The sequence below is a fragment of the Stenella coeruleoalba genome, assembly GCF_951394435.1.
Source record: "Stenella coeruleoalba genome assembly, chromosome: 18".
Classification (NCBI taxonomy): domain Eukaryota; kingdom Metazoa; phylum Chordata; class Mammalia; order Artiodactyla; family Delphinidae; genus Stenella; species Stenella coeruleoalba.
The window spans coordinates 50,640,370-50,712,458 of record NC_137164.1 but is presented as its reverse complement, the minus strand read 5'-3'; the positions used below and the strand labels follow the sequence as shown (position 1 = coordinate 50,712,458).

Sequence of the window (72,089 nt, the reverse complement as noted above, 5' to 3'; positions counted from 1 at the left end):
AAGTGCTTGTTAGAATTAGTCGTATTTTGTCACTAAAATCTAGTTCAGATCAGTTCCATTCCATTCAACAGACACATTGATTACGCACTTCCTATGTGTTAATTTAAACACTGCTGTGGACAAAGGGCAGCACAAAGAAGCTCACACTGCAGCGAGGAGAAACCTACTCACTTCATGTAGGACAGTATAGTTTGTGCAACAATAGAAGGACAGGATGCTTTTAGGAGGCCAGGGAAGGAGCGCTCCTTCAGCACCAACACAGCAGGTCAAGGAGAAATTCCTGGGGCAAGTTCACCATCCCTGCGTCCTGGAGGGTGAATTCTTACTAAGACCTAGGTAGTCATGAATCAAGCAATCCCATTACTCTCTTTAGCAAAGCCTTTCTTGATTACATTTTAAGAACGCATTTTTAATACTTAGATCTTTACATTTCCCCTTCACATGTTTTCTGTGTAGCATTCCAGGCACAATATTTCCAACATCTGCAAACCAATAATCGAACTATTCCCTTCTCTCTCCTACCTTTCACAAAAGGGTCTGAAAGGGCTTCCCTGGTGGCGCAGCGGTTGGGAGTCTGCCTGCTGATGCAGGGGACACGGGTTCGTGCGCCAGTCCGGGAGGATCCCACATGCCGCGGAGTGGCTGGGCCCGTGAGCCATGGCCGCTGAGCCTGCGCGTCCGGAGCCTGTGCTCCGCAGTGGGAGAGGCCCGCATACCACAAAAAAAAAAAAAAAAAAAAGGGTCTGAAAGACAGAATATATTTAGGAAGAAACTTTTTTTTTAGGAAGGAAATTTTTGATTTGCCTTTGCTCTTCTGATTGTTACTTAGGTTGCTGGAATCTCTAGGACAAATTCAAAGGATCCTGGAGTTCTGGGCAATAACAGAATTACATTTACTAAGCCTCCATCTGGGTCTCTAGTCATTCCTGTGTCTGTCTTCTTCCCGTATTTAACTGTTTCTTCCTTCTCTTCTAAGCTTTGATTACTCTGCTGACACCAAAACTGTAATGTTCTTGGGCATTTCTTAATTTCCTCTAAAAATAATGAATTTAAATGAAACATGGAGTCTTTTTAATCTAATGTTCATACTTATCCCTAATGCTTACCTTTCACAAAAACTAAGATCAAAATACTTTTGACTCTGGGCTTCCCTGGTGGCGCAGTGGTTGAGAGTCCACCTGCCGATACAGGGGAAGCGGGCTTGTGCCCCGGTCCGGGAGGATCCCACATGCCACGGAGCAGCTGGGCCCGTGAGCCATGGCCGGTGAGCCTGTGCGTCCAGGGCCTGTGCTCTGTAACGGGAGAGGCCACAGCAGTGAGAGGCCCACGTACAGCAAAAAAAAAAAAAAAAACAAACTTTTGACTCTCCATGTTTTACACAGCTATAGTTAATGGTGGGATGAGACTGCGAAGGAGCAGCCAGTGATTTGGGCTGTGACATACTGGGTAGTCATCTAGTGATGACCCCAGGAAGACTGTAGAAAAAAATAGTATGCAAACCTTTTTGAGCCTGTGGACATATGCATTTTTTCACAGGACAGAACTATAGCTCTCATCCAATTCTCAGAGAGGTCTAAGACAGAGGAAAACAGGTTAAGAATCATTTGACTGGAAGTAATGATACTCACATACTTAAGCATACTTCATCATTTGTATAGTGACAATGCTGGTCCATCTCTCACCAGGTTGTCCTTTCTCTTTCAATTCTTCTTTATTTTCTCTCTCTGATTTTAGTCTTTTGTCTTCTGATATTCATAAGAGCCAATCCAGAATCCAAAAAGTTAGGAAATCACCAGGCACAGAGGTACTACCAAATTTGTATGATTTTAAGTCTAATGGAGGATGACAGAAAAGACACTTGAGTATGGGAGGAGCTAGGTCATCCACGCTCTTCATCTCCCTCTGTCCCTCAGTAATTTAGGATACCAGTGGAGGATCATGATTCTCTCCTTCTAACCTCCACACTCCCCTCCTCTTCCCCAAGAACACACTTTGCCATCCGGGTATTGTGTTTCAGCTGCAAGCAACGGGCAACCATTTTGTAAATCCACATCCTACATTACCTCCCACTCAAAGTGCTCGGATCAGATAGGGCAATGAACTAAGAAGATGGTGGTATTTTGGAAAACACACTTGAACATAAACCTTCACATTTATTTGAAGCTCTTCCTTCACAGCTCTCACCTGAGGATGGCTCATTGCTCAAAACCATTGTAGAGCTTCTTCAGATCTGGCTTAGTCTCACTGGTATAAAGCAAATGTTCTCAGTGTTAGTTGCAGCTTGGAATAAAAGGGAGATTTATAAACCACCGATGCCCGAATTCCCTGGTGGTCCAGTGGTTAGGACTATGAGCTCTCACTGCCAAAGGCCTGGGTTCGATCCCTGGTTGGAAACTAAGATCCCACAAGCTGCATGCCCAGGCCAATAAAAAGAAAAAGTAATTTAAAAAAATAATAAAAGATAAAAATTACTGATGCCAGAATCCCAACATGAAGATTCTGATTTAGCTGGGCTAAAGCAATGGTTCTTACACTGGGCCATGCATAAAAGTCACCTGAGGATATTTTTAAAGATACATACAACTGTTCCCTAACTCCAGACAACTGAATATGAATCTCTGGAAATAAGATCTACGCAACTGTAGTTTTCAGAACTTCCCAGGCAATTCTGATATACAATAAGAGGTCGAGATTCATTGCTCTGCATTCACACTTCATCATTTGTTCAAAATATTAACAGCCTAAACCCTCCAGAAAGTAGGCATAGAAGGGACTTACCTCAACATAATAAAGGCCATATATGACAAACCCACAGCCAACATAGTTCTCAATGGTGATAAACTGAAACCATTTCCACTAAAATCAGGAACAAGACAAGGTTGTCCACTCTCACCACTATTATTCAACATAGTTTTGGAAGTTTTAGCCAAAGCAATCAGAGAAGAAAAAGAAATAAAAGGAATCCAAATCGGAAAAGACGTAGTAAAGCTGTCACTGTTTGCAGATGACTTGATACTATACATAGAGAACCCTAAAGATGCTACCTGAAAACTACTAGAGCTAATCAATGAATTTGGTAAAGTAGCAGGATACAAAATTAATGCACAGGAATCTCTTGCATTCCTATACACTAATGATGAAAAATCTGAAAGAGAAATCAAGGAAACACTCCCATTTACCATTGCAACAAAAAGAGTAAAATACCTAGGAATAAACCTATCTAAGGAGACAAAAGACCTGTTTGCAGAAAACTATAAGACACTGATGAAAGAAATTAAATATGATACAAACAGATGGTGAGATATACCATGTTCTTGGATTGGAAGAATCAACATTGTGAAAATGACTATACTACCCAAAGCAATCTAAAGATTCAATGCAATCCCTATCAAACTACTAATGGCATTTTTCACAGAACTAGAACAAAAAATTTCACAATTTGTATGGAAACACAAAAGACCCCAAATAGGCAAAGTAACCTTGGGAAAGAAAAGCGGAGCTGGAGGAATCAGGCACCCTGACCTCAGTCTATACTACAAAGCTACAGTACTCAAGACATATGGTACTGGCACAAAAACAGAAATATAGATCAATGGAAGAGGATAGAAAGCCCAGAGATAAACCCATGCACATATGGTCACCTTATCTTTGATAAAGGAGGCAAGAATATACAATGGAGAAAAGACAGCCTCTTCAATAAGTGGTGCTGGGAAAACTGAACAGCTACATGTAAAAGAATGAAATTAGAATACTTCCCAACACCATACACAAAAATAAACCCAAAATGGATTAAAGACCTAAATGTAAGGCCAGACACTATCAAACTCTTAGAGGAAAACATAGGCAGAACATTCTATGACATAAATCACAGCAAGATCCTTTGTGACCCACCTCCTAGAGAAATGGAAATAAAAACAAAAATAAACAGCTGGGACCTAATGAAACTTAAAAGCTTTTGCACAGCTTTTAAAGGAAACCATAAACAAGACAAAAAGACAACCCTCAGAATGGGAGAAAATATTTGCAAACGAAGCAACTGACAAAGGATTAATCTCCAAAATATACAAGCAGCTCACGCAGCTCAATATCAGAAAAGCAAACAGCCCAATCCAAAAATGAGCAGAAGAGCTAAACAGACATTTCTCCATAGAAGATATACAGATTGCCAACAAACACATGAAAGAATGCTCAACATCACTAATCATTAGAGAAATGCAAATCAAAACTACAATGAGGTATCACCTCACGCCAGTCAGAATGGCCATCATGAAAAAATCTGTAAATAATAAATGCTGGAGAGGGTGTGGAGAAAAGCGAACCCTTTTGCACTGTTGGTGGGAAAGGAAATTGATACAGCCACTATGGAGAACAGTATGGAGGTTCCTTAAAAAACTAAAAATAGAATTACCATACAACCCAGCAATCCCATTACTGGGCATATATCCTGAGAAAACCATAATTCAAAAAGAGTCCCTAGGGCTTCCCTGGTGGCGCAGTGGTTGAGAGTCCGCCTGCCGATGCAGGGGACACGGGTTCGTGCTCCGGTCCAGGAAGATTCCACATGCCGCGGAGCGGCTAGGCCTGTGAGCCATGGCCGCTGAGCCTGCGCGTCTGGAGCCTGTGCTCCGCAACCGGAGAGGCCACAACAGTGAGAGGCCCGCGTACCGCAAAAAAAAAATAAAATAAAAAAAGTCCCTAGAGGAGTGGGATAGGGAGGGTGGGAGGGAGGGAGACGCAAGAGGGAAGAGATATGGGAACATATGTATATGTATAACTGATTCACTTTGTTATAAAGCAGAAAGCAACACACCATTGTAAAGCAATTATACTTCAATAAAGATGTTAAAAGAAAAAAAAAAGTCATGTACCACCATGTTCATTGCAGCTCTATTTACAATAGCCAGGGCATGGAAGGAACCTAAGTGTCCATAGACAGATGAATGGATAAAGAAGATGTGGCACATATAGACAATAAAAAGAAATGAAATTGAACTGTTTGTAGTGAGGTGGATGGACCTAGAGTCTGTCATACAGAACGAAGTCAGAAAGAGAAAAACAAATACCATATGCTAACACATATATATGGAAACTAAAAAAAGAAAAAAAAATGGTTATGAAGAACCTAGGGGCAGGACAGGAATAAAGACACAGACATAGAGAATGGACTTGATGACATGGAGAGTGGGACAGGTAAACTGTGACAAAGTGAGAGAGTGGCATGGACATATATACACTACCAAATGTAAAATAGATAGCTGGTGGGAAGCAGCCACATAGCACAGGGAGATCAGCTCAGTGCTTTGTGACCACCTAGAGGGGTGGGATAGGGAGGGTGGGAGGGAGACACAAGAGGGAGAAGATATGGGGATATATGTATATGTATAGCTGATTCACTTTGTTATAAAGCAGAAACTAAACACACCATTGTAAAACAATTATACTCCGATAAAGATGTTAAAAATAAAAGATCCACATATAAGTTGACCCATGCAGTTCAAAAAAAACCAAGACAAAAACAAAAAGACACATGCACCCCAATGTTCATTGCAGCACTATTTACAATAGCCAGGTCATGGAAGCAACCTAAATGCCCATTGACAGACGAATTGATAAAGAAGATGTGGTGCATATATACAATGGAATATTACTCAGCCATAAAAAGGAACGAAATTGGGTCATTTGTAGAGGCGTGGATGGATCTAGAGACTGTCATACAGAGTGAAGTAAGTCAGAAAGTGAAAAACAAATATTGTATATTAGCGCACATATGTGGAACCTAGAAAAATGGTACAGATGAACTGGTTTGCAGGGCAGAAATAGAGACAGAGATGTAGAGAACAAACTAATGGACACCGAGGGGGGAAAGTGGCGGGGGTGGTGGTGGTGGTGGGATAAATTGGGAGATTGGGATTGACATGTATACACTAATATGTATAAAATAGATAACTAATAAGAACCTGCTGTATAAAAAAATAAATAAAATAAAATTCAAAACAAACAAACAGTAATGTCAGTAGTTACATTGCCTTTTGCTTAAACTCAGCCACTACTTGAATTCCACTACTTTTTCGTTGTCATTTCAACAGTCAATTGAATAGATGTTTACTGAGAGCCTGCACTTACAAGGCAATTTCACTAGTTATAGATGGAAGTTTCTTACCTGTACTTAAGTATTCTTAAGTGTTTTGGATCCCAAAAAGGAGAAACTTAAGCCATTTTCTTGAATTATTCAAAGTTGTTCTGACTTAGCTAGATCTGACTTAGCAGGTTTATTAGTTTCTTCATTTCCAATCTTTATTTAAAATGTACCTATGCACCATGAATAAAATTAACTTATTTTATAGCATTAGTTCCAAAAAATAATAAAAATGCAACTGGATTTTGAAGTAAGCTGAATAAAATTTATCATGACCATTGTTGAATATTAGTATGACAAATGATATATAAATAAGGGGAAATAACTGGGGCTACAGATAGGGGCAGGGTTGGTTTCCTGTTGATTATTGGGTGATGGGTGCATTTGGGGCTTATTGTAATATTTTATCTATTTTTGTATAGGTGTGAAATTCTCCACAATATGAAGTTTAAAAAATACTACACATTGGAAAGGGTTACCATATATTTTTTACTTAATGCCAATTTAAAAGAAAGTCAGAAACAATTTTTTTTTTTTGAATTGATTCTTAAATTTGTCCTCTCCTCTTCATTTTCCTTGTCCCAGCTGCCCTAGTTCAGACATTCATTACATGGTCCCTGGATTCCTGCAATCAACTCCTACCTAATACCTCTTACCTCGACATCTCCCCAAATTCATCCCTCTTACCATCGTCATGCTATTCTTTATGCCATTCCAACATCCATAAACTATTCAATGCCATTCTGTATGTAAATTCCTCTGTCCTATTTTTAAATGTTTCCTACCCTTTGGCTCAAAATCTTTATTTCACTTCTGTCTAATCTGCTAGATTCTAGAAAATTCAGTCTCTTCATTCATCTAAAGATGCCATGTTCATTCTTGTTGTATACGGACAGTACTTCTCTTCTCCATGTAGTCCGATTCTACAAATCTTTTTAAGATTGATTCATTTCCCTAAATAATTGTTTTATTTTGGGACCTTGAAATAAATAGATTTTGAAAGATACATAACTTTCATAATCTGAAAAAATACACATGTATCTTAAAATACATCTGATCTTTAAAAATACACATATAATATACATGTTTTTCATCTTAATAAGCCTATGGTGTTTACTTAATTGGACCAACTTGATAGTGTCAATTACAAAGGCAGTGATCGTTTGAATATTCACAATGAAAGTATCTAATAGAATTCTTTGCTTCCTCCAATCTAGTTTTTGGCTTTAAATCTAAACCAAATTTGATAAATTCTATCATTTTAAGGTATTACTTAGAGGTAATGTTTTACCTTTCGGTTGGTTCAAAGTATTGCTAAAGATAAACAGCCAAATGATAAAGATGATGAAAAATATACGATGGATGTTCTTTGTTTTTCTTACAGTTTGGAATCCAGTGCCCTTTTGAGATGCCTTTGCCTGCTGTGGACTAAGGCTGCCTGGAAACTGGTGAGCCAGCTGACTCCCTAAGCATTTCCTCTGGGGCCATTGTCCCCCATACAATGATTTCCATAAAGCCCTGTTTGGGTTAACCTCAAAGGAATGCTGTTTGCCTGGGGCCAAGACCTCTACAGAACATCCTTGAAAATCAGCAGTGCAGCAGGGGGTACAATATCAATCTACAGAGCAATACAAGGGCCTCTTGATAGGATAAAAGCATCTTAGGTCCAAGGCATCATGAGATTAGGGGTAAAATTGGATTTCTACTTTTAAAAAATGCAATCATATTATCTAATAGAGGGTCTCTGTTCTCATTTAAAAATTTTACTTTGCCCAGAATATTTCTACTCTAAAACACTGAATATTATAGTACTTTAATTTCTATCAGGTTAAATTAGATTTTTGCAGATGGACCTTACCACTCTTTTTGGTTTTCTTGAGGTCTCAGCTACTCAAATAAACAAATATCTAGCAAAATTTGTGGACAGCCTTCCCATTGATGTGTGAGTAGTCCGCTTTGAAAACCTCTATGTAGTCCTGGAGTGACTTCTACATGTAATTTAATGACCCCACCTTTCTTAGCCCCCCATTTGTTTGTAAACTCTTCCTTTAGCATCCTTGACACTACTCTCCTTGTTCTCCTACCTCTTCAACTTCACAATCCTTTCTCAGTCCACCTATTCATGTTGATTTTTTAAAAAATATAGTCTCGACACATGCACAACAAACTGTCTCTCTGCTCACTTTTAATTACTTTTCTACATCTTCCAGTCACCAGCACCTCATTTTCTCCCAACAAGCTCTCTCCTGGTTTCAATCCCTGCAGTGTTCTGTCTGGTCACGTCTGAGATATGCTCTCAGCCTCAACTCCTTTCTCAAAAAAACAACTCTTTCTTGACTGCTGGTGAAAATGCAAAATGATACAGCCTCTTCAAAGACAGTTTGGCATGAAAATCAACAGGTCAGATCTTGTCAACTTCCTTTCTCACTACCTATAAACGTATTGGCATCTGTTCCCACTCCACCCCCTTATTCCTTCCATCTACATGAAAGAGGGGCCCTTCCTTCTGTCCAAGGTCAGCCTCTCTATCGTACTTTAGGTCCCATCCTCTTTGTCTCCAGTGGCCCTACCCCATCACTCATACTTATTCTTCTAGTATGCCCTTAGTCTCTCCCTCTCTCAACTGGTTTCCCCTCTTAGCATAAACATGTTCAGATTGTTTCCCATCTTAAAGGAAAAAATCTCGTCCTTGACCCCATCACTCTTCCACTGATTGGCAAGCTATAAGCATCATTTGGCTGTAGTGGTCAGGACATTCTAATTGCAAGTGAAAGAAAACTCAAACTGAACTGGCTTAGACAAAAAGGGGAATTTACTTACTCCCATAACACAAGAAAGTGGTGAAACACCAAAGTCTGAGAAGAGCAGAGATTGGCCAAGACTCAGGAATAATCAGAGACTCATTTGTTGCCTGGATTCTCTACCTTGGCCCTACATCTCTCTGCATTTGGCTTCATTTTCTCTTAATACAGTTGCACTTTCTTCACATTTTAGGACCTCGGGTCCCTGAATTTTACCATACACAGCTTCTATCTTCAGGGAGGGTCTAACCTCTATTGTCTGAATCTCACATTAAAATCCCTAGAAAAGGCACCAGTTGACTTAGTTGGGCCCCAGGACTCAACATGGACAAATCACCGTGGCAAGGGTAATGTCCAGGCAGTCAAGAGCCTGCCTCTAGGTCAATCAGCTGAGGTCAGGGAAGAGGTCATATGCTACTGTGGCAGCCCTATGGTAGCCATGTGAAAGGTGGCAATTCCAAGTAGGATAAGAGAAATGCCAGCAGACAGTATCACAGATATCCACCAGAGGAACCTGCCCTGAAATATAACCTTCCTTCCCACTCAACTGAAACACTTCTGATGAAACAACATTACCTCTATATTACTAGTTACAATGGAAAACTTCTCTTCCCTTAACATATAGCAGCTATCATTTACCATTTATCGCTGTTGACGGCCCCTCCCCCTTCCTCAAAGTCACTCATCCCTGATTTACGTGAAACCCTCTGGTCTCAGGAACCTCAGCTCTGGCAATTCCTCCACTCTGTATATTATAGACTTCCTTTCCTCTGCTTGTTCCTCTTTCCCCAATAGTCCCTGGGACATATAAGCCCTTTGGTTTATTGTAATAGCTTCATATGGTTTGCTCTGGTTGGATACTTATCTCCCTTAATTTATCTTAATCACTACTAATAGGGTGAATACTATAGAAATTGGGTCCAAATCTATGTACTCAGAGAGTGGTTCTCTATAGTTTTTCACATAGTACTCAAATTTCTGAGTTCAGCACACTTCATGGTCTGGACCCCGCTCACTGTCTCTTTCCCCCTTTTATTCCTGCCCTTTTTATCGTCACTGACTGCAGTTTTTACACCTCTCTCTTCTCTGGGAAAAGAACCTCTCTGCTTCTGCTTCTTTTTTTAAGATTTTCTTCTAACTGCCAGTTTTCCTTCAAAATTTAGTTCAACAGGAATGGGTTATTCAACATACGATTTTTGGGGGGAAGACTATATTTGAGGCTGAAAATTAAGTTACATCTTTACCTTTTAAAAATCACTACAATCAATCCCAGATGCACCTAGAAATATTTTAAAATTTTGAAAACAAAGGCAAATGAGAAAATTAAGAGTTTGCTAGTGAATAGTTACATTTATAAATGTAAAGATATATAAAGATTAATTATGTATAAAATTGATTTCTAAAATTTAAAAAGACAATATTTAAAGATTTAATCGAGTAATAGTTTAGATTTTTGTTAGTTCAAACAAAAATATTAAAAGGCAAATGACAAACTAGAGAAATATATAAAACAGATCTTCTCTCATTATTCACAATATATAAATAGATTTTGAAAATTAAAGCACTATGACCTAGGAGAAAAAAACTTTCAAAAGATATAAATGAACATAGATATTTTTATTTTGAAAATGAAAATAAATAGACCAAAAATTTTGTTCTGTACTCATTTTTCCATAATTATATTTTACTGATAAAAATATAAATGTAAGCTATGCATAAAATGGTTCTGACTGCAGTATTAAAAAATGGTGAAAAATTGGAAAAAAACAATGCCCAAGAAGAGGGACTAAGTCTTCTCAAAAAGGTTTCCATCACATGCTGGAGTAGGTTCTAACTTCTCAGCGTGGCTGAAAAAGTACTTCCACTTGCATTAACTTTATCTCACCAACTATTTAGCTGTGGTTTTCTTTGTAGTAAAATGTACAGATGTGACTGCTACAAGTCCTAAGTTTAAATGGAAAAAACAGAGTATCAATATCCTTATAGTGAAGATATCAAGTTAATGTAGACAGGGGCACAACAGCTACTCTAAACCTTCATTTCAATCTGCATCATTAGACAGTCTTGATAAGCTCCCACTTTAGTGAGAAAATAGAAGCCATCAGGTGTGAACTCCATCAGATTAGCTCATTATTTATCATCCATTTGATAAGCTCCTTAAAAACCACTATATGAAGGCATGGAGAATTGCAGAAGCAGGTTTTGAGCACCTTACCATGTACAAAGCACTGCCCTGTGCAATGATCCCCAAGATCCAAGAAGAACATGGACTTCAGGAGCTATCTGGGTGTGCAAAGCCAAGTTCAATCCTATTTTTAGAGCAGAGACTTGAAGCCAAATTTCTTTGACTCCCAAAACCCAAGTATGTTATTCCCACAACACCGTTGACTCTAGCTTTAAAAATTCTATTTGAAACCAAAAGAAATCTAGTTCAATCAAAGGCAAATGTCTCTTCTGCTTTTCTCAAAGATTTTTGTCTAGCACATCAGAGACTTTTGGGAGAATCAGACTAGTTGATCACTGAAAGCAAAATTGAATGTGTCTTGCAAGACACTATTAAGTAGTCTTGTTAAGGTTTAGATATTTTTGGACAAAAGCATTTATGTATTCTCTCACAACCAGTACCCGTTCCTTTCTAATGGCTATTAAGAAAGTTAAAATTCACCAGATGTATTTGACAGAGATATGTTTAAAAAGTTTTCTGGAGCTGAAAATGAATTTAATTGACCTTAAAATTTTTGAGGTGGTCATCCAATAGGAAATACAATAACTAAATTAAATTAAATCCATCCCTATTCTTAGATGAATGCAAAGACTGTATAAAATCTATGAAGTTATCATCAGTGTTATTATTACTACACATGTGGTTATTATAATAAAAGCCTCAAATAAATCCCCAGTTTAAATACACATTCTTTACACACATTACACATATTTGTTACACTCAGAGTTGTAAGCAATGTTGAAACTTTAATAAAATGTTTTTTTTTTAATTTAGAAAAGCTTATTTAGTTATGTTAAGGCTTTTGAAGAATGGTCTTAGATTGTATTCTCCATCCTGTAACCACATAGGACTTGTTTAAACATTTGCTCAAGTAAATGCTCGCTTTAAAGAACCATTTCTCACCCTTGCAAATGTGGAGCTAAATCATTTGTATAAACTTGAAACTGCCTAGTGTGATTTTTATGGAAATAACAATGGCAGTTCAACAATGGAGCGGAGGGTGGAGGTGCCGGCGGTTATAAATACATCACTAATAACGTCAGTGTGTTTCCCTTGTCTTCCCCACAGCTATCTCTGGGGAAATAAAAACTCTGCTCCATGCTCACTTGAATTCCTGTCATTGTACTCTACACATCGGTCTCTCTGGTCTCAGGCTTATGACCTGTGGCTGAGGTTATCACTTTGTGTGTCACACACAGCCCCTGACATAGAATTGAAATCAGTGGAGAAGGGATTTTTTTTTTTTTCTTCTTCTATAGGAGAGGCAAATGATTCATGAGCTCAGCAATAAATCAGAGTGAACCAAAACAACTGAACAGTAGGACAAATCTTAGCTGGAAAAACTGGAGGTTTCCAGAGGAAACGATATTAAATATAAACCCTTTCCTATGTGTTGATAACTATATTTGCTTCAAGTTCCTAAACCATTGAAAGTGATGACACATCTAGCTTTACACCATGCCAAGTGGATCATTTCCTTCCTTCTCCCCTCTGCACCACACCCTCTCTCTGCCTAACATTTAAGAAAAAAGCTGAGGACAGCAAAGTCTTCCAGATGATACCCTTGAACTTTAGTCTGACTTATCCTGGGAGATTTTTGCCCTTTTCTTTAGATAACACCTGTTCTACAGAGAAGCAGGTGTGCAATTTCTCTGCAGGGCTTCTGAGTTTGGTTTCTCTAATGTTTCTACATGGATATGATAGCTCAGATACTTGTGGCTTTTAAGAGAGTCTTATTTTGTAATTATTAGTGCTTCAGACCTGAGTCAGGATTTGTGGCACGGTAAATCTCAGGAGATGACTAATGGTATAAATCGTGGTAAAGCATGACTCTCTTTCTCAGATCGTTCCAACAGCTGTGTCATATCTGAGTCTGTTTCTGATGCCTGCTTTGTCTCCTCAGATAGTGTTTTTTCTTGGCTTTTTGCATGACTCGTAGTAGTTTGTTGAAAGCTGGACATAATGTACCAGATAATAAGAACTGAGTGAAAAAGGCCTTTAATGTGAGGTTTTCAATTGAGCTGCTTTAGAAGTTGGGCTGTGTTTAATACTTGCTGTAGCTGTGGGTTCCAGAGACTTCAAATTCCTGTAGCATCCTTGATTTTTGTCTCCTCTATTGACTTGGTATTTCCTAAATACTCTTCTTTAGAGAGTCTGAGCTTTGCAGCTTTCAGCTATAACCCACTGTTGGCATATGGGAGCCCAGTTTATGTGGCTTCTGTTCCAGGGAAGCAAGTATTGGCTGCTTCCTCTCTGGATTTGCCTGTCTCTCCAGATTTTGGTGTGATAGTTTGCCCTGTGATTTCAGTTCTCTGATGGGTCCAAGAAAAGGTGTTGGTTTTCAATTTGTTAGGCTTTTTCTTGTTTTAAGGAAGGCTTCTAAGCTCTTTACAATTGTTCGAGCTGAAAACAGGAGTCCACATTTCTGTCTTAGGAATCAGCAAGTAGGTGTATTTGTTTAATTTGTTTAATCAAAAAGAGCCCAAATGATTGTCCCAAGATCTTCCTGGGGTTTTTCCATTTTTCTTTTGTTTTTAGCAAGATCACAAGGATCTATATATATTTTTAAAGCTAAAAATTAAGTCAGTTATACAAAACACAAAACGCACACACACATCAATAAAGCCATCAATCCCTGAGATCCAAGATATCAACACAAGACAGTACTACCACAGCCCCCAGCTCTAATCCAGCAGGCTTCTAAAACAAAGAGCATTGAGTTCGCAGTAACCCTGAGGTATTCACTCAGTCATTCAATAGCTGCAACTTCTCCAAGATCTCACACTTGGAAATTTTCTTACCAAATCTCAACCTTCAGTTTACCAACTCCACTTATTTACCCAAGGCAGCTATAGCAAAAGTGGTTTATTCCTGGCTTTTTAAATCCAATCCCACAGCCTAGTAGTTCGGCCAAATTCATCCTAGCTTCTGGGATTGGCTCCCACCCAACTTGCAAGCACCAATCCTCTAAGATCTAGCTTAAGTGGATGACTTGCTGTTCACTAAAATATGGTTTGGCACCTTTATTCATACTGCTTCCACTGCCTGGGAATACTACTCCTTCCACTCTACCTTTTGAAATTCCGTTCATCTTTTAATTAATGAAAGCAACTTCATTAATCTATCAACTGTATGTGAGTTTCTGTCTTTGAAGAACACAGCCCTTTATTTATACCTCTATTATGCACTTACCATACTCTCTGCCTTTTATCTAAATTTAGGTTCACCTTCTTTATCTCCTCTGGTAAGTGAGCTCTAATTTCTTTTAAAATGTAATTTATATGTGGTGCCTTGTACATTGTAAAAAATTGTCCATCTAATGCATGAAGGGAGGAGATTAAGTTTGTGCCGGGAGCAGTGAGTTCTTAAAGCCCACTGAATGATATAATCTCAGAGTTGATGGGAATCTCACATGTCCGAGGCAGCGTGTTAGATGGATGTATTCAGAGAATGGATCCTACTGATAACCAGGCCCCTACTTTAGATTGACTCAACATCCAGGGCCAAGAATTCTTAACACTTTTTGAATAACACTCCCTTTGGAGCATCACAGCTTATGCTGCGGCTCATTAGACATCTTTCTGCCCACTCATACAACCTGGTAAATATTCCAAAAGTTTACTCCCATAAGATTGGTATTTTAGCCTCCAAAAGATCTGGGAGTTTGAAATTTTATAGATGTCACTTTGCAGTCTGTCTTCCTGACTGTTTAAGTGTGAAATGAGACAGATCGGTCCATGAGCTTCACTACTTAGATTCTAAGTGGTCATTTAGCCAGAGTTTGACCATCTCCAATGTTAGAGCTTCACTTTCTCAGGTTTTCTGAAATTTCCTGTCTCTCTCCCAAACTTGTTTCGATGTAAAAGAAAAGGACTGTATTACGGAAATTTAACAAAGTGCTGGTGGCTGTCTCTTTAGAAAACAATTTTCTTAAAATTTTCTAGAGACTTTCTAGAAAAATCTATTATTCAAAATTCTAGCGTCCTAACTCAGGATAGTGGATATATTTCTAATCGCTGAAGTCAATAAGTAAATAAATAATGAAACATAAAAATCCATGGAGGAGAAACTAAGATAATGAAGGGGAAGTTGAGGCTTCCATAAGGAAAGGTCAAAAATAATTAGAGTTCATAAAATCAGGAATGATATAGCCTGAGAGGAGGATGAGATAAAAATGTATAAAAGTGTAATACTCCCTGAACTAATATTATTCATATAATTAGTGTAAAATAATTTAAGAATAATCAAGTCTGTTAGGAAAATAATTTGTATAATTAGGAGAACAAATAATGTTTCCTTAAATAACATTAAGTTATTGAATAGAGAAAAAAAAACATGGCTGAGTGACTAAATTTTAGAACAATAAAACTAGGGACCATCCTTTAAAGTTTGATTAAAATCAAAAGCAGTACTATTTATAAAACACTTAAACTGGTAAAACTATGTCAGTACACCTCCATGAAAAATTAAATAGGCCAAAGAAAAGGAATAGATGAGTTCCATGGATTATGAAGAGAAAAATGAAATCCTTGAGTATGTAAGAAACTTCCATTGTCATGGAAATTACCCGAACAGTAAGACTTCTTTAATGCCATGAGTTTTAACAATAGTCAAGCCTCTACAGAAGATTTAATATGATGAGATATGTATAATCTAATATGTTCAAGTTTGTCTGTATATTAGAGATAATTTAGGTAAATCACTGTTTCTCAATTACCATATCTACACAACAAAATATTGCTCTACAGGACAGGGTTTTGTACATTTTCAGGCAGTTAAATCAAAGAAGAGCTTTTGTAAAAGAAAGAGGAATATTTAACTAGACTGTAAAACTACAATATGTAGCAGTTGCAGAATTCAGGAATTGATTTCTATTTTAGACTGACTGATGTTGCCTTAAATGGCAGGCAAACCATTTCCAGCAAAAAAAGAACTTTTACCCTAGCAAACTATTTAAGCAGATTTTTGCAAAAGCGTACTACTCCCTGAACTAATATTATTCATATAATTAGTGTAAAATAATTTAAGAATAATCAAGTCTGTTAGGAAAAAATTTGTATAATTAGGAGAACAAATAATGTTTCCTTAAATAATGTTTCTGAAAACACCTTGATTCTCAATTTCCTTTTTCCACTGATTTCTATTAATAGAAAAAAAACCTTACTGATATTTTTATTTTTACCCGCATGTTAGATGTGGGTAAACATAGTCATTACTAAGACTGGGTGCATTATTATTATTATTTTTTATTTATTTTTATTTTTATTTTTTTTGCGGTACGTGGGCCTCTCACTGCTGTGGCCTCTCCCGCTGCGGAGCACAGGCTCCAGATGCGCAGGCTCAGCGGCCATGGCTCACGGGCCCAGCCGCTCCGCGGCATGTGGGATCTTCCCGGACCGGGGCACGAGCCCGTGTTCCCTGCATCGGCAGGCGGACCCTCAACCACTGCGCCACCAGGGAAGCCCTGGGTGCATTATTAATTCTTTGTATAGTGATGTCAGTTGGCCTTTATTTGCTGTAAACATTACTGAAAAATTATTCAAATTTTCACCCTTATTAATCAGTGCAATATGATCTAATCATAGAAAAGGAGAAATATTATGAAAAGCCTGTTTGACTTATCTGAAACATATGTATAACCTAGTGGCTAACGAGTAGGCACTGGACTCAGGTTTCTTGGGGTGTTTTTTGTTTGTTTGTTTAATTTTTATTGGGGTATAGTTGCTTTGCAATACTGTTAGTTTATACAGCACAGCAGAGTGAATCAGCTGTAAGTATACATATATCCTCTCTCTTTTGGATTTCTTTCTCATTTAGGTCACCACAGAGCATTGAGTAGAGTTCCCTGTGCTATACAGTAGGTTCTCATTAGTTATCTACTTTATACATAGTATCAATAGTATATATATGTTAATTCCAATCTCCCACTTCATCCCACCCCACCCCACCCCACCCTTGGTATCCATACGTTTGTTCTCTACATCTGTGTCTCTATTTCTGCTTTGTAAATAAAATCGTCTATACCAATTTTTTCAGATTCCACATATATGCATTAATAAATGATATTTGTTTTTCTCTTTCTGACTTACTTCACTCTGCATGACAGTCTCTAGGTCCACCCATGTCTCTACAAATGACCCAATTTCGTTCGTTTTTATAGCTGAGTAATATTCCATTGTATATATGTACCACATCTTCTTTATCATTCCTCTGTTGATGGACATTTAGGTTGCTTCCATGTCCTGGCTATTGTAAATAGTGCTGCAGTGAATATTGGGATACATGTGTCTTTTTGAATTATGGTTTTCTCTGGGTATATGCCCAAGAGTGGGATTGCTGGGTCATATGGTAGTTCTATTTTTACTTTTTTGAGGAATCTCTGTACTGTTCTCCATAGGGACTGTATCAATTTACATTCCCACCAACAATGCATGAGGGTTCCCTTTTCTCCACACCGTCTCCAGTATTTATTATTTGTAGGTTTGTACATATGTATAATCTAGTGGCTAATAAGTAGGCACTGGACTCGGGTTTCTTCGGTTTTTGAAACCAGCTTTATCTCTGTCCAGCCTTGGGCAAGTTATTTAACCTCCTTTCCCCTGAACTTTCTCGTCTGGAATAAGCTATCTCTCAGAGTTGTTGTGAGGATTAAATGAGATAATACAGAACAACAGAAACAGGGCTTGGTTCATTATAAACACAGTAAACATAAGCTAGTATTATTATAGGCTTTTCCTGTTAATATTACCACACAGTAATGAAGCCCCTTTTACAGTAATCTTAAAATTGTGTCAAATTGTATCATAACATTGACAAAGTCTTTTATTTTTCAGTCTCTTTTCACAGATGTTCATGAAACCACAACTTAATACTTACCTGACCTTATAACTCTATACTCAAAATGGTATTGTACACAATGATGTTGTATTCCCAGCAAGGATTTTTGCTTTATTTGAGCATTAGTTCAACAAATATTGATTGAGCATTTACCATGTGCCAAATGGATTCCAGGGTGTAATACAATTGTCCCTGTCCCTACTGTACATACTTAGAAGGCTTCCAATAACCAACAACTCTTATCCCTTTAAAAAATTTTTAAACCATGATTCTTGTTGTGCACTGAATGTTTGTGCCCTCTCACCCCCAAAATTCATATTGAAGTCCCAACCCTAAGTGTGATGGCATTTGGAGATGGAGTCTTTGGTAGGTAATTAGGTTCAGATAAAGTCGTGAGGGTGAAGCCCCCATGATGGTATTAGTGCCCTTATAAGTAGAGGAGGAGACACCAGATCTCTCCCTCTCTCTCTCTCTCTCCTCTCTTCCCCCACCATGTGAGGATTTGGTAAGAAACTAGCCCTCTGCAAGCCAAAAAGAAAGCTCTTCTCTGAACCCAACCATGCTGGCACCCTGATCTCAGACTTCTAGGCTCTGAACTCTGAAAAACAAATGTCTGTGTTTAAGCCATCTGGCCTATGATATTTTGTTATAGCAGCCTGACCTGACTAAGACATTTCTGTTCCAGCTTTCCTAACCCAATTCTGGTAACTTTTGCACCCTCATTTAACCTGCTTAAGAGAAACATCCTCATCTATAAAATAGAAATGAGGTTGCTGGGAGAAAAATGAACTAGCAAATGTGAAAGAATCTTGTGAACATCATGCAAGTATTAGTTATTTGATATAACACTAAAAGAATTTTGACATTATATGAATTAAACATCAACCAATTAAGATAGTGCAATTCAAACAGTTGTGTCTCCTCATGAATGCTGGTCGTTTCTAAATATTTATTTTCCTCAGAGAGAATAGACAAACCCACCATGGCACCTCTCTCTCCTAAGAAGTTTTTCTTCCAGAAATAGTGAGTGTCTATAGAGGCTGAAAACAAACAAAATTTTCTCCAATGGACTTTTCAATTACCATTACACTGTGCCTCGGGGCTGCTTCTTCAATGTCTTCCTTCCCTGGTCTTCTCTGACTACTCTCCTTCCTCTTGGGCCATCCCTTCTCAGTCTTTTTGTGGGCTGGCTTCAGCACTCACTTCTCATAGCCACCCTGGATGAGAGCATCCAAATTAAATGCTGATAAGTCTCAAACATTTATCTGCACCTAAGATGTGAGCTCCAGACTCACACCTCCAATTTTCACCCAGACATCACACCTGGGTATCTCCCAGACATCTTAAATTAAACTAGTCCAAACCTGAACTTACCATCTTTCCCCCCAAAATTCCTGGGCTTCGTCTCTTAATGAATAATACTAAACACGCACCCAAGCCAGAATTACCTCCAGACTCCTCATTCCCTTCAACTCACATACAGAGACCACATCTTGTGAATTCTGAGTCATAAATGACTTCCTCAATTTCCATCAATCTCCTCTCCAAATATTTGAAGACAGTCTCTTCATCTTGCTCAGGGACTGTGATAATTTTAGCCGAAGTGCTTTCTGTGCATCCTCACTTACCCCCTCACATACACACATCCAGTCCATCCTTTACTTGGCTTGGAATGAGATTTTCTGATACTAATATGCTCATGACACTAACTGTGAGTTCACATGCTCCCCAAGTCTAAAAGGTTAACCATAGTCTTCTTAGGTTGGCGTATTGGAGCCTCCATGATCCTTCAAATCTCACCCTTACTGCCCTGAATGCCCCTCTTCCATTCTCTATTCCAGCCATACTGACATTGAAGCTCCCCAGGTACCTTTGGAAATTTTATATCTCTGAGAATTTTATCAAGAGTCTCCATTTTTCTGAAATTTCCTATCTTTCTTTTCTGCCTGGAACTCAGCTCCATTATGTTCGTCCCTATTAAGAAAATTCTTAAACTTCTTTCTGTTAGAATTAACCATTCTCCCTTTTCTGCCTTCTCTCTGACGTTTCACACCTTTATCACATGCCTACCATGAATCTTTTTTATGGCAATAATAACATCTGATCCCCCTCTGTATGTTCAACCTCTGGTGCCTAGCGTAGTACCCAGAACCTAGAGGTTAATCACTAAATGTTTGCTTATTCATTGCTGGAGTAAGTTAATGATGAGATAGCTATAGTAATGGTGAATATCAACATGAAGTGCATTACATAAGAACATGAGTCTGTACACAATTTTAAGTCCAACGTGTTACCGTAATTTAAAAGAATGCCTAACAGAGAGAATCATGTATGTTTGTTGAGTGCTCACATTGTGCAAATCCTTTACCATCATCGTCTCATTTAATTTGCACAGCAATCCTTTTTTTTTTTTGCGATACGCGGGCCTCTCACTGTTGCGGCCTCTCCCGTTGCGGAGCACAGGCTCCGGACGCGCAGGCTCAGCGGCCATGGCTCATGGGCCCAGCCGCTCCGCGGCATGTGGGATCTTCCCAGACCGGGGCACGAACCCGTGTCCCCTGCATCGGCAGGCGGACTCTCAACCACTGCACCACCAGGGAAGCCCTGCACAGCAATTCTTTAAGACAGACATTTTAGAGCACCTAAAATATACAAAGCATTTTTTCTCATTCATGACTTCATTTAATCCTCCCAACAAAGTTGTGAAGAAGGTATTATTTTGACAAATATACAAATGATAACATTAAAGCTCAGAGAAATTAGAAAATTTGCTGAAGGTCATAGAAGTTAAAAGTCCCCAATACAGTATTCCATCCTACTTTTCTACCCACCAGAATAAATGTTCCACAAATTAAATTTTGAAGTTTATCTATCCACGATATCCACGGGTGTTTTGAAATGGGCACAGGAGCTGCTAGCATCTTAAGATCACCACAGAAAAAATATTTCCATGAAAGGACATTTGCAGAACATTTAAAACAGCCTTGTCACCAACACTTCTTAAATATATATAATGCCACTCAAGGGAAATTTGCATGTTTTAATACGTGGCAAAACATCAAAGTTTGCTTCTTTAATGTGATGTGTTCTTTAGTTGGTCATGACAGATTTATTACAACTGGATGTTTTCCAGAAGTCATTATGCCTCCTGACTTATTCATTTGCTTTAATCTTGGAGAGATTTGAACTCTAAATTTGTGTTACTAAAACATTAAAGTTGAGTTCCACCTACAAAGGGATTAAAAGAAAAACTGCTTTGACCAACACCAATCATTGGAATGATTCGCTTAGTATTTTTGGTTTTGATTGTATATATTGTCTTTTTCTATAAGTATGTCTGTGGAATCTGTGAATAGACCTTAACATGCACTGTCAATATGAGCATGATCAAAAGCTTTGGAGAAGAGTGTGGGATTGGAGTCAGATGGACTTAGTGTCAGATTCTCCATCCATCACTTACTTGCTCTATGTCCGTAGGCCCAGACTTACTTTCTCCTTGCATTAGTTTCCTCATTTTGAATGCTGGGAAATACCTACTTCACAGGGTTTTTAAATAAGATTTTAATAAATCATACACATAGAGAAATTAAGTAACTGATATGTCATTGAGATTTCACTCAATAAATGAAAACTATTGCTACTAGTATTGTTTTAAATAATAAACCTTGTTAAATAAGTAATAGAGATTGATGTTTCTCCTATCTTTTTCACATGTCACTATGTAGATATGTTCTGATAAATTAGATCCGAGGAGAGACACTGAAAAGATTAGGAAATAGCTGAAACTGTCTATGATGTGCACTTTACTTCAGAGACTTTGAGCATCTTCAATCCCCGGAATCCTTGTTTCATCTGTTCATGTTTGTACTTTCTTCAGCCTTCCTTGCTGAGACAGTGTCAAAAATTCAGGACTTCTGTCTCCACCCTTGGGTCTATTCCTTCCTTGTTCTTAACTGACTCTTTCTTCACATTTTTCTGATAATCTACTTTGCCAAGATACTTATGTCTGTGTTATAACATTGGCATCTGATATTATTTTGTCTTGTTTTTATCTATACAAACAGAATTGAGTCTTTCAGGAAACAGTTGTATAAAAATTAGTCTGTGAGCTAATGCTTCTTATTAAAGAGAACTTTTATTGTATGATTTGACCTACTCTAGCCAATGTATTTAACCAGAGGTAACTATTATTAGATGAAAGGATATTTAACTCCTATGTAATAATAACACAGAGACTACTTCACTTCAAGTAGACATAACTAATCATCTTATATTTTCAGAACAGACAAGCCCCATGTGGTCGATTCATTTTTTTCCTTCAGCTCTTAGGAGAGGAATGGGCAGATAAGATACTGAGAAAGTAGTACAGATTTCCTAAAGATCAGAAACCTGGAAGTGCACACAAATATCATCCATTTAAATAACTCAGACAGTCCAAGAAGGAAAATAAGCTGCTTAGAGTAGCTAAGGGAAGTAGTCTGAAAGTTTGATGCTAACTTGCTCCAGAGACTTGGCAGCTAAATTCTAATCATGACAAAGAGTTGGCTCAAAGACATGTTTCAGGGTGAGTTAATAAACAAACATCCTGATGGACAGAAAAAACTAAGACTATGGTTAAGTCTTATTACTAAGCTAGGAATTAGCGACCAAGTTCTAAATATTGCCTACATACTTACTACTTTAAATATTTGTTTTATAAGATGGTATTCTATGCTCTTTATTATTTTCTCTGTTCAGATTTTTAAATAAGTTTATTTTTCAATTTTATAAGCAGAAGACAATTTACAGTTGTATTTTGTATCTGGGAAAAATATCACACACCTTGTATTGTGGGTCACAGAACCTGTACAGTGTGTGTACTGAGAATTCAGAATAAAATTCTAAAATGATAAGGAAAATTTCCACCTGAAAATTACTTAATATAACCCTTTGTAGGAATTTTCGCAAGAGCTCCCTGACAGTGGAATTCTCAACATTTCCCACGCAGACCAGAATTTTCCAAATGTCATTTATAATGCTAAAATTTTGTGACAGGTCAGGCCTCTGAACCCTCATCACACCCTAAGTATAGCTACCCACTCTTCAAGGTGGGCCCTGATCAAAGGCACCAAATTTGTGACTGGACAGAGTTTTCCACCACAAGTGAAAAGGAAAGATACAGATAGAACCTTCAAAATCAAAAAATCCAAAGGAAAATTTTCAAATATAGGACCTAACAAAGAAGCTGTCAAACACGAGGATATCTGGCATCACGTAAACTGATTACCTTGGAGATGAACTGACATTTTTCATCAGCATAGTTTAGTGAGTAATCAGAGAACACACAGAATTCAGGCCTGGAAGAAATTCTCATTTAACTCAACATGTACCCAAATTCCATAGCCAGCAGTAAGAGATAACTTGCAAGCTAGGTTTTCCCAGATAAGAAATGATTACTCCAAATGACATGGCATATACTCTAACCTAGAGTAGGTAGAGAGAAAAAGATGTGAAAGGAAACAGGAAGTAGCGTTCAAAGAAGTACTATTCAATGAAGAACACTTGCATAAATATTTACAGTCTGAAAAGACATTCAGAATGTTGTGGGTTTTTTTAATATATATATAAATGAATGGATGAGTGAAATGAATGCATGAATTGTATTCAATTCAACAAGAATTTTATTAGGAATTTAAGCATCAAGGAAAAGAATTATTGTATGAAGGAAAAGTTATGAATAAAAAGTGTAGCAAACCATTCCTCCCTCAGATATTAGATGTATTTTAAAAACTAGTAACCAAGCACCATCGCTACTGCACTGCCTGCTGGCCCCGGCCCCAATCAGGGCAACCCAGCATCAAAACAAAAAATAAAAACATCTTAAGAAAATCTTTTCCCAAATAACAAAGTAACCTGAGCATTCGTTTCTAAAGAGCAAAGTCAGTGTCTCATGACAGAAGTTTCCCTAAATCCTTGTAAAGCAAATTCTTTTCTGGTAATAGATATATTGCTGTTGTTTACTAAATGTCTCTTCCCCTTCACCCACGTCAGCATCACTGGCCAGTTAACGTGGTCCTGTAAGCCGGCTGAAGAGTTTACCCAAAGTACCCTGGTTTTCTATGTATCCAATAAGCGCTTAGCTGTAAATAGGTGGATTTTTCTGAATGTAACCACGTACCTCCTTAAGGAGAAAAACATTAATATATAATGTATTTTCACTGTTTACTATACTTTGGACTTCAGTTTACATTTGATTGTGAACAATCTAATTTCTATTAGCATGTCAATTATGTGTATGTCTATGTTTGTTACACACACATATAGATATGCATATGAGTATATATGTTATAAATATTTATATATGGCTATGTAAAAAATAACGCACTTTACAAAAAGGGGTTGCTTTTCTTTGACTCTAAATCAGAATCACTTCAATTTTATAAACAATAGTCTACAACAGTATTTCTAACCCTTTCAAATATGATATTAATACTTACAATGTTAATATATGTCTTAAGCACTTCCTCCATATGACAGCAATTTTGCTTCTCATATCTGTGGATTGAGACCACACATAATGACATAGAACTGCCATGGATTCAATGGTTTTTAAAAGTGCTCTCTCATCCTTTGAATACAATTATATATTTTTTGAAATCAAAGTTAATTCAGGTATTCATTCAATAAGTACTTACTAACTGTATTAATTATCTATTTCTATGTAACAAATTACCCCAAAGTTTAATAGCTTAAAATATCAAACATTTATTATAGCAAATAATCTCTGAGACCAAGAATCTAGGAGTAGTACAGCTAGACAGTTATGGCCCAGGGATTTCATCAGCCTGTAGTCAAGCTGTTGATTGGGAAGTTAGTCATCTGAAGCTTGACTAAGTTTGTGAGATCCACTCCCAAGCTCTGGCTCATGGCTGTTAATAGACCTCAGCTTCTCATTAGCTATTGGCCAGAGGCTTCAGTTTTCCTATAAGAAGAGCATCTCTATATGAATGCTTGTAACATGACAACTGGCTTTCCTCAGATCAAGTGAGGAGTGAGACAAGAATATGTGTGTGTGTGTGTGTGTGTGTGTGTGTGTGTGTGTGTGTGTGTGAACACAGAGAGAGTGAAAGAGACATAGAAGAGAGAGAAGAGAGAAGATGCAGGGTCTTTTATAACCTAAACTTGGAAGTCACGTACTATGACTTCTCTCACATTTTATTGAGAACACAGATCAACACATCAACCCTGGTACAATGTAGGAAAGGACTGCACACAGATTTAATACCAGGAAGCAGAGATCATGGTGGACCATCTTGGAGACTGGCTGCCACAGTAACTAACTGCGTACTAATTAAAATATATTCTAAACAGCACATACTTCTACAACAAAAAATAAGAGTCCTTCATAAGCTTTCTATACACTTCACACCCCCAATATAAATATTATAAATGATTTGTTGTCTATAGTTTTAAATTTTTCTTTTTGTTTTTACATATATGCATGTATGTGCATGTGTGCGTGCACATGTGTGTATATAATTCGTAAAAATATTCAGGAGCTGTACATTCTGTTCTGAAGCAGACTCTTCCATACAGCAATCTATTGTGAACATCTTTCCATATAGATCTATCGATACTTTATTCAATCATCAATGACTAAACAGTATTTCCTACTATGGATGTAATAAAATTATGTTGTAACCAATTTTTTAATGGTTGCATGTAAGTTGCTTCTAATTTTTTCTCCACTGCAGTTTACTTCAGTAAATTTTTGCATTCCATTAATCACAATAGCATTCACATACATTTAAAATAGAAAATCAGAAAATTCAAGTAACATTTTTTCCAAAAGAAAAAAAGCCTAGCATTCCATGAAGGGTTTTTTTCAGTTAAGTTTTAGAGACATTAGCCATATATTTCTATATTTCCAACCTCTGATACACACCTAAGCGTATTTATTCAGAACCTCCCCTGTTTGTATGTATGCACATGGCCCCTGATCTCAAAGGACCTACGATCTTTGGTGGTGGTAGTGATGGTGGTGGTGATGACTTAGTGGTGTTGGTGATGGTGGTGGTGATAAGGGTGTGGTGATGGTGATTATGGTGGTGGCAGTATTAGAAGTAGAGAAAATTGTTGGATACATTGAGGCAGACAAGCAATCTCAATATAGTGTAATAATTGTTGTGATAAGAAAGCCCTTAGGAGGCCTAATCTATTGCAGCTTTGGAAAGTCTTCCTCATTAAAAAATTTCGTATTAACAAAGACATGAAGGAGGTAGGTTAGCCAGGTCATTTGAGTCAGCCATCATTCACTGAAAGACTAATTTCTGTTTCCAATCCTCCTACTATCAGTTCACACACACAAATTCATTCTTCAATTCCCTAATATTTGACAGAGATAAGCACCTCCTCTCTGCCACCAGGAAAGAGATATGCTGATGGCTAACCATCTTTACATTTTGGCAATGTATTCACTTAGCAATAGTCACTGAAAACCTACCATGTGTCTGTCACTGTTTAGGCACAGTGAACGTGGTAATGAATAAGAAAGAAAAAGTTCTTGTCTTTGTAGGCTTATATTCTAGGGGAGTGAGATAGACAACTGTCAAACAGAAATGTGTACAATCTGTCAGAATAAGAGGGGGCAAATCATGGAATAGAATTTACCTTTGTATCAGTCATAACTATTTTTGACTACTATGCTTCCTGAAAGATGCTCTACTGAACATAATTTGGCAATAAGAGGAGTTTTTTCATGTTCCACTATTTTAACCCTAAGGAAAGGGAAGGTTATGGCTAGAACTCAAACAAACAAACAAACAAACAAACAAAAAACTAGATGGAGGGATTCAAAGTCAGTAGAGCTCTTCTCCACCCTTTTTGGGTAGCTGGTGAAATTCTCCTAACTGTGCACTGACCCCTGCCATTTGAGAGACACCACTAACATCTGCTGTGAAAAAATGTTTCCCTGACACACTGTAAAACAAAAACAAAAAAACTATGAGAAGGATATTGATAGGACAGTAGGACAGCTTGGGTCTGGTACCTCCCCACCAATCGGCTTTGGCCAGCAAGGCTGTCATATGGTACAAACATTTGTCTCATTGCGGGTACAACGCTGCATAATTAAGACAGAGGAAGAAACCTCTATGGGTCAGGAGGCTTCTCCAAGAGTATCATTTATAAGCAGCTTGATTAAAAGTTGTTGTTGTTTAATATAACTTCTTATATAAAATCTGAAAAATTCCTCATCAATATAAGGAAAGGAAGATGTGGGGGCATGACTTTAAACATAAACTCTAATAAAACTGAGCCACTTCACCAATGGCCTTACAATACTTGAAGTTTCATTTGATTTTAGTGTCAATTATCCATGTAAGTATTTTAGATGTTGTATTAAAAAACAGAAATCTGGCTTTACATAATGGCTTTAGGAAAACAGGCTGGAATTATCTTAGTCAACAACAACATCATGACATTGGGCAGCAACTATTTAGATGCTGCTTTTCAAAAATAGCATCTGGAGACTGAATTTCTGTTTCTCTTTGGCTTGCAAAAATCAGTATTTTGCTGCTAAATATAGGCCTATGTATAATACACATTTAGAGTTTGGGTCTTTACCTTATAAGGTAAAAATAGGTGTAGAAATGTCGTAAAATAGACAGTGCTCCAAATTCCACTGGCATCAATAACAAGACCCAGCTGTGCATGTTAAACTCCTCAAAGACTGCACTTTAAGCACTGCATGGGTTTAGCCAAGTCTCATTATTTCTGAGAACATCTCAGAACTGCTAAAATTTCTATTTTGACACATAACAGATGTATCAATAAATGCTGGATTTTTCTGAATAGCGTCCTGCATATACTTATGAAAAGTTAGTATGTTACAAACTATCAAAATTTCTGATACGATTTTGGTCTCAGATCTGCACTGATGGATAGTACACGTCCACCAACATGGAAATTTCTACCCGAAACCATTTCTCCATCACAATGCTACTGTCTTCCAGAGAACAGACAGCCAAAGAAAGTAGAAATCATTTATGCTAACCTGTGGTGCCATGTTACAGATGTTTAATAATATTAAATATAAAACGTTAAAGTATTCTGAAGTAAAAATTAGAACTGACAGCCCAATGAACCAGTTATTTTTACACTCCTCTCCAAAAGTAGCCTACTGGAGCACACTTCTTTTTTTTTTTGGAGCGCACTTCTTATATGAAAGTACATATTAAGAACTTACTGGAATAAACAAGGCAACTGAATCTATGTAGCTCTAACTCTGTAAGTGATGCAAAATCAGTATCTATATAACTAATTTTCACAGTCTTCAGTCTTCTTGGCCGGTTTTCAAGTGGTTATCATTGAATTGGTCATAAAGACAATGGCCATATCTTTGAAGACCAGTTAAACAGTTACTGAGATGGTCAGTCTTGCTCACTTCTGGTCATCATATAGTTGATCATCAAAAGAAAGCAATTCAGCACAACAACCAGGGATTGCATAAACTCAGCTGTCAATCAGTCATACATGCGTCAATTCTGATAGAAGCAAGCCTCGCCACCATCATACAGTGTCCCCACCTTAATACTTACCTTCAAGCAACCAGAAAATGTATTAATAATAAAAATGATCTCTGATATTTCTAGATGGTCAGTTTATCCCAAGCACTATTCTAAATGCTTTACAAACTGTAGAATTTAAATTTTACAATGGAGTCACTATTCTTATTCTCCCTTTTACCCAGGAGATACATCGAGGTAAAATGATTCACGTAAGGCTTTTCAGCTAGGTAAATAACCAGGATTCAGAGTTGCCAAGGTCCATGCTCTTTTATCTTTTCCAGGCTACCTCCCTTGTAAGGGGACCTGAGTCTCTGCTTTTTCTAATCCAGAGGTTTAAAAAGAAGATTGTTATCAGGAAGGTATTGGAAAATTTGCCTGCCATGTGCAAATATGTCTTCAGGTCATTAAGAAACATCTAGCCCATATAAGAATTAAGAGAGTTGATATCTCATGGTTCTAAGATAGATAGGTCAATCTCAGCCAAAAAAATAATAGCAAATAAACCAAAGAAGGGGAAGTCTTCTAATGTACTTTTTAAAAAATAAAGGCCACCTAAAGAGAACAGGAGCTGTGTTATTAGACCAAGCTGAAGCCAATATAACATCACTAAGTATCAAAGAATATTCACGCATATGTATAGATGAAAGGCACACCTACCACGACCAGATCTTAGATATTTATCTTACCCTTTTCCCCTACATCATATTAGTGACTGTTTAGGGAGATCGAGTCCTGTATATTTTGGTCGTCTCACTCATATGCTCTGAGGATTTCTAGTAATCAAAACAATTCATGGTACTAGGCCCACATTTCATTTGCTCATACAAAACAAACAATCCCTTTGCATGATTATTTCCATTGTCAGTCACTTCCAGAAATCTGTTGTAACAAGCAGCATAATGACAAGTACAGGAAATGAGTCACTCACCTTTTGACCTTCATGAGTGTCTGCACCTAAAATTTCAACCTGATACATGTTTGAATACAACTGAAAATGCTTCGATCATTATTGCTTTGAATCTTCTGCTAATGGCCTGGGCTCGAAGTAAATTTGATACTTACAGAAATTAATTTAACAGTTGGGGATTGGAAGATGAATATTGTTAAATTAAGCATTAGAAATATTTTAGTTCTTCTTAAATAATTTGGTGAAAATGTTACCAAGACAATGACATTTTGCCTTTGCTTCTTATCCCTCGAGCAAATTCAGCTTATCCTTAGAGTAAAGGTAAGGATCGCATTGTTCTCAGACTTGATCTTCTCTTGACTTCCCAGAAGCTGTATTATGTCTGGAATTCCAAGGGAAGGGGCCATTTTTGTTTTTCAGGCAAATCCATTTGCATTTATATCTTTCAGATTGAATAACTTAAATATGTGTTTTTAGAGGTAGTTTTAAGCCAAACACGTTGTTGATGGCTTCAGTGGTAAACCTTTTCAGGAAAAGACATTCCTTTTGGAAACAAAGCTCCTTAAAATATCATGTACTTTAGCTAATTTTACACCAGAAAACACTGTCATGAAAAAAATATATAAAATATTTGGTAACAATACCACCCTGTGGTAAACAAAAGGGATGAAATATTTCCCCAGAATATTTCTTGGTGGTAAAGAAGGACCACCAAAGATCAGGTCATTTGGTTCTTGACATAAGACAGTGGTTAACATCACAGCTTTGAAAATATGATGAGATATTATAGTCATATATAATATTAAATCCACACATATATAATAAAAGTGGTATTTTATTTACCCCCCAAATTTTATAAGACAAAAGATTAATTTAACTGTTGTCTTCTTGCTTGCATATAAAAGATTAAGTATACCTGAGTAACAATAACCTTTTTCTACAAATACTTGACTCCCTCACAAGGTATGGATTATTCATTGTGACTATCTAGATGGATGGATGGATGGATAGGGGGATGAATGGTTGGATAGATGGATAAAGTTAGAAGAAGAGAAATTGTGAAAGTCTAAAGATGTTATAGCTCTTACTCAGGATAAATTTTATCCAAAGCACCCCAGTGATAATCATATACCTATTTTTTCAACTACCTTGGAATTGGAAAAATATCATGAAAACATTTCTATGAAGTTCCTGATTGTCTATTTCACCTAAATTCCATGGCTAGTCTCTTACCAAATGGTCAAAAAGGGGAAATTTGTATGAAATTTGTCTTGAGAACTCCCACCCTTGTTAACCCTTGACCTAGTTTCTAGACACAGACTTCCCCAATCCTCACATCCCCCCAGATGGGTCTGTTAATACCCTTCTTGTGCAATTTCAGGCCTGCCTAGTTTCTACAGGAATCCAGAACAAGTTCTAAGTCCAACCCTCAACCTACCTCAACTTGAAAATCTCTGAACTTACTCAAGCTCCCAGATCAAGGACCTGAGGGCTCAGTGCTCCCAAAGTGATCATTGAACCTCTGACTTCTACCACCAGGAATAGAGAACTAGGCAATTAAGAACATTTCTTATGAATGAAATAATGCCATTAGCAGCAACATGGATGGACCTAGAGATGATCACACTAAGCAAAGTAAGTCAGAAAGAGAAAGACGAATACCATATGATATCGTTTATATGTGGAATCTAAAATACGACACAAATGAACATATCTACAAAGCAAAAACAGACTCACAGATTTAGAGAACAGACTTGTGGTTGCCAGGGGGGAGAGGGTGTGGGGGAGGGAAGGACTGGGAGTTTGGGATTAGAAGATGCAAACTATTACATATAGGATGGATAAACAACAAGGTCCTACTGTATAGCATAGGGAACTATATTCAATATCTTGTGATAAACCATAATGGATGATTGGTTCAAGATGGCGGAGTAGAGGGATGTGTGCTTGCTCCCTCCTGTGAGAGCATTGGAATCACAACTAACTGCTGAACAATCATTGACAGAAAGACACTGGAACTCACCAAAAAAGATACGCCACATCCAAAGACAAAGGAGAAACCCCTATGAGATGGTAGGAGGGGCACAATCGAAATAAAATCAAATCCCAAAACCGCTGGGTGGGTGACTCACAAACTGGAGAACAGTTATATCACAGAAGTCCACCCACTGGAGTAAAGGTTCTGAGCCCCATGTCTTCCTTCCTAACCTGGGGGTCTGGCAACGGGGGGAGGAATTCCCAGAGAATCAGACTTTGAAAGCCAGAGGGATTTGATTGCAGGACTTCGACAGGACTGGGGGAAACAGAGACTCCACTCTTGGAAGGCATACACAAGCTGGTGTGCTCATCAGGACCCAGGGGTAAAGAGCAGTGATCCCATAGGAGACTGAAGCAGACCTACCTGCTAGTGTTGGAGGGTCTCCTACAGAGGTGGGGGGTGGCTGTGGATCACACGGGGACAAGGACACTGGCAGCAAAAGTTCTGGGAAGTACTCCTTGGCATGAGCCCTCCTGGAGCCCACAATTAGCCCCTCCAAAGAGCCTATAGCCTCCAGTGCTGGGTCACCTCAAGCCAAACAACCAGCAGGGAGGGAACAAAGCCACACCCATCAGCAGACAAGTGGACTAAAGTTTTACTGAGTTCTGCCCACCAGAGCAACACCAAGCTCTACCCACCACCAGTCCCTCCCATCAGGAAACTTGCAAAAGCCTCTTAGATAGCCTCATCCACCAGAGGGCAGACAGCAGAAGCAAGAACTACAATCCTGCAGCCTGTGGAATGAAAACCACATTCACAGAAAGATAGAAAAAATGAAAAGGCAGAGGGCTACATACCAGATGAAGGAACAAGATAAAACCCCAGAAAAACAATTAAATCAAGTGGAGATAGGCAACCTTCTAGAGAAAGATTTCAGAATAATGATAGTGAGGATGATCCAGGACCTCAGAAAAAGAATGGAGGCAAAGATTGAGAAGATGAGAGAAATGTTTAACAAGACCTAGAAGAATTAAAGAACAAACAAACAGAGATGAACAATAAAATAACTGAAATGAAAACTACACTAGGAGGAATCAACAGCAGAATAACTGGGGCAGAAGAACAGATAAGTGAGCTGGAAGACAGAATGGTAGAATTAACTGCCATGGAACAGAATAAAGAAAAAAGAATGAAAAGAAATGAAGACAGTCTAAGGGACCTCTGGGACAACATTAAATGCACCAACATTTGCATTATAGGGGTACCAGAAGGAGAAGATAGAGAGAAAGGACCCAAGAAAATATTTGAAGAGACTATAGTCGAAAACTTACCTAACATGGGAAAAGAAATAGCCACCAAAGTCCAGGAAGCGCAGAGAGTCCCAGGAAGGATAAACCCAAGGATAAACACACCAAGACACATAGTAATCAAATTGACACAAATTAAAGATAAAGAAAAATTATTAAAAGTAAAAGGGGAAAAATGAGAAATAGCATACAAGGGAACTCCCGTAAGGTTAACAGCTGATTTCTCAGCAGAAATTTTACAAACCAGAAGGGAATGGCACAATATCTTTAAAGTGATGAAAGGGAAGAACCTACAACCAAGATTACTCTACTGGGCAAGGATCTCATTCAGATTCGACGGAGAAATCAAAAGCTTTACAGACAAACAAAAGCTAAGAAAATTCAGCATCACCAAACCAGCTCTACAACAAATGCTACAGGAACTTCTCTAAGTGGGAAACACAGGAGAAGAAAATAACCTACAAAAGCAAACCCATAGCAATTAAGAAAATGGCAATAGGAACATACATATCAATAATTACCTTAAACGTGAATGGATTAAATGCTCCAACCGAAAGACACAGGCTTGCTGAATGGATACAAAAACAAGACCCATATATATGCTGTCTACAAGAGACCCACTTCAGACCTAGGGACACATTCAGACTGAAAGTGAGAGGATGGAAAAAGAGATTCCATGCAAATGGAAATCAAAAGAAAGCTAGAGTACCAATACTCATATCAGATAAAATAGACTTTAAGATAAAGAATGTTACAAGAGACAAGTTAGGACACTACATAATGATCAAGGGATCAATACAGGAAGAAGATATAACAATTATAAATGTACATGCACCCAACATAGGAGCACCTCAATACATAAGGCAAATGCTAACAGCTATAAAAGAGGAAATTGACAGTAACACAGTAATAGTGGGGGACTTTAACACCTCACTTACACCAATGGACAGATCATCCAGACAAGAAATTAATATGGAAACACAAGCTTTAAATGACACAATAGACCAGATAGATTTAATTGATATTTATAGGGCATTCCATCCAAAAACAGCAGACTACACTTTCTTCTCAAGTGCACAGGGAACATTCTCCGGAATTGATCGCATCTTGCGTCACAAATCAAGCCTTGGTAAATTTAAGAAAATTAAAATCATATCAAGCATCTTTTCCAACCACAACGCTATGAGATTAGAAATCAATTACAGGGGAAAAAAACGTTAAAAACATAAACACATGGAGGCTAAACAATACGTTATTAAATAACCAAGAGATCACTGAAGAAATCAAAGAGGAAATCAAAAAATACCTAGAGACAAATGACAATGAACACACGATGATCCAAAACCTATGGGATGCAGCAAAAGCAGTTCTAAGAGGGAAGTTTATAGCAATACAAGCCTACCTCAAGAAACAAGAAAAATCTCAAATAAACAATCTAACCTTACACCTAAAGGAACTAGAGAAAGAATAATCAAAAGTCAGAGTTAGTAGAAGGAAAGAAATCATAAAGATCAGAGCATAAATGAAATAGAAAGAAAATAATAGCAAAGATCAATAAAACTAAAAGCTGGTTCTTTGAGAAGATAAACAAAATTGATAAACCCTTAGCCAGACTCATCAAAAAAAAGAGGGAGAGGACAAATCAATAAAATTAGAAACAAAAAAGGAGAACTTACAACAAACACCACAGAATTACAAAGCATCATAAGAGACTACTACAAGCAACTCTATGCCAATAAAATGGACAACCTGGAAGAAATGGACAAATTCTTAGAAAAGTACAACCTTCCAAGACTGAACCAAGAAGAAATAGAAAATATGAACAGACCAATCACAAGTAATGAAATTGAAACTGTGATTAAAAATCTTCCAACAAACAAAAGTACAGGACCAGATGGCTTCACGGGTGAATTCTATCAAACATTTAGAGAAGAGCTAACACCCATTCTTCTCAAACTCTTCCCAAAAATTGCAGACGAAGGAGCACTCCCAAACTCATTCTATGAGGCCACCATCACCCTGATACCAAAACCAAAGATACTACAAACAAAGAAAATGACACACCAATATCACTGATGAATGTACATGCAAAAATCCTCAACAAAATACGAGCAAACAGAATCCAATAACACATTAAAAGGATCATACACCATGATCAAGTGGGATTTATCCCAGGGATGCAAGGATTCTTCAATATATGCATATCAACAAATGTGATACACCATATTAACAAACTGAAGAATAAAAACCATATGATCATCTCAATAGATGCAGAAAAAGCTTTTGACAAAGTTCAGCACCCATTTATGATAAAAACTCTCCAGAAAGTGAACATATAGGGGACCTAGCTCAACATAATAAATGCTGTATACAACAAACCCACAGCAAACATCATTCTCGATGAAAAACTGAAAGCATTTCCTCTAAGATCAGGAACAAGACAAGAATATCCACTCTCACCACTATTATTCAACATAGTTTTGGAAGTCCTAGCCACGGCAATGAGAGAAGAAAAAGAAATAAAAGGAATACAAATTGGAAAAGAGGAAGTAAAATTGTCACTGTTTGCAGATGACATGATACTATACATAGATAATCCTAAAGATGCCACCAGAAAACTACTAGAGCTAATCAATGAATTTGGTAAAGTTGCAGGATACAAAATTAATGCACAGAAACCTCTTGCATTCCTATACACTAACAATGAAAGATCAGAAAGAGAAATTAAGGAAACACTCCCATTCACCATTTCAACAAAAAGAATAAAATATCTAGGAATAAACCTACTTAAGGAGGTAAAAGACCTATACTCAGAAAACTATAAGACACTGATGAAAGAAATTAAAGTTGACACAAACAGATGGAGAGGTATACCATGTTCTTGGATTGGAAGAATCAATATCTTGAAAATGACTGTACTACCCAAAGCAATCTATAGATTCAAGGCAATCCCTATCAAATTACCAATGGCATTTTTTACAGAACTAGAACAAAAAATCTTTAAATTTGTATGGAGAAACAAAAGACCCCAAATAGCCAAAGCAATCTTGAGAAAGAAAAACGGAGCTGGAGGAATCAGACTCCCTGACTTCAGACCATACTATAAAGCTACAGTAATCAAGACAATATGGTACTGGCACAAAAACAGAAATATAGATCAATGGAACAGGATAGAAATCCCAGAGATAAACGCACACACATATGGTCACCTTATTTTTGATAAAGGGGGCAAGAATGTACAATGGAGAAAAGACAGCCTCTTCAATAAGTGGTGCTGGGAAAACAGGACAGCTACATGTAAAAGAATGAAATTAGAACGCTCCCTACACCATACACAAAAATAAACTCAAAATGGAATAGAGACCTAAACATAAGACTGGACACTATAAAACTCTTAGAGGAAAACATAGGCAGAACATTCTTTGACATAAATCACAGCAAAATCTTTTTTGACCCACCTCCTAGAGTAATGTAAATAAAATCAAAAATAAACAAATGGGAGCTAATGAAACTTAAAAGCTTTTGCACAGCAAAGCCAACTGTAAACAAGATGAAAAGACAACCCTCAGGATGGGAGAAAATATTTGCAAACGAATCACCAGACAAAGGATTAATCTCCAAAATATATAAACAGCTCACACAGCTCAATATTAAAAAAACAACCCAATCCAAAAATGGGCAGAAGACCTAAATAGACATTTCTCCAAAGAAGACATACAGATGGCAAAGAGGCACATGAAAAGCTGCTCAACATCACTAATTATTAGATAAATGCAAATCAAAACCACAATGAGGTATCACCTCACACCGGTTAGAGTGGGCATCATCAGAAAATCTACAAACAACAAATGCTGGAGATGGTGTGGAGAAAAGGGAACCCTCTTGCACTGTTGGTGGGAATGTAAATTGATACAGCCACTATGGAGAACAGTATAGAGGTTCCTTAAAAAACTAAAAATAGAACTACCATACAACCCAGCAATCCCACTACTGGGCATATACCCTGAGAAAACCATAATTCAAAAAGACACATGCACCCCAATGTTCATTGCAACACTATTTACAATAGCCAGGTCATGGAAGCAACCTAAATGCCCATTGACAGATGAATGGATAAAGAAGATGTGGTACATATATACAATGGAATATTACTCAGCCATAAAAAGGAATGAAATTGGGTCATTTGTTGAGACGTGGATGGATCTAGAGACTGTCATACAGAGTGAAGTAATTCAGAAAGAGAAAAACAAATATCGTATATTAACGCATATACGTGGAATCTAGAAAAATGGTACAGATGAACCAGTTTGCAAGGCAGCAATCGAGACACATATGTAGAGGACAAATGTATGGACACCAAGGGGAAAAGCGGTGTGGGTGGTGGTGGTGGGATGAATTGGGATTGACATACACACATTAATATGTATAAAACAGATAACTAATAAGAACCTGCTGTATAAAAAATAAAATAAAATTTAAAAAAAAATGGAAAAAAAAAGAACAACCTTTCTTTTGAAGATGAGAAATGGATATATATCTTATAGTGTATGTGTGTGTATGTGTGTGTGTGTGTGTGTGTGTGTGTGCATTTTAACTAGCTTGAAGACATCAAAGATTTAACAAGGTAATGATTATTGGGCCAAGTTCCCAGAGAAATGGGAAACCCAGAGAAGTAAGCCTGTCATTTGAGCCTGCTTTTGCTGCCCCCAGGCATTGACCAATCCAGCTGTGGGAAGAGGCAGCTTCTTTCCAGCCTTGCAGAGGTAGGAAGACAACAGTTTGAGTCCAGGACACCATGAGTGTGGGCCCTCGTAAATGTCCCCCATTCGGGGTTGCAACTCAAAGGTGTTGCCTTGTTTTCAAATTTATTTATTTATTTTTGGCTGCATTCAGTCTTTGTTGCTGTGCGCGTGCTTTCTCTAGTTGCGGCGAGTGGGGGCCGTTAGGCACGCGGGCTTCAGTAGTTGTGGCACGTGGGCTCAGTAGTTGTGGCTCACGGGCTCTAGAGCACAGGCTCAGTTGTTGTGGTGCACGGGCTTAGTTGCTCCATGGCATGTGGTATCTTCCAGGACCGGGGCTCGAACTCGTGTCCCCTGCATTGGCAGGCGGATTCTTAACCACTGCGCCACCAGGGAAGCCCAAAGGTATTGCCTCATAAGGGTAAAGGTGGAAGCTTTCACATGGACTGAAACTCAGCTTCAAGTTGTGTGCCCAGCAGCATGTGTGCAGAACACCAGGGGCTCCCACCCTCAGGAAAGTTTTGCTAAAACCCCAGCATATGGTTCCTGCTCACCAGTTTTGGCCCAAGGCTTTCTGCTCATCAGTCCCAGCCTGTGTTTTCCCACTTGCCATCACACTGAGGATTAGGTTTCTACATACGAATTTCGGAGGCACACATTCAGTCCACAACACATATTCATTGCAACGTTATTCACAATAGCCAAGAGGTAGAAGCAACCCAATGTCCATGGACAGAAGAAGGGATATGCAAAATGTGGTATATATATATATATGCCTCCCTGCCTATATATATACAGTGGAACATTATTATTATTATTATTCAGCCTGATAAGGAGAGGATATCTTGCCACCTGCTACAACATGGATGAACCTTGAGGACATTATGCTAAGGGAAATGAGTCAGTCACAAAAAGTCAATTACTGTGTGGCATCTAAAGTAGTCAAATTCACAGAAACACTAGAATGGTGGCTACCAGGGCCTGGGAGGAGAGGGAAAAGGGACAGAGTTTCAATTTTGCAAGATGAAAACTGGAGATCTGTAACAAGGCCTAACACCAGTGAACTGTACACTTACAAATGATTAAGATGGTAAATTTTATGTTATGTTTTTTTTTATCACAATAAAAAATAAACTATGTAGATTTTCAAAGGATGAACCACTTTGTTTTTTTTTTTTTGCGGTACGCGGGCCTCTCACTGTTGTGACCTCTCCCGTTGCGGAGCACACGCTCCGGACACGTAGGCTCAGCGGCCATGGCTCACGGGCCCAGCCGCTCCGCGGCCTGTGGGATCTTCGCGGACCGGGGCACGAACCCATGTCCCCTGCATCGGCAGGCGGACTCTCAACCACTGTGCCACCAGGGAAGCCCCAAAGGAAGAACAGCTTTGGATTCCTTATTGCTCTATCCTGCCTGCCTCCCTGCCTATTACTTGGTATCCACTGCCTCTGCAGTGGCCCCTCGAATGCCAGCCTTGCATCTGGACCAGCAGCCCCTGAAGGAATGTCTTTTGTGCATTTCCTATGAAAGCATGTGAGCAATTTCAATAATCCATAGCTGATAAAACCATTTCAGAATCCCTATTTCCACAGGTAGAAATAACTGTTCTTCCACCAAGGCCTGAAAGAGAAGAGGCAACTCTCTGCACATCCATCTCTAAGGGAGATGACCAAAAACAGCCTGTGAAATCGGGCACCGCTCTGAAAGCCCCTGATGATCCCTCACCTTAACAAAGATGCCATAATTCTGAGGTATTTATTTTAGTTTGGACTGGAGATAAAATTATTCATCTTATGTAAGGTAAATGAACTTTCAGGAAATTCACTCTTTCCCTTTACATTTTAGTTCAAGCAGTTCTATTCTTCTACTACTAGATCTCAACAGACAGGAAACTTTTTAAAGATGTCAACAGAATTTGATTGAAAAGATTTTCATTAAAATCCAGACCTTAATTATTAGCAGAAGTGAAATAAAAGTATCTCATTGATGAAATACAATTTTTTTAAAAAGCCTGCTGTGGAAATTTTTTCTCATCTCCTAACACACTCTATTCTCTACTGCAAAGAACTTTTCCTTTCTTTAAGAAAATAGCAATTCTCCTTTATTCAACAGGGTATTGTTAAATCCCCAAGTTTCTCTCTCTCCTTTCTTTCTAACTTCCTTTGACTATTTCACATCCTTTTGGACACACCATTAGGATATTAAAAGAATGGAAATCAGGAAAGGTGAAAATTAAAGAGAATAGAGGAAATGATCCATAAATTCATCATAAATTTTATATCATTGAAATAACAGCCCCCAAAGGAGTTCCTTACACATGATGGGATTATTCTAATATCAAAGAATGGGAGTGTTTTGTCCATGATTGAATGGCCTAAGAATAATTTCCATAAATGTCAAGTGTGCACTGGCAAACTGAGTGAGCCAGGTTGGACTGCCTACTTAAAAGGAATTTCTAATATATTTTTAAGTTGTGCTAAATAGTTCTGGTGAACAGTTTTAAGGATTTTGTAGACCAGGTTATACTCATTTTTTCTTTTACTGACACTGGCGTTGAAAAAAAATACATCAAAGAAAGGAATATAAAAATTACTTAAGCCATAAGCAGGAGAGTAAATCCTTTACTTAAATCCTTTAATTAAAGTAGACTGTAGCCTAAGGTAGCTGAACTACACTGCTTTTCTCAAACAGAAAAAAAAAAGGAAGTGTGGCGTTGCTATTTCTCATATTTTCTATAAGCAGAAAAGAACTAATTACGTCTTATTTCTAGTGACTATAAGCCTATCAAATTTTTATTATTTTAGGGGCATTATTAAGCAATCATCACTAAAGTTTCAAATCTTAGATTCTTTCAATTACAAGCACACCTCTAATTTATGAATCACGTTTCAGTTACAGAAACTGATAATATGTATAAAATAAGCTAATAGAGCAGAAATAATGTCTAAATAAAAATTTTAATAGAATAGTATCCAAATCCAAAATATTCACATGTTGCTACTTTAGAAGAATAAATGCATTTTCAAAAATCCCTGTTAAGTCTGGGTCATAGGGAGGCATTCATTTGTCAAAACTCTTCCAAAAGTGCAAACTGTGCAGTTAAGCCCTGTCCGTTTAGCTATGTACGAATCATACCTTAACTTTAAAAGACTTAAAAAAGCATCCTTAGCCAGAAGGCCCAAATAGCTACAGTCACTTAATATATGAGAAAAATCCCAAAATAGAAAGGCTCAGGCTGTTTGCTGTTGATTTGTACAGTCACTTTAAATCTCTGTCTGCTCTTCCTTCAACCACTATTTGATCATCATTTGTGGCGAAGCAATTGAACCAATGCTTTCTGTTTTTCACACACCGTGTTCCCCAGCATTCATGATTTAGAGACTGCCAGGTAGATTTCGAAAGGTACATTCATATTAAGGGGATCACATGAAAGTATTAGTTCTTTTTTATGACTAAAAGAGCTTTTCTTTGTTCTCTTACCCGGGGAAAAGGTTTGCTTTGGGCAAGCTCCCCATGGCAAACTTCTCTGAGAAATGAATTCTGAAGTGCATTGTTGAATGTGCATGGCCTCAAGACCTTCTAGTTAGAGCATTTAAAAGGATTGTGGGACATTGTTCTTCACCACCTTTTCTGTCTTTGATGGGTGATCTTAGCCAATCTAGGATTTTTTTTTTTACATCTTTATTGGAGTATAATTGCTTTACAATGGTGTGTTAGTTTCTGCTTTATAACAAAGTGAATCAGTTATACATATACCTATGTTCCCATATCTCTTCCCTCTTGCGTCTCCCTCCCTCCCACCCTCCCTCTCCCACCCCTCTATCTAGGATTTTGATACACTTCCTAGGACACTTCAAAAAGTGTCTTCGTAAAAGCAACTTTGTAAAAGTTTCCACGTTTACGAAGTCAAAAAAAATATCCTTCATCAGTGCTAACAGCAAAATTAGTTCAAACCCAAAAGTTTTCAGGAAAGGGTTATTAAAACTTGATCCAACTTTTTACTCCTATTTACAAATGCCATTTACACACACTTTAACTACTGGTGAATTTACACATAAAGTTTATCAATAAAGGCTTTTAAGTCATCAGGTGAAAAAAACCTCTTGTATCTGTAGTAGTGGCGCTCAAAGTATGAGTAGAGAGAGTACAAAGAAGAAAACTAAGGGCTGGCATAAGATCTCGCCTTGCTTTTTTGCTTTTCAGGCCACTTTTACAGGATCAGTTAGCTTATCTGTTAAACTGATGTATTAGAGTGAGACAGCTTTAAAGATCATCTAATCCTTTCCCTCCACTTTACAAAAGGGGAAATTGAGACTCAATTTCTTGTGACTCGATTAAGGTCATTCATAAGGATCAAATAATAAATCTTTCACGTGGTTACTTTTACGTTTTCACTCAATTTAAGGTTAAACTTCAGTTAAATATTCTGATGTCTAAAATACTGCCTTCTCAAGTTAGGGAAAAAAAAATCTGTTTAGACTCTATGTAATTAATCAAAAGCACAGTCTATGTAACCAGATAGGCTCAGATTCAAATCCTAGCTCCAAATCATAGTCCCACAACTAACCAGCTATGTGACCTTACATGCATTTCTAAAGCTCCATTTCACTATCTATAAAGTCATGAAAAACAATTCCTAACCTAAAGACTACTGTGAGAGAGTAAATGAGATCCTGTGGATGAGGTGCTTAGTAGGTCCTGTAATAGGTAGCCAATACTGTATTTAAATTCCAGTTGAGGAATGTGTATGTTTACCTTAAAATTATTTGCCTTCGGCCCTGAGACTTATGACTAGAGTTACCAAAATATAATTCAATTGAGTAACCTAAATGTAATTATCACATCTATAAAAATTATTCCTTGAGCTCAACTTGTGGCAGGTACATTGTGGTGGTCCAGAAAGAACCTATCGTTCTGTCCCTGTCCTGAAAAAGAAGTGAATACACATGAAATCAGTATTGAGCCAAAAAAGCCTCCATGTGATCAAGTGCTCAGTTGTATTTAACAGTCTTAAAGTGCTAAGAGAAAAGAGGAGAGTGAGATCTCAGTGAGGCTTAGAATAGACATCCAGGACCGGATGGGAGAAATATGAATGGAGGTAGTAGTGAAGATGGGAGAGCACCTGGGAGGGAAGAGAAAATGGCCCTATCTTTAGGGCTGTATGGGAAGAAGGGCAGGTTCAAAACAGGGCAGAATATTCATACTCCAAATGCATGCATGTAATTCCTCATTCACATAACACTCTATATTGTTACTCGGCTCAGCTTTGAAGCGACTGAATGTTGACCTTGTTTTTACCAAGACAAGGAGGATGAGTACTGGGTTCAAAATAGCCAGCACTGGAATTAGCACTGGAACTAACACTCATAACCCTAAACCATATTTCTCATTCCTTTAGCATTATTCCTTAATCATATACTTTAGATCACATTTCAAACTTAAAGTTCACCTTTTTAAAATAGAAATTGATTTTCTACTTCGACTTTCCCAGAAAGCATTGCATAGAACACAAAAAATCCAAGATGCTTGTCCCACCTACGCCTTTAACCAGCTGTGAAGCCAAGAATGAGCCACCTGGACTCTACTGTGAATTGCTACAATGAGTGGCTCCTCCTGGCTCTGAAATTTCACAGATCCAACAGGGACTTAGCAGACTGGGGGACAGCAGAGTAATTTCCAGTGTACATGGCGCAGCCTGGATTTCTGACTTCTGTTTTATACAATCTCTGGCCAAAACTGTCAGTCATTATTATTCTTTCTACCCCTTAAAAATTGAGTTCAAGTATGCATAGGAGGAGTTTATGGCTCTGCCTCATAAATAAATATTCTAAATTTGAATGGCAGCTCTCTGATGATTTTCATGCCCCCTATAGGTATCGGGTCCTTCGACAGTAATAAAATCCAGAGATAGGCTGACAATAACACTTCAAGAGATGGCAGGAAGAGAGAAGAGCCTCTGCTAGAGAAAATGAAGGAGGAATTTTAGTTCTCTCCTAGGGCAGTGACAGGGCTTGAAAAGAAAGGATCGTGCTCTTCCGTGTGGGTGGGGACCCATGCGGACTTGAAACTGAAGGGCAAAACAAAAGCAGCCTCTCCCCCACCCTTCCAACGACTAATCAAGGTTTAGGTCTCACGGCGGGATACTTAACTTTTCTCTGAAAAGTCCTAGCGGGCTTGAAACACGTTTAATTCAGAGCCCGGTTCTAGTCTGAAGCCTCGAGCGTCGCGGGGTGTGTGAAAACCTGCCCTTGGTTTAGGCTCATCATCTGAAGAACTGAGAACCATGACAACTCCACAGCCTCCCAGGACGCGTCGCGGGCCGAGGACTGCCCTCTGCGGCCGCGGGCAGGTCCTGCTGATGCAGTGCAGGCGTCGCTCAAGGGGAAAGGTTGCCGCGCGGTCGCAAGAGGCGGGAGGAGTCTGGCGGTGATTGATGGGGAAGGGACGAATGAATAAAGGTACTTGTCTAGGGACAGCAAGGATCCCGAGCAAGCTGCGGAGGCTACACGGTCAGGCATTCCCTCAGCGTTTCGTCAGAGCCAGATCCGCCCGCAGCTGAAGGGAGGCGCGCTCCGCTCCAGGGTAGCCTGGAACCCAGCTGCGAGCCAAGTGCGTCCCGGGAAGGAGGTCCCCGCTGGTCCCTCTGCGCCTGGCGCGTCCGGTCCGCGAGGTAAAAGTTCTGGCTTGGTGTTGAATTAAAATCAGTGATTGAACCTTATCCTGGGGCTTCAGCTTGGATTACTTGTTTGGGGATTTTTTTTTTTTTTTTAATGTATGGATACAGCGAATTTCAATGGGGTTGGAGCGAAGGAGAGCGCGTGAGTGTTTGAAGCCACTTGGAGGGCACAGAAGCTTCCGCGTTAATGCAGATACTCCCCCAATCAGAACTTAGATGTCCCAGAGATTTTCCGAGTCAGCCGGCACACTCGTGGGGGGTCCGGGGGAGCCCGAGCGCAGGCAGCCGGGAAGTAGCTGCTTTCACCCGCGGGGAGGAAGGAGTCTTGGCGTCCACACACAGGGTATCCGGGTTCCTGAGGAGTCAAATGCAGAGACTGGCACATCCCTTGGCCTCTAGGTGCCTTGATTTCCCCCGTCCCCACGCGCCCTTAGCCAGAACGAACACACACGTCTCCCTCTGGGCACAACAGGAGCTCAAAGCTTTGCTCTAGACACCCATCCTTTCCTCCCTGTCACTCCCCTTCCAGAATACCCCACCCCACTGCGAGTCATTTACCCCTCGGGAAACGCAGGGGAGAAAAACCAGCGAAAACTGGCTCTGGAAGGGCAGGAGACGGGCTCGGGCGGGTCACACGCGCCAGAGTCCCCCCACTGACGCGCAAACTTGAGTTACTTTTGCGCGCGGATACTGCGGGCGCGGCTGCGCTCTGCGCTAGCCGCTTGCAGGGGCGTGGCTGGGGTAGCTGACCCGGGTGTCCCGTCTTCCTTCCCTTGCTGATCTCCAGACTGAAAGCTGAAGAGTGGCCACCCGACTCCCCCTGGAGCAGGCAGCAGCATGCAGCCGCTGCCCAGCCTGTGCGGACGCGCCCTGCTGGCGCTGATCCTTGCCTGCGGCGTGGTGGGGGTCCAGGCTGAAGAGAGGGGATTCCCGCCGGCCGGGGCCACTCCGCCACTTCTGGGGGCCGGAGAGATAATGGCGCCCCCAACTAAGACCTCCTGGCCCAGGGGCTCCAACGCCAGCGTGCAGCGGTCGTCCGCATCTCCGCAGATGCCGAAAGGAGCGAGAATGGCGGGAATCCCACCGCGCACCCTTCCCCCGCCCCCGTGCGAAAGACCCATCGAGATCAAGGAGACTTTCAAGTACATCAACACGGTGGTGTCCTGCCTAGTGTTCGTGCTGGGCATCATCGGAAACTCCACACTGCTGAGAATCATTTACAAGAACAAGTGCATGCGAAACGGCCCTAATATCTTGATAGCCAGCCTGGCCCTGGGAGACCTGCTGCACATCGTCATTGATATCCCCATCAATGTCTACAAGGTAAAGGGTGCCTGCTAATATCGCAATGGGAGGGCACACCGTTAGGAAGGGGGAGATGCCAGAGCCTTTGCAGGAAGCTTAGTCACGAAGATCCGTCCCTTCCTAGAAGTCAGTAATCATTGGAACCAAATAGCCTTCTGGTTTCAGTAGCCCACTGCTAAGCCTGGAAAAAGCATAGTCCCCAGACCAGCAGCATAAACATAACTTGGAAACTTGTTAGAAATGACATCTTATAGCCCCACCTCAAACCCTACTAATCCAGAAACTCTGGGTGAAGCACAGTAGTTTGTATTTTAACAAGCCCTGCACGTAAGGTTTGAGAACCACTGGTCCTGAAGGACCTTGTCCCTAAATCCAGCTCACAAGGTACATTCTCTCTACTCAGAAACTGATGATTCATGGACTGGCAGGATTGTTATCACCTGAGAACTTGTTAGAACTGCAAGTCCAACCCAGACTTATTAAATCAGAATCTGCATCTTAAAATACCTAGGTGATTCAAATGCATACTAACCTTGGGAAGCATTTTCTTAAAGGACCCTAACAGTAGAAGGGCTCGAATAGGTTTTTAGGAGACAAACGGTCTAGAAGAAAGAGACCCAGACAGGAGAGTAGGAAAACACCTGCTGTGTTAGTTCACCTGCTGTGAATGACCATACTGTACCTACCCTTTACTGAATGCCTACGATGGACCAAGCGCTGAGATAGATGTGTTACTTTCCTTTACTCCTTCTGACAACCCATGAGTAGACATTACTCCATTTGACAGATGACAGGATGTTCAAGGTCTCACAGTGAGTAAGTGATGGAGGTGAGGAGGATCAGGCTCAATCTGTCAGGTTCCAAAGCGCAAACTGCACCCCATCAATGACTTTGTGGACAAGACCAAGGACACTGAACACAAAGTCTCTAACAGTTTCAGTAGCTAACATCATTATGTGATTACTGCAGGCATCAGAGGGAATGGGCTTGAAGAGCTAGGGCAGGACGCAAACCCCTACACTCTGACTCCCGCTTTGAAGCTCTGGACACTTCCCAACATCTCTGGGCCTCAGCGTCCTCAACTCTACAATAAAGTTTCTAGTGCCCACCGACTGGGGTTTTGTGGTGTTAAGAAAAATAGCCTAAGTGAAAGAGCTGGAAAATTTTAAAGGGCGATGCAAATTTGTAAAACTCTGTTTCCCCATCGTAACCAGCAATAGGAAGTCATGCATAAAAACAGAATCAAAAGTGTAAGGGACCGGGAATGTACTTTGGGGATTTGCCTAAAGCTAGTCCTGGGCTCAGTACAAGGGAAAGAAAAGGCATGTTGGTTTAGGAAAGGATTGTGGGAGATACTTTGATCTTTGTGGCAGGAGAAGTCACCAGATGGCATGCCTTTAAATTGCCTTTTATGAATCTCTGGAAATCCTAATCCAATAAGGCATACATTAAGGAATTCTAGAGATTTCTGAGGTTTAGAGACAGGATTTGGATTAGGATCCAGGTCCTAGAAGGCAACACTCCCAGAAATGAGGGATTAATAGATGAAATCTTAAATTCCTGCATGGGTACCAGCCCTTGTGAACTCTGAGGGTTTCCTGGGAGAAGCACAGGCTGAAATGGGTCCCTTAAATGCAGTCACAGCTCCATTAGGGCCAGAAGTAACCCATTTTAGGAGTCCTACAGACTAAGTCTTACCATTCCAATGTGGCAGGAGAATTTCAATTCAATTCCTCAAAACTGACGAGAAATTTTAGAGTACAAGGTGTTGTGAGAAGTTTTAAATAAGTAATAAGATCCTTCTGAAAAGGGAGATTACATCTAGTTTTGCTAGGCTTGCACAGAGTTTTGTGAAAGATTGTTTAGGAAGGTCCCAGGAAACCCCACATGGTCAGCCCATTTAGAAACCCTCCTAAGTCAGCCAGCAGACGAAGTGCTGTATGGAAGGTTGGATTGAGGGCATTTTGCCTCCAGATCAGATGTAAATCACAGCTCTTCCAGGACCATCTTTCTCTGTCTGGCTAAATTATTGCATTCGATAAGCCAGAGACTATCCTACTCCCAAAGGACACACAGCTTTTCCTTTCCTTTCAAATTCCTTTATGATTTCCCTAGGAAGTTACAACGTTTTGCCTGAAACCATTCAGTCTGTTAAAGCTGTGTTTCTATTTCTGAAATAAACAAACTGAGTCATTACAAATCTGGCCATGTAATCATCCTTTTTGGTCATGAACAAATCCATCACATAGAATTAGGTCCCACCACTAGGTTTGCCATCAGTGAATCCTACATAGTGGCTTTTGGTTTATTTTTATATTGTGCATAAATATGTGTCACTTGAGATACAACAGTAATGGCTACCATTTATTATGTACTCAGTACTTGGTTTAGTTCATTAAATCACTGCAGCAAACCCTATGGAAGAAATATTGTTATCACCCCTGTTTTATGGGGAAACTACATTTTGGAGAGGTAAAGAAGTAAATTGTTCGATGTCACACCACTAGAAGGTCGATGTCACACCACTAGAAAGTGATGAGACTAGGGCTTGAACCCAGGCCTTCTGGCCCTAGAACCCGTGGTCCTCCTGGCCCCCTGCACAGAGTGAGATGAGCATAGATTGCCCTTCTCCAACCTGGAGTATTGTTAGGACCTCATTTCAGTGCAGTGCTGCAATTATGGGACACACTACTACATAGTAGGATACTTGGTAAGCATTTTCAGTTTTAATTTGAGTCATCTGAAGATTTCTATCTCCTGAAATCCCTTTCAGATGATCCGTAATGTATAATACTGATATCACTGTTTGTTATTCTAAAGGCTTTATTTACAAAAACACCTAATCCAGGGCTAGTTAAAAGCCATTTTCCCTTAAATAATTGTGACACCATACAAGTTACAAAAAATGCATTTATAATTTCAGAGTAGTCAAGTATTATACTTCATACAAAGCAACTGAAGTGAATTATGAGTGCCATTTAAATTTATCCTAAAGTGGGGGACTTGAATCTCTAAACTAGCAATTTCTAATTTTGTTTTTGTGGGATGTTATTATTCTCTTGAGAATCCAGTTAATTATCCATCTTATATGTTATATATAATTAACATATAAATAGATAATTTATATATACATTATAATTAATAGATACTATAATGTACATTCACAATTTCTGAGGGTTCATAGAATCCCGCACCTCCTCTGTTGGTTTACCCACAGGCCCAGAAACATCAACGTGAACCTATTACATTAATCTGGACTTCAGTAAATCTAGAGTTCAGTAAAGTTGACAAACCACAAAATGTCATAGATCTGGCTGGAAGCCATGTTCCTTGATGCAGCTGTAGAACGGGATGGGACTTCACAGGGAGAGGCTGCTGTGAGGGCTGACAAAGCCCAGGAAATGTGTCTACTCTGCTCTGACTCCCTCAGGGAACTGTTTCTCTGGAAACTTCTAGACAGTCTTTTCACCAGGGCTCCTGTGTCAAGGAGGCAATCCTGATAGATCGATGTTGTGGGAGACTCAGCAAATCGAAGCTCTAAAAGAGCTTCAGATAATCATGAGAACCTGCTGGAAATAAAAGCCTCGTTTCTCCTTCTCAGCAGCGCACACTAGGGCTGTCACTGCATTACGTAAGAGCATCCAGATGAAAAATGAAAAAGCAAGCGTCCAAAAAGGATGTTTAAAAGTATAGATGTATACATATGTAAATATATTAAATGTTATAAAGAATGTATAGATGCATAAGTACATAGGTGAATATCATTGGTCACAGTGCCTGGCACAAAGTAAGCCAGTAATAAATGTTATTAGGATGCGTGTGAGTGTGTGTGTGTGAATAAGAATGGAAACTTGGGGTTTCTTTTTTCAGCTTTTGCCATTATGAACATGACTACAAATAACATCTTTGCCCATATGGCTTTGCACACATGTGTGACTATATCTGAAGGGTAAATTTCTAGAATTAGAATGATTGAATCAAAGGATATGTACATTTGTAATTTTGATAGATATTGCCATACTGTACCCCAAAATTATTGTTGTACTCTTAGTTTGAATCACTATTTTATGTAACATCTCCATATACATATATAGGTATCAATGTCTATCTTTAATACATACATGGGTCACTATGCCAGTATTTACATGGTCCATGTATGTACCTGACCCCAAAACCAGTGTTTAAGCATCTGATGTGAGGATGAATATCTCCTTATTCACAAGCTACTTATTGTGCCATTCCTGTGTAGACTAAAATGAATGGAATAATCTAGACATTTGTTGCCTATAGGAGCCTAGAGTAAGTTGGAGTAGCACCAATGTCAAAGCTGTATAGGAAGAGCTGGGTATACTTGTAGATGCTGTGAAGTTGTTTATGTTGTTGGTGGTGGTTGGTTGGTTAGTTGGTTTAGTTTAGCTGTGATTTTTAACAAGCCTTGATGGCAGGTTGAAGTTAAAATTTCTTTAACTTCTCTTAACATCTTAAGAAGTTAAAAATGCTTGCGCAAACAATGAGTTTTTAAATTATAACAAGTTCATTCTCTTTGTACTATATTTGCATGGAATAACTGACTCAATATATATATAGTTAACATAAATATAATGTAATATAAATATAATAAATAGCATAAATATAGCTTCCTTTATGTGTAAGCAAATTGAGTTTGAAAACAAATCTCCTTGGAAACTGATGACAGATATCTATGTGGGCAGACTTTGACAAGGATCCAAGTATAATCAGATGTCTAGTGGTGATGGAGAGCTTTCTAAAAATTGAGCTGGTGACCCGTTGGAGTGCCTCTAGATGGTTTTCTTGTTAAGACTTCGTAGGCTACTATTGGAGTCAGAGAGGCTGCCTTCATAGCTCAGAGAAGCATAGCTACTGACCTTTAACGTTTAACTACTTAAGGTGGGGTACGTGTAACATTAAAGTGCTGGTATGTCAAAATGGGAATTGCTTCACTGAACCCTCAAGTGAGTTTCGAGCGAAGTGACCTTGTCACGTAGTCAGACATTCCTGCTTGTAACACAATCAAAGCTGTCTTTCTGAACAAAATCACCTTTCTCACTATCCAGTCTTAGACTACTTCTAGTACTTAATAAGTCTGCATATAATTAACTAATTTCATAGTTAGAAGTAAAAGTGAATGAAGGACCAGCAAACTTAACTTTCAAAGTTATACTTTTCTGATTAGTAAATGCAGTTTATGCATATAGAGCAATAGAAGTAAAGGTATCATTGGGGAGGGGAGTCTAATTTTGCCCAAGATAATAACACTGTGCATATTTCCAGTTAAGTAACTGAGATATTTTAGTGACATTTTTGTGATGTCTAGAGACATCTTAGTAGCAGAAGCATTTTGTACCCAAAACAGAACCTAGATACCTTTGAGGTTCATTTATTTAAAACAACAAAATTTTTAAGGAGTGTTAATTAAGCACATTTGAAGGATTAACATTTTAAAAGTGTTAATAAAGAGTAAGACTATTAGCTTTGCATGACCTTGGGTCAATTAATAAATAAAGCTAACCCCCCAACACCCACGTAGCATAGCGCCTGCAACAATCAATTCCAGACAAACGCTTGTTGACAAAAGATGTTATACTCATATTTTTATAACTGTCCAAAAAAAGGGGGGGAGATTTTGTTCTTTTTTCTATGTGTATGAGGATATTGGCCATAACAGAATAATAGGTCAATAGCAGATGTCAAATAGCCCAGACACTCAAGACTTCCTATTTCTGATTCACCGCTTCACATGTTGGCTGTGAATGCCTGTGACAAAATGGTGGGCAAACTCTTGGCCTTGGGCAATGAAATGTTCCCCAGGTTAACTCGAGGGTGCTTCCTGTGTTTGCCTTTGATCTGCCACTCGGTCACTCCATAAATCCAAGGCTCTTAAAACGTCAAGGCAATGTTTCTTTCAATGTGGTAAGGCTTATCTATCAAAGGCTTTACATTTTTTCTTTGCTCATTTTTAAATGAATCGTTCAAGATTGAAGGCATTTCCATAGTTGTACAAGAGGATGACACAGCCGAGACCATGTTGTTTCAAGGCCAGGGAGCCAGGGTCTTCATTTTCCAAAGAAACCCATATAAGGTATGGCTAATACGCTATAGTTGATGATTTTTAGAGAAACATGCCAAATGCTAATCAATGATTAAGTGCTCTCAGGGGTGTTGACAGATAAAGCCTGAGCTGAAATAAGATTCTAGAGGTAATTTATGATGTGAAACATTCTCTTCCAGGACTTTGCAAAGTTAAGAAGAGGTTGGTTATGTTTGGGAGATAGCTGAGCACGGTGTATGGATACACCTTAGCTGGCAACTGCTCTAATTTCAGACTTTTTTCCTTTCCAGTGCTTTTACTTTAGAGATTGATTATTTCTCTTTCCCTATAGATTCTCTGGTGAAAATGTAAAGGAACAAGAAAATGGCCAAACTGGGATGGTAGGAGAGAGAGAGAAAGAGGATTGTTCTTGAGTCAGAAGTTTATTAGCAAAGTTGACAGAAGCATTTATCAAGCAGTGTTCTGTCCCTGAGTCTCCCAGCCATATTCTCACCACCTAACTCTCATCCCCTCTCTATTTCTCTCCTCCTTAGCTTCATCATGGTTTCCAGAAAGGAGGAAGCCTATTCTCTGGATGTTTACTTTGTACATATCTTCTTCCCCCTCACACAGTGTTTTCAAATTATATTAATGGGCTTTTGAATTCCATGGTAATCAAACGCTTTCTCACCATAGCTTATCCCATAAGCCATTTTCTGGATAGAATTAGGTTTAAGTAAGATATGAAAATACTTAATAAGATTTGTTGAATTCTTTAAGTTTGAGAGTCACTTTCTGAGCCATGAGGCCATCAGGTTATAATTCTTTAGTTTCTTCAGGTGTCACAGCGATCTTAGAAGATCCAGCTCAGCTAAGTGAATCTGACCATAAAGCTAGGTTTGTGAATAGCATGTCTTAATGCTCTTAGTTGAATCTTTTCAAAATATGTGACATGTCAATGAAAGGTTTTAAGCACAAACTGTGGATAAGTTTTTAAGTTCAGGTAATAGGAGAGTAGCAATCCATTTATTTATTGGCCTGTTACAGACTTGGAAATAAATTTCACTGTAACAAAAGTAGGGATATATATTTAAGGTGAACTTAAGTTTCTCTAAGACATATTTATTTTTTATCTTTTTTCTATCTCTTTGCTTCTCTTAAATATTTTGTTTCCAGAAACTTAATTCATTTTAATGGAGTCATTCTTCTATTTCAGCAAGTGATAGGAATCTTTCCAGAGCAGTGGAAAGCCCTCCCTTTGCCACTGTGCACACAACAGATTCCTAGGACAGGGCCTCTGCCTTGAACAACTCCAGGGGGCACTGTTCATATTGTGGTATTTAAATGGTACCCCTGGGGGATAAGCTGACATTATTCCTCACCCACATATTCTAACCCACATGGCCTAATCTTTAAGTGATTAAGTGCATTTTAATGGACCCAGGATGGAACCGGTAACTGATATTCGTCCCCAAGGGCACGGGTGCAATGTATGTCAAGAAATTATTGTCTATGCACTTGACCAGCAGCTTAAATTCTCACTGTATGTTTGAATAAGAAAAAAGAAAGGGAGAGCCGACATGGGAAATCCTTGAATGAGGGTGTACTATCTTATTAAGACGCCAGTTCAATCGCAGAAAAACTCTTATCTGCTACAGGAAACAGAGATAAAAGCAGCAGAATACACCCTTCCCCAAACTTGTGAAACACAACCACTCCATTATTTCCTTCTTTTGACTCTGACTGTAAAAACATTTCTATAATGCCAGTCATTTGAAAGAAATGTTCACAGTTCATCACCAGATGGAACAGACAGCAATCCGGCAAAGCAACCTTAGTTGTCATTTTTAATGTGTTGCTCACCTACCTTCTTAAATGACCGTCTCTTACAGCGTCTCTATGCTTCCAGAGTCCATCTCCACCAAATTTACAACTAAAGCACCTCACTGAATCCCATCAGATAGTGAGAAACAGTAGGTTCTGTTTTTTTAAAGGTCATTTCCCTGATAGGTTTGAGTAGGGGAGAGAGGGGAGGGGAGGAATTTTGCTTTCCACCTTTTACGGACTGCTTGGAAGGCAGAAGTCCAAGAGAAGAGCTAACGCCTCAATCCCAGAGGCCCTGGCTCTATGTGTCAAGAAGACCTGATCATCTGGAAAGGAGGAGGGCATGCACTAGACAATACAAAAATCAATCAATATATAAAATGCATAGTCATCCCAATTCTCTAAAGAAATTGTTTCAAATATGAGAACTGAAAAGTTCATGACAAAAGTTTTATCACAAGATTTTTGCCTTATGATCAAATTCATTTATTTGTCCATGAACTCATTCATTCACTGTTGTTCAACAACATTTAATGAGCAGTCACTGTGTGCCAGGCACTGTGCTAGGCACTAAAAATGTTGTAGAATATTCTGAAACAAAGAAACAGTTAAAGCTCAGTGTATACTGTTAATTTAAAAAAAATAGGAAAGGAAAATGGTATATATGGTTAATGAGGCTATTGAACATTCGTTAGTGCAAGATGGTTAACTTTGGCATTTCCCGACTCTACGGGGCTAGATGCCTTTGGGCATTAAGAGTGCTGTGTATTAATAGGATTTTCTCCATTTAATTTCTCTAGAATGTAATTTTTAATTACAAAAAGAATTGAAAAATATAAATCCCCCAGTTGAAGAGATTTTGTAGGACTCACTTAATCATACTTGTACAGAAAGGATATTTATTTTCTGTTCATGTTATTTATCCTTTTAGAAGTTTTTAAAAAATTATATAATATATATTTAATATAAAAATAATTTTTAAATATGATATAAAATAATTTTTTGGATTCTCTTGACGTTTTCCTTTCTCAAACAGCTGTTTCAACACAAAGTTATGAAATCATGGCCATCCTTGTGTAGAAACCTTGTAGTCAGTATGACCAAGTCTTTTTTCAATCTAGTGTTTATTTATTTATTTGTGTTTACTTTACTCATACAAAAGAAATGTGCTAGGGAAGCAGTAGAAGCCTTAGGCGAAAGGGGCCAGCAGGAGGACAGGCTACCATTTGTCAAATGGACACCACATTGCTCCCAGGACCAACACTAACAAAAGCTCTTCCTTGGATGAACCATCACCATGTGAAAACCAGTGTCAGCTATGGGAGTATTTTCTGACTGGCTCACATTTGATAAATGGTAGGTAATATATATTCAAACTTAGTTTTAAACAGGACCTAAAAATTTAATTCACGTGGCAGGGACCTAGAAACAATATGGACCTCTAACATTCTTTTTGCGATCAGAGAGATTTGATTACGTGCATGATTTGTCTTCAGTATTCAGATCGTGCCCTTACATTATCTAATTGAATGGGGAAAACTGCAGATAAGGAATAAGAATGTATTATTGCTGGGTTTAAAGTTAGAGTTGCCTCCTCTTGCAATAAAGGAGAATCAAATTTCCTCTACCAAGAAGAAAGCTGTATTGTCGGACTTCAAATGATAGATGTTGGACGTCATTATTTTTGTCAAAAAACAGTGAAATAGTTAATTCCCAGGAATTATAAAAATCTCTAAGAACATTCTTTCACCAAATTTTAAAGGTGGCATCTTGGTTGAGAGTGATTTTATTTTTTTTTAAGTTCACAGCTTTTCCCCTATCCAGGGCTTTGTTTATTATTAAACAAGAGGTTGACATCTTTTGCATTTTAAATAAGCTCCAAGCCTAAATTGCCAAGGCATTGAGGCTGGAGGCCATGCAGACAGAGGTGAGCATCAGCAGTGGGTGTGGTCTCTGTCACAGGGTGTCAGGCTTCTTGGTGTGCCCACAAAGCCTTCTGATCAGAGAAGCAGAGGTTGCCAAAGTCATCCTTCTGACAGACTACAAAATAAGAGAAGTGGGCACTCCGTCCCCCCACCTTCTGTGGCCTCTCAGGACTGGCAGCATTCAGGTCTGAGCTGAAATGATGAAGAGGTTTTTTTCAGTCTCTTTCCCTTCGGAAGGGTAGATTAGAAAACCGTAATCTCTCAGCTGTGATTAGGTTTCTGACTATCTCTGTGTTGAACTTGAAGAGAACTGCTACAATTTTCAGTTTGTGTTTCCCTGTCCTCTGTGATAACTTGGGTCAGAGGTTGGGCTGCAGGCCTCCAACTGGTATGAAGAGCAATCATCCAATTTCTAGGCTGAGCCAAAAACAATAGTAACCTCAAAACAGGGCCTGGATTCAGTGCAGAGCTCATTTTCATTGGCCAGACTTCTCTCCCTTCAGTGACCGGACACTCATTCATCTTGATTCATCTGATGGCTGTACCTATGTGATACTAATATTTGCATATTTGGAAATCATTGAAGACAAGAGAACACTTGACACTATCTGAATTTTTGGACAGTAGATGAATAAAATAGCAGGGGGGTTAGAAGAAAGTTTTACTCTACATCTAGATACTTTACCGTTGTTTGACACATAGCTATGGGTTTTAAAATACTAATATTGATTTAATTCTAAACACTTTTCATCTAAGATCAGCTTCTTCAAAACATTACAGATTCTAGAATCAGACCACGTGGGTTCAAATGTGGATCTATTACTTACTTAAGTGAGTGACCAAGGACAAATATGTTAGTTATCTAATGCCGGGAAGCGAATTACCCCCAAACTTAGCAACTTGAAGAATAGCATTTATTACTGTCTCTGTGGGTCAGGAATTCAGGAGCTGCTTAGCTGGTGGTTCTGGCTCAGGGTCTCTTATGAGGGTCAAGATGTTGGCGGGGCAGCAGTCATCAGAAGGTTTGCCTGAGGCTGGAGGATCTTTTCATTCACACACTTGGCAAATTAGTGCCAGCCGTTTTTAGGTGGGCTCAGTTCCTTGTCACCTGTTGGGAGTCTTCATAGGGGTGCTTGAGTCTTCTCCTGACACGGCAGCTCCCCCAGAATGAGTGATCCAAGAGAGAGCAAGCCATAATGCCTTCTATGAACTAGTCTCAGATGTCACACATCATCACACCCACCACATTCTATTCACTAAAAGCAAATCATTAGGTCCAACCCGTGTTCAAGGGCAGGAAAATGAGGATTCACCTTTTGAAGGGAGGAGTATCAAAGAATTTGTGGGCATATTTAAAATCAACACAGCAAGTTAATAAACTTCTAAGTGCCCCTAAGTTTTTTTACCTATAAAATGGGGGTAATAGTAACACTACCTCATAGGATTGCTTTGGGAATTCAATGATATATCATGTGTAAAGGGCCTAGAATAGTGCCTAGTCCCTTGTAAGTACCATATATGTGTTAGTTTTGCTTCCCACCCCCCACCCCAATACATATAAAGGCAATCAGATGATTAGACAGAATATTACCTGGATAGTTTGTACCAAACTGGGTCTGGCAGGGTTCTTTTAACTGTTTGGAATCTTTTTATTATGTTTCCAAGGGTAATTGGCAAGTCTTTTAAAGCACCTTGAGTTCATAGCTGGTTCAGACTTGCAGGACCCTGGCTCTTTCCCATTTCAGCCAATGTCTCCACCATTCACATGATCAACCTCCTTGAGTTTCCTGAGTCCTCATATCTTATATCCAACCCATCAACAAGTCCTGCTAGCTCTGCTTTCAATACATATCCAGTCTATATAACCCATTCTTTTCAGCCCCAGGGCATCACAAGTTTCAGCCCACAATCTCTCATCAAAGCTTCCTTTCTTGACTCTACCTTCTAGTCTACATTGAGCTTCCAGAGTGATCTTTTTCTATTTTTTAATTAATTAATTATTTGTTTATTTGGCTGTGCAGGTCTTAGTTGCAGCATGCTGGTTTCTCTAGTTGTGGTACGCAGGCTCCAGAGCACGCAAGCTCTGTAGATGCAGCGTGCCGGGCTTAGTTGCCCCACGGCACGTGGGATCTTAGCCCCCCAACCAGGGATTGAACCTGCGTCCTCTGCATTGGAAGGCTGATTCCCTGGACCACCAGGGAAGTCCCCAGAGTGACGTTTTAAAAAACATAAATAAGATGATGCCATTTTCCATTTCCCTGTTCAAAATCTTGCAATGGATTTCCTAAAATAAAAACAAAAACAAAAAAAACCATTCAGACTCCTCCCTGTGCAACTACATCTCCTAGACACTTGGCCTGGACCACTCGACCCCAGCCTTGAGAGCCTTCTTGCTGTCCCTTCCTCTCACTAAGCTTCTTTTGACCTCAGGGCCTTTGCATTTGCTCTTTCTTCTGCCTAGAATGCTCTTTGCATGGCTTACATTTTTTAGTCAGGTCCCTACTGCAGGTTGCCTCTTCAGAGAGACCTTGCTGAGAAGCCTATCAAGAAAGCTCCCTAAATTCCACCATAATCTTTCAATATGGTGACACCGCCTGTGTGACACCATATTAAGTATTTATGTGTTTTGTGTTTGCCTCCCTCACTAGACTGTAAGCTCCATGAGAGCAGGGAGTTTGCCTTGTTCACTGATAGGCACTCTGTACTCCGAATGGTGTATGGCACATAGTGGGTACTCAATAAATGTTTGTTGAATGAATGAATGAACAAGCAGAGTTATAAGTCAGCTCATTAATCCAGAGGTCCCAAGTTAGAGGCTGGTATGACACATAAAAATATTTTGTTAATACAATGTTATCTGACAGTGGTTTTTTTAAAAAATATGAATTAGTTGACAATTTTTATAAATTGTGAGATTTCATATAGAAATTCCAATTTGGGGCTAAAAATCAAGATACTTTTGTATTGGGGATCTCTTGGCAAAAATCACATCAAGTTTATTAGCAGCAGCTCCATTTAGACAGGATTTACCCCAGACCCCTCTGTTCCCTATTATTCCTGACACCAGTGACTTTCTTACACCTGGCTTCCTCCACTCTTCTGTTGCCTGCCTGGCCTTGCAGGCTTTCAAACCCTAGAAAAAGCATATTTGCTGTAAGTATGCCAACATTTGTTCTATATGTCGGTGTAACTTTTCATGTCTACCTTAGAAATGAAATTGGTTCCACGTTGGAGCTCCGAGTCATGTTCGTACCGAAACACACATTTCAGCTTTGGGTGCCACTCTAGTTACAGAACAATCACCCAGCATGACAAACTCCACAAAGAACCTTCACGAGTGAAAGAACGGAAAGACTCAATTGTGTTTCAAAATAGTTTTCACTTTTGGAAGGTTATTTTTTAAAACATTAAAACACACACAGAGACACGTAGATTTGAAATACTTTTCTTTATTTTCAAAACCTCATGAACGTTCGACCCAGATGTTTACCTAAAGTGATTCATTTACCAGGGTGGGGCACACCCAGTTGTCCTAAAAAAGAAAATCACTGAGTTTAACAATAGATGGTTGCATAGTCTGAAGTCAGATAAACGGAAATATATATACAGTACCAAGAACTAGGTCTTTTGCTCGCTGGATAGCCACTGCCTATATATTTTAGGGGGCTGAATATTTAAGCATCTGCTGTGTGTCAGGAACTGTACTAGGCAATTGCAGAAGTTCTTTTCTTTTTGATGGGCTAGGGGTTCCAGACAGCAAAAACTTAACCAAACAAACAAGTATGGTATAATATATACAATAGGAGTTGATAAGTGCTCTGGATGAAACGGGCAGTGGGGTAGGATGAGGGAGATGGGGAGGCCTGACCAGTTCCTATACTTAATGGTGTGGTCAGGGTAGGTCATGTTGAAAAGATGAGATCTGAGTAAGACGTGAAGGAGGTCAAGGAGTTAGCCAAGTGGATCTGTGGGAGAAAAGCCTTCCAGGATAAGGAAGAACCTCAAGTGAAGCCCTAAGGAAGGAGTGTGCCTGCTGGATTCAAGGAGCTGTGTGCCGAGTTACAGACCAGTCAAGTTGACTAGAGTGAAGAATAAGTACACGAACACACACACTGTTCTCCATAGGAGTCGTCTAGTCTCTCTGGCTAAGAAACATTTGTCTTTTTTTGTTGGTTTTTTTTTTGGCCATGCCACATGGCATGTGAGATCTTAGTTCCCCGACCAGGGATGGAACCCTGCATTGGAAGCGTGGAGTCGTAACCACTGGACCACCAGGGAAGTCCCACGTCACCTATTTTTAGTTAACCTTCTTTTGATTTGGCCACCAGCTGAGTATTTGAGACTCTATAACAGTATGAGAGGCATTTTCAGCACTGCAGGCCCGATCTTGTAAGGGGAACTTAAGCAACTGGCCCCAGTTGGCCCTGCAGTGGAGGAGACCTTGACCCTAAGCTACTGTCTGCGTATAGCTAATTCTCCTGAACTGGCTGCCCTTTCATTATTCCCAATCCACTTCCTTGTTCCAGATATCAAACACAAGGGCTTTTCAGAGGAGTAGTCTATGAGAAAAAGAATAAGAACTGGAATTTGTTATTTTAACTCTACATGTTCATTTGTCTCCACTAAGTGAAACATACAGTTCAGAGGGCGCCCTGTGAAAATCTCCCTAACAGAGCTTCGTGTCTCCTCAACGCAGCTACTTGCCGAGGACTGGCCCTTTGGAGTTGAGATGTGTAAGCTGGTGCCTTTCATACAGAAGGCCTCTGTGGGAATCACTGTGCTGAGTCTATGTGCTCTAAGTATTGACAGGTAAGAGCATATATCTAAGCCAGGTATATCCTGACTGCTATCCTAGTGATTGCTATGCTACTTAGAAAATAAACTGTTTAATTCAATAAAACTGGGCTCTGCCAGCTTGGCAAATGATTATGTTTTACTCTTCAGATATCGAGCTGTTGCTTCTTGGAGTCGAATTAAAGGAATCGGGGTTCCAAAATGGACAGCAGTAGAAATTGTTTTAATTTGGGTGGTCTCCGTGGTCCTGGCTGTCCCTGAAGCCGTGGGTTTTGATATGATTACCACTGACTACAAAGGCAGTTATCTGAGAATCTGTTTGCTCCATCCCACTCAGAAAACAGCCTTCATGCAGGTAAATTTTACTCTTTTGTCCCCCTTTCTGTTGTTGCCTTATAAATATTTAGCTGTTTTTCCCCTGATCTCCTCTTCTTGGGAAGCTACTGATTTATGACTGTCCTTGGCATGAATTAAGAGTGTAGGTCCTAGGGCTGTGGGGTTAACGGTGACTAATGACCCAGGCTGCAAGAAGCTGGGTCACTACTTCTCCAAGAATCTCCTGGTGCTCAGGAATACAGATAAACCAAGTTTACATGAGAGAATCGATTTGAAACTATAGCTTTTCTACTCAAATTCCCATAAGGACTGGCAGCTACTACATATTCTGTATGAAGCAGCACAGCAGTCATCAGAGCGAGCGTGTGGCTCAGGGAACGATCAAGTAGAAGTCACCCTGGTATGGATGGATTGATCCGTGAAGCTCGGGATGAATAACAAGCTTGTCCTCTCTCTAAAGGGAAAGCTGCCGTTGCAAAGAACTTCATCTTGGCCATTTATTCAAGAGCTTTTAATCAGGAAATAGGAAAAGAATGGTAATACTGGTCATCAGAAGATAGATCCTAAGTGTAAAAGGCTCTTCCCAACAGAATGGGTTAAGAGAAGTTAACGCAAAGGGGGCTGGTCCAAATGTCACCAATGATTATTTTCTATTTTACACATAAGACGAGATAAAGCTTTATGAATATATGTATAGATCGTGGTAAACAAAAGAATAAAGAGGGGCATTAATGTGAAATTGAGAATGAGACTGCTGTTTTCTTGTTTCTTTCTTTTTTTTTTTTTTTTGCGGTACGCGGCCCTTTCACTGTTGTGGCCTCTCCTATTGCGGAGCACAGGCTCAGTGGCCATGGCTCACGGGCCCAGCCGCTCCGCAGCATGTGGGATCTTCCCGGACCGGGGCATGAACCCATGTCCCCTGCATCAGGCGGACTCTCAACCACTGCGCCACCAGGGAAGCCCTCTTGTTTCTTATTAGTTAAAATGGGAAAAGTACTGCACAGATTACGTAAATTCTACTCCAACACAGATATATCTGGAACAACAATTTTAAGAAAAAAAAGAAAGCAGAAAAAGAATAAGAGAAAAAGCATGCTACAAGCAGCTTTGATTTTTAGTTGATAGGTTAGATGTATACATCCATTAGGTAAATGATTAATATAGACCTCTTCCTACCTGCTTTTCCCATAAACAAACTTGTTAAAAAGTGAAAAACTCCCATAAACACTAGGATATCTTTACCCATTCAGATGTGGTATTTCACACAAAGAATTCCTTAAGGATAACTTGCCTATGTGAAGACAAAAATATTTGAATTACCAAATATTTAAAATTTTGCCCAATTACTTACATTTTTATGTGTAATGATAGCACACTTCCTTAGAGAATTGAAATGCTTTTTAGGAAAAGTTTGTTTCATTTAATTTAATTATTTGTTCAGCAGACGTGGCCTGAAAGATTCTACATAGTATTTATAAAATGGATCGACTTTAGAAGATAATTTCTCCTTGATGAGTATTTTTTAGTTTAACGTTTGATATGTAAGATTTTCTTACAGAGGAATATTAAGTATAACATTCTCTCTTCCCCATAGTTTTACAAGACAGCTAAAGATTGGTGGCTATTCAGTTTCTATTTCTGCTTGCCATTGGCCATCACTGCATTGTTTTATACCCTGATGACCTGTGAAATGTTGAGAAAGAAGAGTGGCATGCAAATTGCTTTAAATGATCACTTAAAGCAGGTAAGAAAATAGAAATATTTGCTGACTCATGATTACAATCCTGATTATGAATATGAAAATTATCATGGTGATAAGAAACTAAAATTATCATACACCACAGCATACTTCCTTTTTCTTGTGCTGGTATTTTTTAATATACAAAGAATGTTTTTTATATTATCTATCTGGAGATATTCTACATAGTCTAAAAAGATGTAAAAAGAGCCATTACTTTTTAAAGATGAATCTCTAATCATTTTCTGTCTAATTCACATTATTAGACAGTTTAAAGCTGTCCAGTTCTTTATTCAGTTTAAAGCTCAGTGTCCTGAATTTTTACAAATGCCACTGATTTTTTGTAAACGATATTAAATATTTTGTTTGGAAAGCGAGAATGCTGTGATTATAATGAGGCGTCTATTCAGTGTCTGACTGTGGTTTTATTTCAGAGACGGGAAGTGGCCAAAACAGTATTTTGCCTGGTCCTTGTCTTTGCCCTGTGTTGGCTTCCTCTTCACCTCAGCAGGATTTTGAAGCGCACTCTTTATGATCGGAATGATCCCAATAGATGTGAACTATTGAGGTAAGAAAGGTAAAATAGAAATAATTGTGTAAATAAATGCCATTCAGAAGTTTGTCCATTGATTCCTTTCATTGGCAAGAGAGAGAGTACCATTTTTCTAATCCTTAGGGAGCAAATAAGAAGGCCATCTTTTTACCTTTACTCCTATTTCCAAGGGAGAAGTAAAGGGACTTAGGAGAACACTGGGAATGGACAGCCAGGGTTGTCCAAATGAGCGAGTAGCACAATTGAAAACGTTAGGTCTGATTCTCCTTTGCACTTTGTAAATCCTTTCTTTTCATCCAGCCTCAGCGCTTCCAAAAGAGATTTCATTTTTTAAAATTATTATTAATTAATTAATTAATTTTTGGCTGCGTTGGATCTTCATTGCTGCACGCGGGCTTTCTCTAGTTGCGGCGAGCGGGGGCTACTCTTTGTTGCAGTGCACGGGCTTCTCATTGCAGTGGCTTTTCTCGTTGCAGAGCACAGGCTCTAGGTGCACAGGCTCAGTAGTTGTGGTGCATGGGCTTAGCTGCTCTGCGGTATATGGGATCTTCCCGGACCAGGACTCGAACCTGTGTCCCCTGCCTTGACAGGTGGATTCTTAACCACTGCACCACCAGGGAAGTCCTGAGATTTCATTTTAAATGAGAGAATTGGGCATGGGGGGTGAGGCGATGACAGGGACAGAGAATGAGAGAGAGAGATCATAATTGGCAAAGACTAGTGATAAAGTCAAAACCATTGTAAATGGCTAATTTTTTTGTTCACAAAACACAAAAGTCTGTAAAGAATATATGTTCATAGCAGCATATTTTTTTACAGACATGTCTTGTATTATTTTTTGCAGCTTTTTGTTGGTATTGGACTACATTGGCATCAACATGGCCTCCCTGAATTCCTGTATTAACCCAATAGCTCTGTATTTGGTGAGCAAAAGATTCAAAAACTGCTTTAAGGTAAGAGAGTATTTGAAAATCAAAAGCCCTTTTTAATCTGGCATCAAATATAACCCTTCCAAACTATTAATATTTCTATCCAAAGAGATCTAGTCAATTGTTTTGCAGTTTCCCCTAGTATTACATGATAGACATTTCTTTCTTTTTTATTTATTTATTTTATTTTTGGCTGCGTTGGGTCTTCGTTGCTGCGCACGGGCTTTCTATAGTTGCGGTGAGCGGGGACTGCTCTTCGTTGCGGTGCGCGAGCTTCTCATTGTAGTGGCTTCTCTTGTTGCGGAGCACCGGCGCTAGGCACACGGGCTTCAGTAGTTGTGGCTCGGGGGCTCTAGAGCACAGGCTCAGTAGTTGTGGTGCACGGGCTTAGTTGCTCTGCGGCATGTGGGATCTTCCCGGACCAGGGCTCGAACCTGTGTCCCCGGCCTTGACAGGCGGATTCTTAACCACTGCGCCACCAGGGAAGCCCTAGACGTTTCTTTTTAAATGTGAATTTTGCTCATAAATCACTATAATTGATTTCTGCCTACAAATCCCAGTCAACCATTCCCTACTGCCTCAACCAATCAATTTTACTCATAGAGTTACACAGAAAATGAATAAAAATTGCATGCATTGATGTCTGACAAATATCACATGATAAAATAAGAGCTACACATGATTAAAGGCACTGTTCCCATTTTTGGAAGATTTTGGACCATGCAGCACACTGTAGATCATAACTAAGTTAGTTTCTTTTTCATACAGAGGTGACAATAACGAGTCAAACAAAGCAGTTTAATTCAGGTTTTACCTCCACTTTTCTGCCTTCATTCTATAGCAGAGAAGTGCTCCTTGATGTGGAATATGTGCAATTATTCCTCATTTGCCTGCTTGCATTTGTGTGTAACATCTATCCATCCATTCATTCACTCCTTCAACAATCTAGCATAAATAAAATATTCCCTTCCTTTATGTGGGAATGATTCACTTGTCCCTGGTGTAACAGAACCCAGATTCAGCTGCTCACCACTCATGTGCCAATAATTCGAGAGGCAAGTGTCAGTAAAAAAGAAAGGGTGCTTTAATCAGAAAAGCCAGCAGTCTGGGGAGATGGTGGACTCGTGTCCAGAGACCAACACCAAAGATTCTGCTCAGCCATGAGTTTTTAAAGGGAAAAATGGAGGGGGAAGAATCTCAATGAATCATCAAGGCAGGAGGTTGGGTTCTGCCTCTCCCCTGCGGACAGACTGGCTGGCTCTCTCTTCAGATGTTATCTTGCCTGAGTGGTCTGCATGCAGGATTGCTTGGGGGGGGGCTACTGTGGGTAGAGAGCTAGTCTTACTTGTTTTTATCTAGGAAGAGAATCGACAGGTTAGGCAAGGCATGGTGTGCATTCAGGAGAGCATAAGTCAGGAATTAGTTTCAATTGCTTAGTGATCACATTCCTATAATTAGGTTCTTTCAAGGTTAGAGGGGAACAGAAATGGGCAAACAGGAAAGGGGCAAAAGAGCTGCTTTCAGTTCCCCACTGTCAAACACCATTCCATTTCTATGGGATTAGGGGCAAAGGTCTATCTTCTGTAACTTCTTCATGCTGACATGGGACGCCATATTCTCAGAGTGGAAGATGTCAACATGGGTCTGTAACATCTCTTTGCCGACAATTTTATTGTAGTTGTGTGCTTACATATACGGGCAGAACAAGCTACAATTATTCTGCTGCCCACCAAGATACAGATTATTATGAGCAATAATGTTAATCCCATTCTCCTGAGGCTCGTTCTGGGACTTGTGCTGGCCACAGATTCAGTACTGCTCAGGATGATGCAGCTTGTGTCATGGTTACAGTCTGGTCGTCATGGAGTTAGCTTTTTCCCTCTGGTGGCAGTTACCGTACCTGTACAACAACTGGGGAATGTGCATCAGACACTGAGTCTGTGGCTCTATTGTCCTAATTATTAACTGCTGGGTTTTGTACTGGAGGGCGTGGTGCCTTGGTTCTGCTTGGTTCCACTGGAAGTTCATTATTGGAAAACCGAGAACTTAGCTTCCTTGTAAGATCAAAGGCAGTCTATAAAATTCTTCACTTACTCATAAACTCATAGATTTTAGAGCTAGAAGAGAACGTCACCAGATCATGTCCCTCATTTTACAGAACAGAAAGCAATGGAACTCACATTTTCTTATACATATAAATTCTCAGAAAACAAACAGAATTAACAGGATTTTTAAAAATCCAAGAAAAAATCTGGATGACTAAAACTGAGACACATATACTTTATAACCTTATTGTGTAACAGTATTGAAAAGTCACATGAGATTAAACACGTGGCTGAAAAAAATGGTGATGTAATATTAAGTTTATTGACATGGAAAGATGTTTATGTCACTGTCAAGGCCATGGAGTAGTATGTATAGTCCAGTTTTATTAACATAATTATACACACACTTCCACAAACATGCACAAATACAGTCATGTTGTAGATATGTGTGGTAATATTTCCATTTGCATAGGAAAAAGTCTTGAGTTATGTATTTATCAAATATTAAAAGTATTTCTCAAGTAATCAAGAGTAAGTATCAAGAATTAAGAGTGGCTTTCTCTTTCAATTTGAATTAAAAGATGAGGAAGTTTAATTATGTACATTTTTCTTCTCTGTATTTTCTAGTTTAAAAGAATTATCATATACTACTCATGTAGTTATATGTTTTTAAGGGGAAAATAAGAGGGCATGGAGAGAAATTGGCAGAATTGCATATCATGCAAAGAAAGCCAGAATTCTGGAGAGTAGGAAGGGTTGTGATAGTGTAACTGATGTGAACTTATGAGTTACTTTGTTTTGTACAGTCATGCTTATGCTGCTGGTGCCAGTCATTTGAAGAAAAGCAGTCCTTGGAGGAAAAGCAGTCGTGCTTAAAGTTCAAAGCTAATGATCACGGATATGACAACTTCCGTTCCAGTAATAAATACAGCTCATCTTGAAAGAAGGAATATTCATTTTCTTTACTTTGGACAGAAATCATTAAAACAATGAGGCATCCGCCAAACAAAACAAAACAACTGTGTGTTTGCACAAAACGATGTAAAAATGTAAGAGTGATTATTTTCTTAACACTCAGAGTTACTCATGACATTTTATGAGCTGTTTACAGCATGAGAAGAAAAGTGATGAGAATTAAGAAAGCCTCATTGTGAAAGCACTTAATCCTTTACAGTCAGCACTTCAATGTGGCTCTTCCGAACTTCTGGTATATTCATACACCACTTACGTTTAAATTGAGCTCACTCAGAATTCCTATTAAAGATGTTTATTTTTTATAGTAAGGTGAATCGGATGCAAAGGATAAGTGTGTTGCTGCGAAACAGAATTTTTAAATGAAATTTAAATTGCTCAATTTAAAATTTTAAAAATCTTTTAAAGGACCTTTTCTATTAATAGTCTCACACCATTGGTTGGACTGTAATTGGAGACAAAATATGGAAGCAGTTCAGCTGGTGTATTTTTTTTGATGTTAGAGACATATTTAAATGATCAGGAGGGAGTATCAGAGAGATTGAGGTTTTTGAAAATATTCAACTTTACATTCAGATAAGATCAAATGTCACAAAGGGACACAGAGAGAAGGTTTGGAATGCCATCCCAAAACACTGCTTTAAAATCTCCTATTCGTGTACTCTGCAAAGAAAATACTACCTACAGTTTTTTTGAGGATTATTAAAACATTCTTCTTCTTTCACTATTGTAGTTTAAATGCTATTTGTTCAGTTTTGTCATCTGTAAATACTTAGCTACAATACACAACGTGTAGATGATTAAACGAAGGGCAGGCCCCAGTGTTCATACCTTTACAATGGAGAAATGCCACGAACCCCATAATGGACAGAATGTGAGTTGCCTGGAGCAGTGTCCACATGGCAAAGGAGAAAGCAGCATCTTCTCTCACCCCTGCTGCAGTTAAGATCGTCTCTGGCAATGCATCATACGATAGTTAAAACACTATTTTTAAGATCATAGATATTAGAGTCAATGTAACAGTTACCTGTAAAGCTTATTACTAATTTTTATATTATTTGTGTAAATAACTAATAGAAAAGAATGCTGGATGTGGTGCTTTCCTACCACTTACAGGCAAAACTGCTTTTTGAGACTGTTAAGAACCTCCTACTTTGTGCATTCTTGCCTAATTCTTTCATCTCCCCAGCAAAGCGCCTCAGGTTAACTTGGATGAGATGTGTGTGAAAGTATGTACAAGAGAAAACGGAAGACAGAGGAAATGAGATGGGGCGGGAGGAAACCCATGGGGACAGATTCCGTTTCTTAGCCTGATGTTCGTCACTGCCCGTCATATCAATGCAAAAGGTCCTGATTCTGTTCCAGCAAAACAGTGCAATGTTCTCACAGTGGCTTCAGGAACAAATTGGGCCCAAGAGCTTTAACTCTGTCTTAAAATATAACAGAGTTTCTACCCTTGTTTTTTGGTTTTTTTTGTGTGTGTGTGGTTTTTTTTTTTTTTTTTTTGGTAACCCAGGGCCACAGCCACATGTTGAGAATAAGCGAGCAATGTTGTTTTCTGCCAGCATCTAAGGTGATGCTACCAAAACCCCAATAATGGGACCAGAATGAAAGGACAGTAATTAATTCACATGCCACATGGAATCTATTTACAAATCCCAGGCTTATTTATTAATTTCTTCCCAATCACTTTTTCAGATGCTTGTCATCAAGAAAGACATTTCAAACTTCGGATTTTAAATTAACTTTGGGTTACTACTGTTTTCAGTTTGTTAATATATTTTTTATTCCTATTTAAATTTGAGCTCATTTTATTACCATTCATTTTGTTTCTCATCTGCATCATAATGCCCCTTCCTTCTCCCTGTCAGAGTTGTGGTCTGTGATCATCTTGCCAAATTTTAAACTGCACACAAATAGCATATACATGCATTATTTATAATGAAATTGTGTTCAGTAGCTTTTCTAAAAATGTTTGATTCAAAATTTTAACATACTGACAAAGGTTGGTAAGAAACAAGCATGATTTCTTAGCATGAATAAAATCAATATGGGAAAAGGTGCTACTGTTTAACTTTAAAACGTATTTTCTAGTATTAAGGACTGTACAATATAACAATGGACAAAAATAATGTTAACATGGATGTAAAACTTAAAAGATTTATAAGCGATTTTAGACTGTTTTCTCCTTTATATTTGCTAACATGGGTGCGTGTTAGTATTGACAGCTTACAACATATGGCCAAAGGAATACAGTTTATAACAAAGCATGGGTATGCTGTAGCTAACTTTATAAAATTGTAATATAACCATGTAAAATAATTATATATTTTGTTTTTCTGAGGTCACTTAAAGTGGCAACTAATGTAGTTGCTAATTCTATGTTATGTAAACAAAATCAATAAAAATTTAAATTGCTTTAAAAAAAGACCAGCTTGTTTTTCACTGTGCAGGCAATAACTAATACTAATTTATTAGTAAGTGTTTAAAGGAAATATAAATGTTACAAATGGACATTATTTATGTTAAACACACAATTATCAAGGAAATATGAAAGCTGTTACATTAAAATGCCAAATTTCTGTTCTGTTTTATTGAGGTGAGTAACCAGATATATACACATTCAGTTTTCTGAGGTTGGTTATCTGACTGATTGTTTCCAATGGCACCTTGTGTCTTTCCATCTCTGGTTTCCTGCCTTTGGAGCATTTCATTGTTTAATCATTATTGTACCACAGGTGAAAGTTGAAAGGCTGAAATGAGATTTTGGAATCACTCATTTCAGTTCATAAGCTCTGAGTGCAAGATGGGATGAAATTAATAAGAAGAAAGGTTCCTACTTGACAGGAGATAGAAATGATAACAAAATTTAATACAAGGCAAAATGAAGTGACCACTAAATAACTGTGTACTGACTGCTCTTGAGGTTCACGTGTCTGTATCTCTTAGCACATAATCCCTTTCTTTCCCTGACAAAAATCATCTAGAATTAGCATTTACTCTTTTCCCATATCATTATCTTAAACTCAGCCTAGTGTTTCAGAGGTTTCTATGAGTCATCCCTCACCTTTGCTGGATTTCACCTGCCTAATCTGAGCTGGGTATTTTGAGATATAGGTGTTGTGAATTCAGGAGCTATATGAGAAGTACAAGAGAGCAAAACCCAGGCAGAACCCTCTCTCTTGAACTGTTAGTTGTCAAGTTACAATAATAATAATAATGCCCACATAATTCATTATAGTAAATGCAGGCAGAATAACTACAATGTAGATTCTTGGAAGAATGCCAAAAGATGTGGCAGCTCTAAGATGGAAATGTCCCGAAATCCAAAGAGTGCAGAGGCCAAGCTTGTGAAGAACAATGTATCTGGCTGGACTGACTTGCTTTCAGTCGTTAGTAAGCCTCAGAAGTGACAACGTTAAATCATCAACTGGGCTTCCCTGGTGGCGCAGTGGTTAAGAGTCCGACTGCCGATGCAGGGGACACGGGTTCGTGCCCCGTTCCGGGAGGATCCCACATGCCGCGGAGCGGCTGGGTCCGTGAGCCATGGCCGCTGAGCCTGCACGTCTGGAGCCTGTGCTCCGCAACGGGAGAGGCCACAACAGTGAGAGGCCCGCGTACTGCAAATAATAATAATAATCAACTGATCGAATGTGTATACCCAAATCAGAAAATCTCACTGAACACTTTCAAGATTCAAGGCTCGCTTAAGCACAGGGAATAACTCCATCATGGTAGGAAGGCAGCACGCGTAATGGAAAAAGCATAAAAGTCAAAAAACAATATGATATCCTTGATTGTTTCATCAATATGGTTGACCTCAAACAAGTCAGTTAATATCTCAGAGTTCCAATTGAATTATCTATAAAATATAGATATTAATATTCCCAACCTAATTCTTACATGGAATCAACAAATTTTTGGCGTACTTACTATATAATTTTATTTTCCCCTCTAAAACATAGGTATACTCAAATGCAGAAGACATAGTTCCTGCCCTCCAGCAACTCACAATCACAAGAGACAAATAAATTAAAGCAATTAATTTGTTATAGTTACTAGAATACAGATACAAACAGTAAGAATCAAGAGTTCAGGTAAACTCATCAGAGGGATTGGGCCTTAAAGGAAGTTTTTTTTGTTTTGTTTTGCGGTACGTGGGCCTCTCACTGTTGCGGCCTCTCCCGTTGCAGAGCACAGGCTCCGGGCGCGCAGGCTCAGCGGCCATGGCTCACGGGCCCAGCCGCTCCGCGGCACGTGGGACCCTCTCCGACCGGGGCGCAAACCTGCGTCCCCTACCATCGGCAGGCAGACTCTCAACCGCTGCGCCACCAGGGAAGCCCCTTAAAGGAAGTTTTGAATTGAGCTTTAAAGGAAGTTTTCCCAGCAGACCAGGAGTTACTGACATTACTGGCAAAATGACCATCTAATAGGGAAACTGAAGGGGTGAACCAGCACCGCCAGTTCAGGAAAAGGGCTGATCCACAACACGTTAAAGGAGGGGCTGTGAGAGGTGGGGCTGGAGAGGTCACAGGGCCTGTGTTCCACACAGAAGGGTTTGCCCTTTTCCATGGCCAGTGTTTCTCAAGTGTCTGAGGACTGCATGCTGCAGACTCATCTGGATGTTTGTTTAAAATGCAGATTCCTGACCTTCAACTCTGATTCATATCATCAGAACCTCTGGGTGGGACCCAGAAGTCTTTAACAAAGACTTCAAGTAGCTCTTATACATCTAAAATTGGGGAAGCCCTGCAGTGTAGAGATTTGAAGAACACTGAGTATTTTAAACAAGAAGTAACAGGATAAATTCTGTTCTCATAAGACACTGCTTTGGAAGCAATGTGTAGCATGACTACAAGATGGAAAGTAAGGGGATGGGTTAAACAGCTACTGCAACTGACAGGTGAGAGAGATGAGGGTCTGAGGGAGGAAAGTGTGTGAAGATGGTGAAGGGCAGATCTGGAAAGACACAGTCACCGTAACCCACGAAGCAGATAGATGTGTAAGGTAAAGTTCTTATGAGGTTTCTGGCTGGATGGCCATTAATCTGGATCAGGGATCAGCATACTATAGGCCAAGCCAAAGCCAGCCTACTGGCCAACTTTGTAAATAAAGTCTTGGGAAGACAACCACATTGACTTGTTTACATGTTGACTATAGCTGCCCTTCACTACAGCAGCACAATTGTGACAGAAACTGCATGGCCCGCAAAGCCTGAAGTGTTTACTATCTGGCCTTTGCAGAAAACATTTGCCAGCCCCTGACTTAGATAAACAGCATTAAGGGAAAAAAGAGGTAGCAATTGAATTGGAGGAGAAAAAAAGAATTGTGGGGATGATATGAAGTCTGTTTGGGGTAGAATGAGCTTATGGTACCATTATGGAGCAACCGCGGAGAAACGTAGGAGCTCTATCGGAATGCAAGACGAAAACGTGTGTATCGTGGTTTAGAGATGCTAATTAAAGGG

The 72,089-nt window shown here is 39.1% G+C and overlaps 1 protein-coding gene across 1 annotated transcript; it reads left to right on the top strand.

The window, feature by feature from the left end:
* Nucleotides 1-44,724: 44,724 nt before the first annotated feature.
* On the top strand, nucleotides 44,725-69,137 carry EDNRB (endothelin receptor type B). Its single transcript, XM_079902828.1, has 7 exons — nucleotides 44,725-45,475; nucleotides 59,952-60,064; nucleotides 60,200-60,404; nucleotides 61,980-62,129; nucleotides 62,558-62,691; nucleotides 63,521-63,629; nucleotides 66,457-69,137. The coding sequence occupies exons 1-7, from the start codon at nucleotides 44,990-44,992 to the stop codon at nucleotides 66,589-66,591; spliced, it is 1,332 nt and encodes a 443-aa protein (XP_079758954.1). The 5' UTR covers nucleotides 44,725-44,989; the 3' UTR covers nucleotides 66,592-69,137.
* The last annotated feature ends 2,952 nt before the right edge of the window (nucleotides 69,138-72,089 follow it).

Excerpts from the sequence above, each read along its gene's own strand:
- EDNRB (XM_079902828.1), top strand. The coding sequence starts at position 44,990 with ATGCAGCCGCTGCCCAGCCTGTGCGGACGCGCCCTGCTGGCGCTGATC. Across the intron at positions 45,476-59,951 it reads TCCCCATCAATGTCTACAAG|CTACTTGCCGAGGACTGGCC; the intron begins GTAAAGGGTGCC and ends TCCTCAACGCAG. Across the intron at positions 62,130-62,557 it reads TAAATGATCACTTAAAGCAG|AGACGGGAAGTGGCCAAAAC; the intron begins GTAAGAAAATAG and ends GTTTTATTTCAG.